Raw genomic sequence first — 72,089 nt, 5'->3', positions numbered from 1 at the left:
AATCCAAAAAAAAAAAAAACCCTCCTCTGAGGTGGTATGACCTTATTCTCTTTGAGAAGATTAGGATTTGTCTGGTAGTAAAAAAAAAAAAAAGTATGATTGATTTATTTACAATAGCAACCAGCAGGGAAAGTTCCTGCTCAGCGTGTCGCTGACTGTCCACCACACAATCCAGATGTCACACGTCTGTGACATCTGCAGAACATGAGGGGCTGAAAGTGTAATTTTGCTTCAGATCAGTCTTTCATGGTTTCAAGTGAAATCAACCCGGTGTGTCACCAGACTTCAAAAAAAGAAATTTTTTTTCCAGCTCATCTTGCTGGAAAAAGATTATCTTACATTGCCAAACACTGAAGGGTACTTCACTAAATTTTGTTTTTTAGAAACTGGAAATGCATGCGTCAACTTACAAAGAGGTTTCACAGATGAAACTCTATGTCCTTTATTCTGCTTCATTCACACAAATGTAGAACTGTTAACAGCCAATTTCATGCATGGTTCTGTACCGCTGGGTTTACTGACGTTTTCAAGTTAAAACAGAAAACTTTAGTTGCGTTTTGGGTGTCTGTCATGGAAGCCACTGGAAACAATTTTTTGAAAATGCTCTGGCTCTATAGATGGTGGAAAACTCAGCTTTTCTGAAATGGTGCTTCTGTACATGAGCCATAGTATAGTACAGCACAGTGCAGTAAAAAGAGTTTCATGAGACTGTCAGGACTCCCAGTCCATGTTTTTCCTGCGATTTGGTAGTTTTTGAATTGAGAGTCACCAGGAAGAGCAATCCACTTCATCCTCTGTCCATACATATATCCATGTACTTGCCACTGTTAATGTTGATGGCATATTTGTCTCTGTTTGTGGTTTCTTCAAAATATAATCGAGAGCACCTCGATAGTGAAGACTATCCTTTTCAGTGTTTTTTGCTTTTCCGTGTAAATCGTTTGCAAAACGTTGCCGTGTAAGTGCAACACTTTTCTGAAATGAAAACCAAAAATTGAGTGTTTTCACTTGAAGTCCTGGTAAAATGCACAAATGCTGTTTTCAAATACCAAATCAGCTGAACAAATGTAGTGAGTGACCAGTTTTTTAAATTTTAATTGACTGAATTAATTAATAGACTGATCAGCAGTTTGTTTGATGGTGAACTGATGCTAAATGATCATTTTGGGTCCATTAGAGTCCAATTGCGTTGCTTTGAAAATAGACTGATTATGCAAATGAGAGCAGCTGTTCTCCCATGTGAGATCCTCATGTCACCTTCGCCTTGGTGTTTTGTAAATATTGTCATTTGTAAGGTCAGGCTGTGAATGAATTTCAAACCGGCTGTCACTACAACCCGACCTTTATGTGACAGTTACATTTAGCCCCATTAACACCACGCTGGAGTCACGTGATCAAGTGCCTGCCTGTGCATGCACCGTCATGGAGAATTTCCCTCTTGGGGTTCAGCTCATCGGTCAAATACGAGTTGTTACTTAACGTTAAAGTGATTTCCACTTTGTACAAAGTATTGCACACTTCTTGCAGCAGATATGTACGTAGCCCTCCTCAGTCATGGCACAGCTGAGGTGTTGATGGAGACTATGGGTGGAGAGACTAATGGCATTTTAACGCCTCCTGGAGCACTTCTTCCTCAGCATCACACATCCATTCACACAGTCACCATCTGTTTTTACCTCCTTCTCCTCGTATAGCTGTTGGAGTGTGTGTCCATACATTGGCATGGCACGGGGTGTGGCCTTGTGCACGAGTGTGTGCTTGCATGGCTGGCTGAATTGTTATTGACAGCACCATCTGTGGCGGGTCACCCTTTTTGCAGTTTTAATAAACTCTGCCGAGCATAAGCAAGGCTTTGAATTCCTTGCTGTGCTTTTCATTGCAGCCACAAAGGCCACCAGGACACTGCTGCACCCCTCGACCTTGCGCCATAGCTTCCAAAAACCAACCCTTTACCAGCTCCCCGTGTCCCCATAACCAAATAAACAAGCAGTCCAGTGTGCTGTCGTGCCCTAGTTAATGCAATTTCCAACCAGAAAGGACCAGCTCCAACCCGCTGCTGCATTACTCCAACTGAGACCGTTCAGACTATGAATGAATCGTGCATAGCTTGAAAAGTTTTCTTTATTTACTAAATTGCTGCCAGTTTCCCCCCTCTCAGTAGGTGGTGTTGGGGGCAGAGAGAATCCCTATGAGCTGCTGCTAATGAGCTGGATGAGATTCAGCGTGCAGACGCACCGCATTAGCTAATAGAAGGTGCATGGTGTAAATGGAATTGGACCGTCTTTGGAGAGAGAGGAAAAACAGGAATTAGAAGTGAAGAGAAAAGGCAGGGCTGAAGGGAGGACTTTAATTCCTTTGAACCACTGCTGGGTCCCAGCAGATGGACAGACAGGAAGGCAGACATACACAGTTTGACCATCAGGCCATGCTGCTGCCTGCCACCCAGTAGGACTGGATTAGAGGGAAGGATGTTGGGGGGAAGGGAAAGGACGATATGAGGTCAATGCAGGAATAAGTGAAGGCGGAGGTCATAAGCTCCGACTTGGTCGACTTGTTTTAATCTTCGTCTGTGTGTGTTCAGGCGATTCATCTGCTGGGTGTCCGTTTATGTGTTTAGCGGTGAAAGCTTTTTAAGATGAGTGCAAACATTCTGTAAGTGAAGTCTCGCGCTGCTTCTTATTTCCCGTCTTCACTCCCAACAAAGTGACATCTGCTCTTTTGGCCTCTTCTCTTTCTCTTTTTGACTAACCATGAAAAGCTGTTAACGGCGCGCTTGCTTATTGGCTCAGGTACTTCTCTACCTTGTGGGAACTCAAACTGGCCTTTAATTCACAAGTACAAGAAAATCACTGGAAAGTCAAGATATCACCTCTTGGAAGGCTGCTGGTTGGTTGAGACTTTTAATTACAACAGGATGCAGATCTGGTCTGTGATAAAGGGTCAAACATGTAGCCTTTAAATTATGCTGTTATATTAGTTATGCAAATGAAGTTTCCCTTTTCAAATCAGGTTTTTGGTTGGAGTAAGCGCATTTGAGTTAGCAGGCAACTTGATGGTAATATGAGAATGAAGGCTTTACTCTCCACTCACAATCGGATTTGTGTTTGAGTTCATGCGGTGTTTGAATAAAGTACAATTATTGACACTTACAGGACTTTAAAGGACTGATTGTGTGAAAATTAAGGCCCCGTTTACAAAATGGTTTCAAGTGAAAATGCAAAACTTTCATTGCGTTTTGGTGTAGGTTTACTCAACAACAGTGCTTGGAATCCCCAAGATAATCTTGAGAACACAACTTTATTTAAACTCTGAACTTTCCTTTTTTAAGTTTGTCTTCTCACTTTACATCAAGAATAACTGTATCCGTATCCAACAATGTCTTTTTTTTCCAGCACTTGACAAAAAAAATCATCTTTTGAGATTAAAGGATCTGTATAACCTCGTTTTGAATTTTCAAACAGTATATAAATATCTAAAATATACTCGGACACAGCTATGAAGCTGTTAATTTGTGTCATCCTGAACTCTCTCTCCCATCCACCCTCAACGCTGATGAGTAGAAGTTTAATTTACTAATCTCGCGACTCCTCCCCCTCCCTCCCCGTTTTCCTCTTTATTCTGCGTGACCTCTCGACCCGATGGAAGCAGGCATTGAGCCTTCTGTCCCCCTCATCAATAGTCTCAGACCACCCCTTGAGGCCTGCCTGTCATGTCGGGTTCTTGCCCCGAGGAGAAGTTTGTGAGGCCAAATAGTCTTATATAAAGAATCGGTCAATAAAATGTCAAGGAAAGGCTTCAGCTCTGTGCGTTTCTAAGCCTGATTGATTATTGCTTTCAGTCGTGAAGCCAGCCCCGTGGAGTACTGGTGTTGCGAACACCCCGACACGTCTGCACCGTCTTAATGCGGTCGCCCTCCTCTCTCGTGTGTTTTTAGTCGCACAGAGACAAACTGGAGTAAGTTTCCCATGCTCTCAACTCTCAGCTTATCAGCCCTCACAATAAGGCTCATTGTGGCTTTGCAGCGGCAGGAGGCCCGGGCCGGGCGCGCTGCAGCCGCGGCTGCTGTGTGTGTGAGCCGCCTCGGGCAGGTCTTGTGAGCTCCGGCCTGAACTCTCCTCCACCCTCCCTCGAGATGGAAACTGGAGCCGTGGCTGCGGTTCCAGCCACAGATATGTGGGGTGCTTGGAAATATATAAAAAAAAAAGGGCCATTTACGGATAAAGGTCTGTCAGCCGTGTTCCTCCCCTGGTCTCGGAGTCTGACTTTCAGCGGTCACACATGCACAGAGTCCATTTCGGTCCTCTTTGGGCTGTGTCATGTCCCCTCTCACTCACTCTGTTTCCAAGCTTCAAAGAAAGTTTCTCCACATCCTGCAGCTAATGTAAACCAGAATTTAATCTAAGGTGATAGATGACGACAAAGATACACACTTTAATATTCTGTGAAGCTTTTCCAGAAAAAGGCTCCTTGCTTCTCTGCAGACGTGGTCAGCTGCTTCTATAAATATTGCGATATTTTATTGTCATGAGGGCTTGTGTCATGTGCTTATTTCACAGTGCATCAAAGAGCAGATATTCCTCTGTGGCAGGGATGCAGTCCATCTGAGTCATTAGTCATTTGTAGGAGACTTGCACAATCACACAGCAGACCAACATGAAGTTGCTAAATAAAATACTCGGCCTGAATTCACACTTCGATGCTTTTCTAGTGAAATCCCCTCCTTCTGAAATTATTTCAGTCAAGAAAAACATTCCTTCACTGGCTTTTCAAACATCATCTTACATATTTCTGTTTTTCGGGCACTCTGTATGTTAGATTTAAACCTTGAGTTATGACATATCCCTTAATTTATAATATTTTTTGTGAAAATGTTTAAAATTTCATGAGAATTTTTGCATTTCTTAGAAAAGTTTCATGTTTACATGGCAACAATTTGAAAATGATGTCTGATTACAATGAAACGGCAGGAATGCTGAAAAGAATGTGGTCACACGTCAGGCCAAGGCTGGCACTGTTGTCTGTTTCAATAATGAAACTACACACATGTACGCAGAGAACAATACACTGTAACCATTAATGAAAGGAGTACAGACATTTGACCACGAGGCTGTGTCGCCATTCCGAGTTACTCTCAACTCCAAAACTACCAGGTCCAGGAGAATCTGGGAGCCATGACACTCTGGAGGAAAACATGGTTGTACATCTACTTGGGCAATTACAGACCGTCTGTTAATCATAGCCGTGTTTCCATCGTCTACACACAGACCGAGTGTTGTGTTTTCACTTGTTTACATGTTGTGTACTTGTCTTAAGTTCTGCCTGAAGAGCCGTTTTCAATGAGTTGCATTTTCAGTGACTCCGAGCGACGTCGTCGTGTAAACTGACACCCAAAATGCAACAAAAGTTTTGACTTGAAAACTTTGTTCTGTAAACGGAAGCCTAAATTGTTTTTTCTTAATTTGTTGTCATTTCTTTTTCTGCTGGCTCTTTTTTTTTTCTAGGTTAGGATGAAGTGGAGCACATTGGTGCCTGTGAGACGTCCCCTCAGATTTGTGACAACCCATTTATTCTAATTTAATAAGAGTGGCATGAGCTACAAAGGAACTTTTTTTTTTTTTTTTTTTTTTTTTTCAGATCACACTGGTCTGGAAGTGGCACAAATGTCACGCTGTCCCATTCTGCCCTATTTCTCATTGAGCTAAACTGGAGCAAACCTCTTATGACACCAACTTTCATGTAGGAAAACAAACTTCCTTTTAATCAAAGATGTTGATATGCTCTTGGGTCAGATGACTCAAATGGCTGAATCTGCAGAACAAGACTGTTTAACACTTCAAAACGTCTGCGTCTTGTGTTTACGTTTGTGCATACTCGCTCACTCAGCTTCTCGGCATGGACGCACGCTCTGTGGGCATGTGGGCTCATATATCTTACTTTTTAATCAGGCAGCGTGGAGGAAGCTCCCATTTTCCCTCGGGGGGTCTTGTGATTTGTCCTGTTTAATGGGTGTCGGAGCGACGTGATGCACGGTAACCTGGCCGGGCGCGCGGCACATGCATGGCTGGAAACGGAGGCCCCGGCCTCCCCGGCTTGGTGGGAGACACAGAGGAGAAAGGCTTCACTCTCGCTCGCCACAGTGTGGAAAAACAAAGAGCCGTGAAAGCTGATCTGCCTGTTCTTTTCTTTCTTTCTTTTTTTTTTTGTTCCTCTTTGTTCCTCTTCGCCTCAGCACTCTGAGCAGCTGTCCTGAGGTTGATCAGGATCTGTGGTCGTTGTCTTCCTCACCTCTCGCGTGTTGATTAGAAAGCGTCGGGTGAATTCTGTTGGGGTTACCCTGCTACAGGCGAAAGTGGAATTGGATATCACCTGTTCAGACTTGTCAGGCCTTTTAATGACATTTTCTGAATGACATTTATGTTGTCACGTCAGTGCCTGAGAGCCTGCTCTCAGAGCGAGCCTCCCGTACTTCAAAAAGTGGGAGAGGTTTGGCACTTAGCGTCTCCCGAGGGGAGGTCGGAGGGGATAACGGCACCTCACTCTCTGTCACTTCCTCCATTTTGGCTTCAGCTATAATTATCTGGAAATGAGGACTTACTGAAGCCTCCTCTTTCCCCCCCATCTTCCCTCTGCATGCGTACGTGTGTGTTGAAGGTGATCCTGCTTGCCTGTCCCGGCCCCCTGTGCCCTGTGGGATGGGGGGAGCCATTGTGGACTTCCTCATTCTTGGCGGCTTGGCTTTCGCCATCTGATGCCTTGTGAGAAATCTATCCCTGCAGGCGGTGACTGGAATTGTGACAAGGCGACTGATTGGGCCTGGGGCTGCAGTGTGGGACTCGGTGAGGGCTCTCTATTTGAAACCCGAGTCAGGGGAAAGATTAGGATGAGATTTGAAGCACCGCTAATGCAGCTTTTTTTTTTTTTTGTGGAAGCAAAGCTGGCAACAGAAAAAAGGAAAAAGAATGACTAAGTAACTGACAAAAGCAGACCTGAAATTAGAGATGTGTCATCCTTGGGTCGTACACATATTTCCTGTTAGATCACAACTGCATTACTCAGTGATGTTACTCATGGAAAGCAAGAGACTTGCAAAGTATCTGAACCAGGGGTGTCAAACATAAGGCCCGTGTCTAATAATCTTCTTTACCCTCTAACTTCAACATATTAGGATGCAAATAAATGAGTGGAAGTGATCCTGAATACATGTCACCTAAATGAACAGCAACGCGTGGTTCACTGAACCTCTCTTCATTTTCCTGCTCTCAAGGTGACTCTCATTTATAGACATTCTTTTAAGGTGAGAACCTGGAAAGTTGATGTATGTTTTGGGAAGAGGATTGTGGGGGGAAAAAAAAAGAAACAATTTATCTGTGCCTCAGTTTTGACATTCAAGCTCCGCTGCACTGCAGTGAGCCGTCTCGATCAAGGCAGCCTCATTATTATGCCCTCGCAGTGCAGCTTTGCCCCTACAGATTTTTGTTGCATCAGGCTGAGAGCAAAGGATCCAAATCCTCCAGTACGGCATTAAATTTGCTGTTACTTTTTAAAGTTTGCTTTGAGCTGTCAGCTCGGTTAGATACAGCTGGAAAAACATGAGGTTCCGCCTCACATTTTCGCTCGAATTTGGAGATATTTGAAACTTTTATGACAGTAAAATCTTAATGATAGTACTCTCACTTTGGATTTCTTCCTTTTTTGGGTGTGGATGATTCATTCAACCCCCTCCCTCTAAACACCCATTACATTAAAAATGCATGTGTTAACATTGGGACGACACTGGAAAAAGTGTATCGTATCAGCATATTTCTATCTGTTTAATTTTGGATTATGAATTCACTTTGAAGTTTGGCTTCTGGCAAAAAAAAAAAAAAAAAAAAAAATGTGGCATTTTCCTTTGGCTACAGGAAAAGACTCTCTAACTTCTTGATGGAAATTGACTAAATTAAGCATTTTAGATCGTTTCCTGCTTGGCCTTCATTGTAAAGATCAACTAAGCTAATCATAGTACCTTGAAGGTAAACAAGTTTGGAGACCCTCGTCCATAATATCATTTTCGGATCACTCGGATCTTTTGCGGCTTTGTGTTGCAGGAAAAACCCTTGTCCGCTCAAGTGAAATGATTCTTTTCACGGCTTATATCCAAGATCTCTGGCGAAGCCCCTCCACCACTATCCCCCACCTGCCCTTAATTCTCTACCCTCAATCTTCAATCCCGGCTTTAGCGCACCCATCCATGCACCTCATTACTTTAACCCTCAACCTGCTTCGTTTATCCCCAACCCCTGTGCCCTCAATCCCCCCCCGTGACCAGCCGAACTGGGGACCAAAGTCAAATTCATAAATCATTTAAATGGAATTATATTGTGAGGCATGGACAGTGGACCCAAATGCAGATGGGAGGAAGACATGGCGGGAAGATAGAAACAGAGGCAGAACTAAAACACAGAGCCAGGACGACTTGGCAAGGACGCAAGGACAGGGTCCGGCTTATGTGGAGGATAAACCAGGGAGTGTAATCAGAGGGAAAATGGTTTGTGCAACAGGTAACCAGAAAGAATACGAAGGAATCTGCATGTGAGCACAGACATGAAACTCAGGACAAGCCCTGGAAACACACACACAACCAACCAGAAGTAAAACTAGTCCGAGGATTAGGCTTCGTTAACAATCTTTCAAGCAAAAACACATTTTCATTTCATAAAGGCTTCACTTTTACCTGACAGTGTTTTAGAAAACTAGCTGAAATATTGTTTCTGTAAAACATTTTATAAATACACATATCCTAGATTATATGATTTAGTTGTTGAAAACGTTCTCAAATATTGACCTATGAAAACAGCAGTTGCATATTTAAGAAGACGTATCACTTGCAACAGTTTTAGCTTTCAGTATGTCCATCTGGATATTATGTGATCATTTCTTTGATTTTCATTTTAAATGAAATACATCGATTCTGTTAAAGTAAGAAGTTTTGAGCACTTCACCAGTTGTAAAAATCCTGCTCAAGATTCATGTTGAGCACAACCATTCATGTATCTTGTGACACCCACAAATGGAAGTTCCAAACTTGCATTATTCCAGAAGAAATAATAAAGTTACAAAAGAAAAAAAAATCAGGCTGGGAAAATATTGCCTCTTCTTCCTCAATATTTCATGTGTTTTGGCACATTTACAGGCATGTTGAGATGCATGGCGAGGATTGTAACAGTGAAACAGAGCATAGTGATCATTTTAGTTCTGGATCGTCCTTGAAGTTCGTCCATTTTTCTCTTTTCTTATAAAGCATTCAGCAGCGCAGCAGGCCAGGGGGCGGCTGCAGTAGACTGAGCTGTCTTCCAGTCCTGGGGTCGATGGTTTGATCCTTATCTTGCCCACCCTAATCCACTATCTTTGTACTGAAGTGTCCTCGGGCAAGAAACCAATGATTGACTTGCTCCCAGTGGTACGTAAACGTCTCGCTGTCGGTGTGTGTGACTGAAAATGAGTGAATGTGACATATTGGGACAGTAGAAAAAGTGAACATATGCATCATAAATAATAGTAAACACCAGGTGGGTGTTCTACTTTTGCTTCACTGTTGTCCCAATGACCTTGCACAGAAATGATCAGTCAGATCAGTGTGTTTGTTAGCTGAGCTGTAATTTCGATAATGGCCAGCGTTTAAGTCCTGTTTATTCCACTTGGCTTTAATTACATTGATATCTAGTTCCCAAAAGATACTGATCAGGCTGGTAAGTGAGGCATCAGAGTTAATTTTTCCATGAAATTCATTCTGATTGTCTTTTTGACAGACTTCCTGCTGCAGTTACTTAACTTTCCTTTCATTGACTGAAAATCATGAACATTGTTGAATTCAAAATTGGCTTTACCTTTTACTACCAGATGCCAGACTGCAGAGTTCCCCAGAATGAGTGTGTTTACACGAGGCTGAAGACGTCTCCATGAGTGGATTATTTCAGCTGTCACAACTCTGAGCGCCAGGTGGGAAAAACGGATGTTCGCACAAGTTTCTGGTTTTTGTACAACTTTCCTCTTGCGTCCTCAATCACACTTGTTGTTTACCCTGAGTTAGTAGACGGATTTATCTGAGCCGCAGTGTAGTCGTCCTTTATTGATCTTGGCGCATTTTACCAAACGGTTAATGCCCTGCGACTACTTTTAGTCACAAACACTAAATCACTGAAGGACGTCAGTCACGACCTGCAAATGCCGTTTGGGCAGGTGTGCGATCATTTAATCAGACGGAAAGATGGAAAAGATTACAGAGGAAGGAGCAGACGGACAAATGGCACGCAGACACAAAGCCCATCTCTACACAAACATTAATGCACCCAATTAACACTCATGAGGCTCGCACACAAGGATGCTCTGTGCTGCTCAGGGTCTGATTTAACGGCATTACGCGTAATCAATACTGCCTGTGTGTGGAAACAGTGGGGTTTGTAAAAGTATTTTTAGAGAAAGCTGAATGATCGTTGTGTGTGTGTCTGCATGGTGTGTGTGCAGCAACAGTACAAACTTTTATTTGTGCTTTGTCTCAGTCAGCTGCTCCTTTGTAGATAATGCAAATAAGACACGTTATTCATTTCCTCTGACCTTGAGACTAAACGGGACAGTGGATTTGAAGTTTGACTGCTTCTCAAATGATTCCTCCTCTGTGGCTTATTTTTCCAGAGGCTATTTATATGAAAATGTACAGCTGGGATTCAATTTGGAGATTTTTTTTTTTAAATATTCCATTATTTAAAGTAGAGATAAGCATGGAGGATGGGGAGGATAAAAAGTCTATTAAAGAAACCTGAGGTTTGCAGATGAGATCAGAAAAGAGCAGAGACTTTGGCGCATGGCTCTTTTTATTGGCAACACTTTTCTGAATAATGTTTTATCGTCTTTTAATTACTTTGATTGTTGGCCATGAATGTTTTCTTTCAGTAAACTTGTATAAAAGATTTAATAAGCATATATGGTTGAAGTCTTTCTCATCTTTGTAGAGCATTTTGATCATTAACGAACATATTTTACAGCTATTTTCCCTCGTTGAGGAGTTATGAATCGCCTGTATAACTTACAGCCGGCCTCATTCTCTCTCTCTCTCTCCGTCGGGGCTTCTGCTCTCCGTTAGTCGCTCTCTCCAGTGGTCTTGCAGCACATGTCTTTGCCCCGGGAATTACAGGCCTGGTCTTGAATAGTAGGGCTGTTCCTCCTCGGCTGGCCCAGCCCTATCGAAGACCCACAAACCGCACATCCTGAAAGGTGCTGCTTTTTGTGGTTGGAGCAGCAGCAGAGTGAGTGGTGCTCAGTGACCGGAAGGGAAACGCATGAGCAGAGGACTATTATTGTTATTTATCAAATACAGAACAACTACTGAGGGGCGGATGTTTTCTATGTATGGATTTGATCTAAATTCATATTCATCCTGCTGTTTAACCCTGTACGGTGGAGGATTTATTAGATCTTACCTTTTCTCTGTGGGTTTGCACTGTCTACCTGCCTGTGTCCTGGTGCTCCTCATCAGTCTCTAACACAAACACAGAAAATGAGTGGATGTCAAAACCACAGACCGTGGACACAAAGCTCATCCTCCCGTAGTTCTCTGAAAGATCCCACCGTCTTCGTGAGTGGATGACCATCAGACAGGCTGATCACATTCCAGCCATACTGCGCTATCCCCAGAATGTGTTTCAGTAAACTCAGGAAGAAGATGCAGGGGACCTCAGTGTAAACAGATTCTTCTCTCATCCCCGTCCCAACTAAATTAAACCAACAAAGGCGAAGAAGCGTTTACACAGCAAGTCCCCGAGGCACGGAGAAGTGTCGATCTGCTGTGTAATAATAAACACACAACTGTGTTTTTTGCTCCATGAGTTCAGTAACTGTTCCTTGCTTGATCTTATCACCTCTGTTTTGATTTAAGTGTTTTGTTGTGACTGTATTTTTGCCTGATGCTTTTCCTCTTTTATTTGTACTGCTCCACTTGTTTTTTTTTTTTTTATGTTTCCCCCATGCGGCGCTCTCCTTTTATCCAGAACAAGCATTAAAGTTGGACCCCGAACCTTCAATAAACGATAGACACTCCGAAAAATCTGAACAATTGAAAGAGCCACATCGTTTTTAGCGTTTCTGCCATCACTGTGTAAATGGACATTGTTTTCGAAGCTTTTCTGAAATGATAACACAAAAATGATGCGTTTTCACTTGAAACATTGTGGACTGGAACCTAAAACCAATGAGAATTCCCATTCCAAAGATGTTTTGTTGTCTGTGTTGCTGTCCGTTTCTTTCTCGTTGGTTGAGTTACGGTCACGCCCTTCTTCGAACCCATTCCGACATTATTTAAAGCCTCCTCTCATCATTTCTTGGACTCATAAAAAATACATTAAGCTTAATCATATCTTGTCTTTCCGGTGGTATTTGTTGTTATTAAGTTAAGAGAAGAAAAAAATAATGATATAAAAAAAAAATAGCCCCAGGTTTGTTTATCCCTCCTCTGTTGTTTTACTTAATTTAGCAAACGTGAACATAAAAAGTGCATTAAGGACCTGAACTTATCTGAGGAGTCATGAGGGACACATCGAGGCAGGTGGTTTAGGAAACTGAGTGGGCAAATGTGCATCGACCTGGGACGAGTGAGTCTAATCTCTGGAACCGGTGGGTCGATGTAATGTTAACAGAGACGCTGCAGCTTCACCATTACTCTGTTCCTCAGAAAAGTTTGAGGCTGATCTTCGAGAAATCTGGTCAAAGGACCTGATTTACTTTTGCTCTACATGTTCCAGAGTGAAGAGTTATCTCCGTGCTCTATATTCGCTGAAGTCTTATCACTTTGTTCATTATCTGACACTTTGCGTGCCTGACTGCGTTCCTCGTTTCTCAGCTGGCATGCCGGCTCGGTGGTCTGGCTTTGTCAATGATACCTTAGCTCTGGCAGTCCACTGTCATCTCCTGTCCTCCCATACTTTCTTGCGCCCAGTGGTGCCACAATGTCCCGACTGTGGGAACACGTTGTCAGACCAAGCTGGCTGCAGTTCCGGCTGGCTCTGGGCCATGGATCTGGTGTCCCTGCCCAGCTCTGGTGTCTCCGTGCTGCAAAAGCGGCAGTACAAAAGAACAAGTCTTTAAGATGAAGGTGTATCTACTGAGAATCGGGGGGGAAGCTCAAAGTGATTGTGTAAATAGACAGCTGGACAGAAAGAACACACAACTACACAGACAGATGGTTTTAGGAGGGCAGCCATGTGGACGGTCTGAATAGAGCAAAACAGATGGAAGGCAAACAATGCGAAGACAAACACTCATACAGTCTTGTAAGACCTGCTTGAAGTGTGTGATGATTAATTGAAAAAATGTCAAATAGCCTCTGCTTCTCTGCATCTCAAAAGAAGTGCATATGTTGTGTTTCTTGTTTTTATACTGATTTAAGTCAGGGTTTAAGAATTTGAACAGGGAAATGGTATAAGGGATTCTATAAAACAGGGGTGACAAACGTAAAGTCAGTTAATTTGAATAACCAAAAAAAAAAAAAATGAAAAAAATTTGCATCATATCTGGACAGAAATGGAAACCTGCAGACAGGACTGAGCATCGGTGCTGAAGGGCAGACCGTTGCCGTCTGGAGTGTCATCTCAGGCTGCTGACAGCCTGAACTGAAACCAAGCTATCGAGTGTGCAGTGGATTGAGACGGGAAGGAGACCAGTGTGGGGTGACAACATGATTCATCTGCCGTCGTGTGCCAGCCATACCTGCACTGTAATTGACTGAAGCCCTGCACAGGTGCAAGCCTCACCCTGTCTTTTTCTTTTCCACCGTCTTGGGGCCCATTGGAGGGGTAAAATAAATCTGCCTTCTCCTAGAAACCGGTCCTCCTTTTCACAGACTCATCACCGCAGGCCACATAACTACTCCTCCATTCTTTAGAATAGTCTTACAGACTTTGTCTTTTTCAGCCAGTATCTTACAGTTTCTATTTGCTTCCCACCAGGGCAAGTAAACTGTCCGACAGTTGAAAGCCTGTGTGCATCCGTTCCAGACGTCTCTCATGTGACACTGTCTTCAGCTGCGCCGCCATGCAATTTTCATAGTATTGTTACCCCAAACAAACATCCCAACTGTAAGAGCTGTCGGCGTGTCTGGTCAAGTTTTTGTTGTTTTGCCTGAGGTTAGCTTTGTTGAGAATGAGTGGCTTCCTTGACATATGAGCTTTCGCCCCTTTATCTCCCATCGGTAATAAGCCCAAACCAAACACAAAGGCACCAGATGCAAAGCAAAGTGTCATTTTTCACTTGCGGGATGGAAAAAGTTTGAACTTGTGGTTCCTAGGAACTGCAGTTTTATTAAAACAAGGTAAAGACCAGTTTTCAATGTTGGGATTATGTCTATGGTTCTTCTTTCACTCACACTGCCCACACTGCTCCCTTAGGGCAAGCAGTCAAAGCAGCTGGCTGTGTTCTCCAGATAATGGGAAAAGTGGGTGAGGTCTGGCCAAGACACTGAAAGAGATCAATGTATTCCTCACAGATTCTTCTTTTCTCTGATGTAGGGCCACACAGATGTAGCTGCTTCCCATCCTTAGCATTTATTGTCCACTTTCTTGCTTCCTTTTTTTAACATGAAATGTTATAAAAGCGCATCCCACTGTTCAGGATTTTCTGCTCCAAAAAAATGATTTTCCAATATCAAACGTTGAGTCCCTGTAGGAATGAAAGGTGCTTCTGAAGAGTTTCCAGCCTGCTTCTTTGCATTGGATGACAGCTGTGGGGAGCTTTGATCCATGGCATTTACAAAAGGATTCCAATGGTTCAATGGTGACCCAGAGTTACACCCAAGAAAAGAGGGGATAGACAGTTCAAACGGCATCTGCAGCAGAGAGGCTCAGCCGTATCAACACAAGGCTGTCAAAAACTGCAGCAAAATTCATATTTGCATTTATTATTTGAATCATTTTAAATGTTTGCATTGTTTTCTTTTTTTTTTAACCCTGAACAACAGTTCTTACAGGAGCAGAAATTGGGAAGTTGGCATGTATCATTCATTTTGTAAGGTGAATCATGCTGCAGGAGTGATGTGAGTGGTTTCTGAAGATATTAGCATGATTTCTTTGGTCCAAAGCTGCCTTCCAGACCAGCTCCAGGTGTTGGTTTTGTCTGAAAAGCACGGTGAAACTCAGCTGAGCCACTTTATATAGGCACAGTTGGTATGGAGCATTCCTATAGCAGTGCAAGGCCCGATTGACTCCCACAATAACAAACCCAAGCATGCACATACAAGCACACAAATCAAGCCCCACAAAGCTGTGCTGGGCCGAGCGACGGTGCAGCACAGCAGACCGGTGTCCAGATCAAACAGAATGGCTCCGTGTTACCCAGCAGCTGAGCAAACAGCTAAAATGTGCTCTCTTGTCCCAATGTTCAGCTCCTCACTCTCTATTTTGTTTGGATCAGAATGGTGGTCCTCACAGGCCACCGTAAAGTCAGCAGTGATTGATCTCCCTCCCTGCTAGGCCTCTCGTCTGTGCAGATGTTGCCTTAGCAACTGTGGCTTTTGGCCGATCTGCCATTTAGCAGTGATGAATCTAATTGGCACAGCTTATTGCATTTCAGTTATTGAAATTACACATTTGAAAATCATCTTGTTGAGTGGAACTGACAGAGGTTTTAGTGTTTGTTTCCACCAGTCTTAGTCTTTATTTTTTTTGTAGTTTTGGAATGCATTGTGTTGTATGCAGTTAACTATTGTCTCTGAGCAGTAGCAGTTGGTCAGTATTTCCATGAATAAAAGTTGATAGCTTTTCTCTTTTTCAGTCATGTTTGTTGGTCACTGTGCTTCAGTTGCAGGAAAACTTTTCTTTTGTAGTGACTCGAGTTGTCTACTGGTTTGTGAAACATCCCAGAGGACGTCGATTCAGCTTGCAGCCCTGGAAAGAAGCAGTGGGATTACGAGCCAGGCACTTTTCCATTCTGACTTCGCAGTGATTCTCTGGATCACAGTAGCCTGCAGTACTTCTACTGGAAGCCTCCGTGTGGTTTTGGAAGCTGCTGACATGTCAGTCATGTGTCGTAATGGGGACCACATTCCCAGTTCTGTAATATTTTGAGATAAAACGCCTTGGCTGGCAGTGTGCTGTGTGTAATTTGGCTTTGCTTTAGGTGATCGGAGAAATCTGTCAAGACTTCTTGGCAGGTTTGTATTATTTTAGAGTGACCTGACCATACCTCAGATTATAGTTGTGAACCACACAGCTTTATTTAATTCATTAAATGGAGTTGCCACCTTTTCAGGCCTTCTTATTTTATCACAGAACAGAAACGGCATGAATGAGGCAGAGATGTTCGTAGTCTGGTAGATGTGACCTGTGATAAAAAATAAATAAAAAACTTCCAATAGAAACTGTTCTTTGGACTCAAATGTGACAGACAGTAGGTCTGACTAACTAATGAAGTCACCTTGTGAGACACCAAGTGACAGCTATGGCTTCGAGTCGCTGCGTTTTAAAAAGTGTTTATTGCTCGTGACACTCTGGGTCATGACTTACTGGCTGGATGAGTCAGAATGTCAAATGTGGCATGTGGAAGACTTGTGAAGAGGTTACAGAGAGAATGACGTGGGTCAGCGTGGGTTGGCGAGTCAACGCTGCTGCCATTAGGATATTATTACACTGTTCCTGTACTGGCCAGTTCAGGGTAAGTTCAGGTAAACATGAAATCCTCTGCTGATACAGACAGCTACAGCAAAGACATGTTCACTTTTACACATTTGTTAAGGAAACAAAATGTATTTATTTTATTCTACCAGTTTCACTTGGACCAATTGTAAGGTTGTGTTAATGCGGCTCAAAATTGGTATTGTTATCGAGAGAACCAGCATCTTTCTGCTTGCTCCAAAGACTGCTTGTAAGGTCAGTTGGTGACCTTATGTTGCCTGTAGATGTGCCAGTGTGCAGGTCCTGCCCTGCATCCCATTTTAGCAGGAATAGACTCCAGCTGCCTGACACTAACGATTAAAGTGGGCATGGAAATGCGATGGATGGATAGATAATCGGATGGTCATGGACTTATGGGAGTAAATTCTTATGTAGAGTTTCTTCAGCTTCATTTGAAATATATAGAACATACTGACTCCAGTTGAATTGGAGTTGTAATTTTTTTGAAATGATGTGTTCAGTGATTTGTCTGGCCCTGGCTGTGTCGCTGCTTCTTCACTCTTTATTGTCAATATGACCACCTGAAGACTCTGAAGGTCTCTTCATGATGTTTGTTTTGTGTCATCCTTGAAGTTTCTCCAGTTCCTGGCACGCAAAGGCACTTCTGCAGAGACGTGCTGGTAAAGATTAAGTCATATTGCAAGCCTTCAGTTCATGTCCATCTGCCTCTCATTAACAGTGTGGAGAAAGAAGGCAGAGGAATGTGAAGAAGAGAAGAAGATGAGGTGGATGGCCAAGGGGTTCAGAGTGATTGCAGTGCTGTACGTTGCATCTGGGTTTCAATATACAGCTCACACAGCTGGAGGACGGACTGTACTCCGACTGTGCAGACTGTGCTGATAAGGGCACAGGTGTGTGCCGTGTGTGGTGCCATTCACACGTTAACGTTTGCCTTTTTGATATGAAATGAAAGTCATTCTTATCACATGTTTGCATTTCTCACCTGGGCCTAGTACTTGACTGATTTAACGACTGAACTGATATCTCATCAGCAAGGACTTTTCAGTGAATGTTTTTGTTTTGTTTAGGGGAAAAAGCTGATTATTCAAAGGTAAAGCAGATCAAACGGCACGTCTCTAATGACCACAAGACATAAAAAAATCCAGTTCAAACCCCCTGACTCATGTTCAAAGTGGCAGACACAGCTTTTATCAATCTAATGGTTTGGGTTTGGGTGAAGCTACTTTTGTATAATTTCAGACATATGGCATTAATGTTTCAAGGAGCAACATGAATGATGGCCTCACTTTCAGCATAGCAGTAGGGCTTTGTTGATTATCAAAATGTCATATGATGCCATCCACCCTAATCTCTTTAAGGCCATGTGATCCCTCTCAAGCTGTAATTGAAAGCTCGTGCTCCCTGAAAAAACTGATCAGCCTGTTCGTAATTACCTCTGATGGCATTTATCCTGTCTGTATCCAGCCTCCAGAAGAGGCACAAACAATTCCCCGAGCCCCAAACCCAAGATCTGAAGCAGATGGCGGGGCCGGGCGCCCTCCTGTACCGGCCCTCCCTGGGCCTCAGCTGCTATTTCAGGTGCTGCTGATGAGCCACTCTGCTTGTGGAAGTGCAGCTCTGGGACTGATGTGGTACGCCATGTCCCAGATAGCTGTTGGTGGAAACTGTAATCAACTAGAAGAAGCTGCAGGAACTCTGAGAGTCGAGGTCTCTGTGGCACTCTGGGAGGAACACATTGCTGCAATCAGCAAAAGTAACAGATGCACTTTCAGACTGATTCATAGCAATGTTAATAAACAAGGGCCTGTTTTGGTCCTGTGATGGTGGATGAGTTGTTTATTCTGTAGCCCATTTTCTCTCCTAGGGTCACCATTGTGGGTCAGTACCCATCCTGCTTACGAGGCGCTTTCTTTGACAAGCATGGGCCTATCTGGAAAATCAGTTGCTATGCTGAACTGCTACTTTGGACATATTTGTTGCCATGAATGGGGGAGAGGGAAATATCTGATGTGGCCTCCAAAGAAGCAATTGGATAACATCCAGTTCAGGAACAAAGGGGCTTTGGTCCAAACTGATCACCACAGAGACCAGAGAGCGCTCCGTCATTGTTCATATCAACACTGTCTGCGCCGGCTGGATGTCCATCAGTCAGCTGGATTTGTTGCTGACAGCTTCATGTGTTGTTCTTCAGTTCTGCTCGCAGCTAACCAGTCATGTCATTATGACTAAAAAAAAAATAAAGCCCCTGTAGCCTGTATGAAATGTTTCCTTCCAATCAAGGCACGTATTATTCCTCCGTGTAATCCGATCTCCTTCTGTTTTCCCAGAGCATCGTTTCTCAAGACGGCTCACAGGTGCTCTCATCTCCCCTCAGCTCTGTAGTCTGAGAGGGATCACAGAGGGCTTTGATGCCCCCTCCGACGCCCACATCCCTCGGCACCGAGAGCTCCACACGTGTTTACCATACAGATGACCTCAGAAACGCAGGAATGCACCATGTAATAGTAGAGTGACACTCCGTAGGAGGGGAAGATAGTTCTCGCTTGAGAGAAACTTTGGATTGCAGGTTTGAGAATTGCAAAGGCTCTCGGGGTCCTGTGTGTCAGTTTCTCTTGGCTGGGCGAGCTTAGGAAGAAACCAGTCAGACAGCTGATGCTGCCCTTAGCGGGAATCCACATAAAGCCTCGGTGTGATCAAAGGGAGATGCTCGACTGGCCTCAAACAGCAAAGTTACTAAGCCATTCATGTAAAACATTTGCCTATGCGATGAGATTAACTTGCTCACTGTCTGTCAGATCGTCGTTTCAGGTCACGTTTGCTATGAAGTGGGTAAACATGGAAGTGTTTCAGATTTGTCTTTGGGTTGTTTTAAGTGTAAAGTGCGATGTCAGTACAAAAAAAAAAAAAAAGACAAGTGGTTTCCTTGACAGGCCTTGCTTCAAGCTGATTTACGCCTCTTTGAGCCATGTCGGCATAACTATGTAAGAGGCCTTCCTCTGACACATCTGCTTGGCACTCTGTGTTTTCCTCATGTCATCCTGTGCAGCATTAGTATTTGTTTTTCTTCTCCACATCCAACCTGTTTCCCACAGGTTGAGTCAGGCAACGTGAGTGCTTATGTCCTCCCCCAAGAGATCCTGTCATTAGGGAGGCGCGCTCTTCAGCGCCTCTGCACCCGTTTAATTCACATTAACATCCTTATTTGTGTTGCTTTGTTTATGCTTTAGAGTCATCGAGGAGAAGATTCAAGCTTTATTTATTTTCACTGTTAACTTCTCCTGATAGAATTATTTTTCATTTTGCCATGCATTAACTCATTATATTTCAGTGTCTGTGATTTGTTTGTGGCCCAAACATGCAATTAAATCTAATTGTAAATCCAGGCTGGCTTTATTAAAACTGGTGATAGAATCATTATCACAGTATTGCCGAGTGGATTAAAGGAATATATTGAAAATTAGCATTAATGCTGTACTTCAGGCGTATCTTGGAGAATTGGTTAGATTTGTATGTTTACTTATTTCAACAGGGGCACATCCTGTAATTTGAACGAGTATTCCAAGCTGGTGGTGCTGTGGTTGCAAATGAAATATTTCAAGTGAAGTTATTATGCAGGAACAATGTCAGTGTTGGAGCAGCTTCAGCTGAATCTTTCTTCTGGAGGCAGAACGAGGAAATATCTACAAGTGCAAAACAAATCATCGAACGTTTTGTGCCGTTATACAGAAAACAATTATTTTGCATAGATGAACAGTTATCTAAGAGATACAAGACAGGACTGGGAATGTGCCATTTTAATTTGATAAGCGTTATAACGAACATGGAACTTATAGGTCACTTCTGGATTGTCAACCAAATAAGTTCCATTTTGACATTCATGATTGATGTAACTTTCATTTCCTTGAGAAAGTCCCTTGTAGAAACATGATGAGCTTTCCTGAGTTTGGCTTTGTTCTGAAGCTCACCAGGTCTAGTATTTGATCCAACAGGTGTTTGCCTTTTAGCATTCATTTCCTGATGTGCCAGCTTTGTGCTGCGGGTTCTAATGGCCAATGCCTGACTTGGAAAATGAATGATTTAATGAGTTTTCACATGCAGCCATGGGTATAATTGTGTTAAATGATCCGGTACACTCTTTTGTGTCAGAATCATCACAGCTTTGTTTTTAATCCAACATCCTCTGGAGAAGGAAGCAAGTGCAGCGCCTACCTATTCATCAGAAAGCTGATGGACTTAAGTGCAGTCAAATCTAAAGCCAGGTTCCTTCTTAGTGCTTATTGGCGGCCTGACAATGGCTCGCCATATTAAAGTTTTGTGTTCTTAAACTGTGCCAAGCCTCAACTTCACTTTGGAATGTCATTGTCCATTTAATAATGTTGGTTGAGTGTGGTTGGGAGTTTTACTGCAGCGATAAGCATTTGTTCAGATTTAGTACTGCTGTATTCAATCTGTCAGAATATGATTTATTACCTTATGAGTGCCAGAAGGAAAATGTTGCTGAGTGACAACATGATTCAGTTTCCTATGGCCCAAAGGAAATTTTCCGTTCATCGGCATTGCGATACCGATGTAGGGATCAGCCGAGCCTTTGGTAATTTGATTACTGCATTAAGGACACGAGTCCATACCCATTGCACATATGCATCAAAGCATCATTCACCCTTGTTTGAGTGGAAGCTCTCTAATTGAGTCAGCACTTGATTGGCCTTTTAGTTGCTTGATTGACTGAACTATTGATGGTCTTCTTTAAAGTGCTCTTAGGGATCTTTTGTCTTATTCGCAAATGCATTTGTCTCCATGAAATTCTTCCGTCAAGTGCTCGTGGTTGTTTCCGTCTGTTTTACTTCCATATTAATAATAAGCGTGTTCAATAAGTGCCGTGCTGGCTGGCTTCTAACTCTCGTCAGCACACGCGTCCTTCTGCTGTGGCGCAAGTTTGGTCTCGGCTTTAAGTGATGCCGACGTTCTTTGTGAAAATGCATGTATGTAAAACAAGTGCATGTAAACCACAAGTACTTCTTGAACAATCTGCTTTCGAAGAACACTTCAGAGACTTTCAGTTTTTCATGTAACTGCAGCATCATCCTTTCTGTGGCGAGCTGATTGTGTGCAGATATTTTCCAGCTTTTGTTAGTGTGGGATCAGCCAGTAAGACCCACCAAGCTGTCTTCTTAATAATGACACCTGGTGCAGTGTGTTAAACAAATCCTCCGTGAAGGCACGTTGCTGCCTTAGTAGTGTTTTCTACATTTAGGATGAGGGATCACTCCGTCCCCCTACGGTGGAGCCTGTGCGGCTCTAAATCACCTCATTAATCGGCCTTCTCTGCTCAAGATGTCTGGCCCAGGCTCCCTTCCATTAGGAGAAATCCATTATACATGGCCCTGGTGAGACGCAACACACGGAGGAAACAAGCTGTGTGGGATTGTGTTTGTGTGTGTGTGCGTGCATGCTTTATGTCCCCAGTTGTCCTGTTGGACATGTAAATTTAAATGAGGAACAGTCTGAAGGTCATTTAGCTGTGCATACAACATATTTAAGTAAGACCTGCTGTCGCCTCTGTGCTTTTTTAAGTGGACTGACTTCTCGTTCACACACTGAAGGAGCAATGTTTTGATGCAAGTGCACACAGATGTGTCTACGTGGATGCATGCATATGTGTGTGTGTGTGTATGTCAGTTGCTGTTACTCAGGTTGTGGTGGGAATCGGGTCCATTCATCCTCAAGTTATTTCCAGCCTTAATGAAACACCTGAGACCGGCGTTGCCAGCCTGGTATCTGCGTGTGCATTCAGAAGACTTATAACTGAGGGATAATAAGCTGCGCTGGGCCATTCACTCGTACCCCTGTGAACACCTAATGCAAAATAATTGCTCGCCTCGCCGATCATTTGTCATTTTTTTGTCATCAGTAGATTTCTTATGTGGTTAATGTCTGCTTGGCGTGACTGCGCAGTGTGGACCGTTATAGTTAAAAAGTGCTATATATATTTTTTGTTAATTTTCAAATAATAAAATTGCATGAGCTGTGATCATATACATTACTGTTGCAGTGTGTTTTCTGAAGGCTTTAACCAACCTGAGCCATGAAAGTCTTTGCTTTTTCCCCCCTAACGACTGGTTTTATTTCCTGTGTTCCTTTAGAGATCAGGGCCCAGTTGGTGGAGCAGCAGAAATGTCTGGACCAGCAGACGGAGATGCGGGTCCAGCTGTTGCAGGACCTGCAGGACTTCTTCAGGAAGAAGGCAGAGATTGAAATGGAATACTCTAGAAACCTGGAGAAACTGGCCGAACGCTTCATGGCAAAAACGCGCAGCACCAAGGACCACCAGCAGTACAAGTAAGGAGATGCTGTCTGATGCCTGTTTGATCTGAATCACACACACATGCACACAGACAGCAATGCTCTATAAAGATTGACAATGGGAGAAAACTGCAGACGGAGCTCGGTTGTTTTCAGAAAGTTGCATCTTAACCTTTTTGCATGAAGGCGGAAACGGAGTGTGCAGGAAATTTTCCACTTCAGGAGCCATTTTCAAAATACTGCGTTTTCAGTGGCTTCGAGCTCCGGTGTCATGTAAACAAACACTCAAAACTCCCCGAAACCTTTACCATTCTTTTCAAGTTCTGCCGTCTAAACAGGGCTTCATGCACCAAGTTGCAGAGACAGATACACAAAAGATGAACAGGAGACTACTCATAATCAAGCATATTTCCACCTTTGACTTTAGAGATTAGAGATGTGAAATGGATTCGGATTCTTCATCAGTGGTGTTTCTATTTTCCGGGTCTCGCTCTGTCATCCTACCGTTTGTCTCCACCGTGCATCATAGTTTGACTTTGAGCCTTTTTTTGGATCTACTTCACACTGAAGTGGGTTGCAATTTTTGGCCTTATAACACTGTGGGAGTCTCCTCATGGAAAAAGAAGACATTACCATATTGTTTGAACTTGTGGTTGGAGCAAACATTTTTTTTTTGTATTTTTTCGTATTTTTGTCCTCGCCGTCTGCGAGCAGCTCTGCTTTGTCTGAAGCGTCAATGGCTCTAGCAGCTGTACGTACCCGTGTGTGTGTGTGTGTTTCGGTGAGTAGGCTGGTATGGCGCTCTGTGGTTTTCTTTGTGTGATGTACAGTCTGGTCACTTCATTCACAGAGTAAACATTTGGCGAGCGACCGGAGCATATTTCTTAAATAAATAGGAGACATTTGAATAGCATTAAAAACCTTCCTGTGAGTTTTAAATCACGTGGCCCATATTTTCGCACCGACATAAACACACGTACAGTAAGGCTTCAGTGTTCTCCGGGCTGTTTTCATTGGATGAATTTGTCTGCGGTGTCAAAAAGTGTCCTTTCATTTTGTCAGCTGCCTCAAGCCAGTTTGACTTGACAGGTCTTGTTGGCAAAATGAAAAACAGTCCAAAAGTGGCTTAAAAATTACCATTTAAATACCTAAATTAATCAAAACAAGCTGAAATTAAAAGCAGGCAGCTGCTGTGGGTGACACTGAAGCTGCAATCATGTGTCTGCTTTGCATAACCGATGTTGAGTGGAGTTGACGAGGTGTCATTCTTTCTCTCGAAGCTGCATTAAGCTGCAGCGTGGACGATATTCTGGACTCTCTCCAGTCTCCCCCCAGGAGCAGGAATGGCATGTGCTGTCACATGATCTTTTTTTTTCCAGTTGAAAGTAGCCTGCAAACTTTAATTACCTTTAAAAATGTTGGATAAAGCTGTTTTATCCAACAGGAGTGAAGTAAAGAGTGATGTGCCACCAACAGACTTACTGTGCTCGATGGCCTGCACTGAAATAACAATGTTTCCCCTGAAATGTGGAGCTATTTTTCTAAAAATAGCCGCATTGAAATAAATTCCAGTCTCATAAGAATAACAGTACTTGCTTAAAGATCCATCAGGGTTTGCAAGTACAACAATATTTTTTTGGCCCCTGCACAGGAGCGCACAACTGTTCATTATGAAACAAGACGTAATAAATCGGCGGGATAATTTAATCCCTGACTGTTTTGTCAACTTCTGGCAGACAAAACGCATTAACGTTGAAGTACTGCTGTCTGTTCAGCCGTGGGTTTATTTTACACTTTTAACAACGTGTCTTCCAGGAACCTGAGTGAACTCCTGTGACGACACACACCCCCTTCACAAACACACTCTCTTATTCATTAGCCTACATTCTTTTCTTCTTTGTAATGTATATTTTGATGGCAATACATCCAAGACAGTCCAATGTGCATGGATCAAATGTTCTTCTGCTGCAGACGTTTGTTTTTGTTTTTTTTCCTCCATCCTTCTCATTGTCGCCACAGGTACATTCAGTGCACAGTAATGGAAAAAAACAGCTGTAAAGAGTGCTCGGCAAACTTAATAACAAGGTTATATAAAGTAGAGTAGAGAAGGTCTCCAGAACACATTCTGTCTCAGATAATGCTGCAGCAGCTCAATAAAACCAAAAGCACAGGAGAAGCCAGACAAACAGCAGTATCTCATAATTACAGCAGTCGCATTAGACACCAGATGAACCACCAATGTCCGAGGAAAAGGCCCGGTATCACTCAGGTGTGTCCCCTTTTCTTATCAGAAGAAAGCAAAACCACAATCACAGTGGCGTGAGAGTCGCTCCTCTGCCTTTCAGTCGGCAAATATGAACACTCCTCGGTCCCTATCCCGTTTTCTTGAGCACACACACGCAAACAAACACATACTGTATTATGTAAAGTTTGTTCAGGGAGAGATCCTGCGGACTCGTTGAATTATTCATGTCGCAGAAGCCACAGCTGGGATTGTCTGAAACATGTTGCTTTTATCCAGAATGAAGCTCCTGGTCGGAGGACTGGTTCAGTTCCAGCCTGCGGATAAACCAGCAGGTGAAGAACACACTGTGGCTGCCGTGTGTGCTGCACTGCACTGTCGGCCATGTGTTGTCGTTTGATTAAACTGAAGTGAGCTTTGTTGGCATCAGGAAACATCACTACTCCCTCTCCTATCACATGTCAGTAAGATTCCATGCACTGATATTGATCCCGGTTCATCAAAGTTGTGTGCATGAAGGAACAACCCCAAATAACTGTGGTTATTTTCATTATGCCAGGGCTATCAAACATAAGGGCCGCGGGTCAAAACTGGATCGCAAGAGGCTCCAGCCCTCTAAACCATCTATCAAATTGTAACAGTTTAAAAGAAAACGTTTTTTACTTTTTTATAAAATAAATTTCTTAATTGGAGTAAACACACACAACACTGAGACCCGAGCCGAGATGCTGGTCATGCTGCTCGTTGCTCAAAGCCATGCTGTTAGGGTGAGTTTGTAGAAACACACATAAACAGTTCACTGTTTCACCTGAAGGCTTCATGAAAATTGGAAACATTTAAAGGTTTTTATGGCACTATTTTACTGGTCCAGCCCGCTGAAGACGAAATTGTGCTGTATGGCCCCTGAACTAAAGTATGTTTGACACCCATGATTTTTACCAAGACATGACGTCCACGACAGCGCTGTATGTCGGCCTACATGCAGTACAGCTACATGTACGATACACTTTTGGATTTCCACTCTGGTGAAGTCTGTGCCGGTGAAAGTGCTTGTATTGTTAATTGTGCAAAGTGATAGTCATGACTTATTTACAAGATCCCAAGAAAAGTATGCATTTCCTTGCTGTTGCAACCTGTTGCTTACTTCTGAGATTTAAACTTTCTCTAGTACGTTGAGAAACCTTCGACCTGCAGGTAGTCATTGAGGCCACGGCTGTACTTCATAATGAAAGCTTTTTATCACTGAGACACTGGAGGATGTTTTTTGTGCTCCTGCTTCGGCACCGTGCATTCTGAAGTGGTAATTATCTCACATTGTTTGCATCCTGTTGCTGTGTGTAAGTGCGAGTGTGTTGACGGTGACCCAGTTACCCGTGGATTTAGACAGAATGGATGGACAGTGCGCCCAGATACACAAACACACACACACACGGGGGCAGAAAACAACAGGCTGCTAATGAGTTCTCCATTTCACTCATCTCCTTCCCCGCCTTTCCTGAACGCCGGGTGTCCTTTCATACCTGCGTGTCAGCCTGGCAGGGGGTCGTCTTGTCTGTCGAAGGCCGTCTGACCCAGTTCCTGCCGTGGCTGAAGGGGAAATGATGACATTGAGAGATTTTCCTGCCATTATGTGGGGTAGGCAGCTCCCAGGGGGGCGTTATGTCGTCACTGGCCACTGTGAGTCCCCCCCACTTATTTTCTTAGCGCGTCCTTGTTTTGACTGCACATCTCCTGCGTGGTTTTGTAGGTCAGCTCATCAGCAAACAAACTTCAGCCCTTGAGGATGCATTAATGTGTGTTTGTGCAAATCAGCATTTTGCCAAAGTTGTGTTTGGTTTGCTCACTTCTTTATCTTACTTTCTGACTCTTCAAACAAATCCTGAGCGGCTATCAAGCATCATTTAAAAGAACAGGGCTCTGGCTTCAAGTGAGCGACAGTCAGGTGCTGATGTTGAAGCCACATAATCAATTATCCCGATACTTACGATAAATCCGTTCAATTATTTGTAATAGGCTTTCACTTTCAGCTGTTTGCCATCCAATCAGATCGTTTCTGGACTCCGCTGCCTGTATCCTGATGTTGTCCAGCTGCTTCTAGCCGGCAGCTGCTTGGCAGTTTGCATCCGCACATGCAAAGGTGTGCATAAATAATAAACACACAGTGGTCTCCAATGCTCTATATTTAGTATCATAGAGTGGAAGCATTGCATCCCCCTGATGCATAATGCAGAAAGGTTTTATGGTAATCGCTCTTTGACAGATGCTGTCCAGCAGAGCTGCTGCTTGAGCTGTGGGACCACGTCACTGTTTTTTTTATTGTTGTTGTTTTTTTGTTTTCTGGTTCTTTGAAAGTGTCCTTTCTCCTGCATGTGGCATTCGTACGCCTCTCAGCTTCCAGCCAAATCACTGTTCTCCGTATGTGTTTGGAAACAGACTGCTTTCGGATGTTTTCCATGTCAGCCTGTGTGGCTTCTCGCTTTATCAAATGCAGTTTGCTTCCTGTTTTTGCAGATAGTCGGGGAACATTTCAGCCGGTCGGAATGCTCGCATCAGTTTTCATTTGTCTCGTTTTGTGCTCTCGCAGCAGATGTGTGCCAGAACCGAGGGCCGGTTCAGGGCTGGGTCACTTTCCGAGTGCAGGATTTCACCTGTTGTGTTGACAAGTGCTGCCCGTCTATGCAAACTGACTTTATGAGGGGGGGAATAGAGGGCGAACCTCCATATGGTTCTGCAAGACATGACCCCAGACCCCTAAAAACACACACACACACACACACACACACACACACACACACACACACACCACACACACGTGTACACAGGCAAACCCGCTTATATTCTGTGCAGGCGGGCAGGCAGGCAGTGAGGAATGTTATAGATTAACCCAGAGGAAGTCCGCCTGCAGGCTCGTGCTACACAGGGCCCCACAGCTCACTCTGGCCTGGACAATGTCCTACAGTTAGCTTGGAAACAGCCGACACACAGCACAGGAAACACTTCTCGGGCTCCCTTTTTTTTTTTTTTTTTCCAAACTCTTTTCTATTCTTACCCCCTTTTGCCTGCAATTCCTCTTTCCTTCCTGTGTCTGTCTGCTGCTGTCAGAATTCTTCTCGCCAGCTTCACTTAAAATACTTGCACGGCTTCTCCAACTTCAGGCCTCGGTGTATATTTAAAGTCTGCGGCAGTTTCCTCTCCGGTCGTAGGGAGTCGTCGTGAGAGCTCTGCCCAGAAACGTCACCGATACAAGTATTTCCAACTCGACTGTGTAAGTCCTTGGAATATATGGAGAACCTTTTAAGCCCGAGCCAGCGGTATATGGGGCATTTAACACCAAGGGATGCCCATGACGCATTTCTCCTCCTCTTTAGTAACAAGCCCTGGCGCATAAGCGCTTGTTTGCCTGCATCCTGCTTGTGGAAGAAACTGTCACAGCCTCACAGAAACATGTTTAAATACCTATAATAGGATCGTGACGTGAATCACTTTCAAATGCTTTACAAGACCGTCAGCTTATTTTTGGGGAATGCTGAAGATTTGAGTCTTGCTGGAGCTCAACTCACAAAGAGCATGATGCAGTAGAATTTAGTTCAATTGATCCTTTTTTTTTATTTATTGGAAACTAAAGATGTTTATTGGTTAATCTGTAATACTCATCATCAGTCATGCTGTGGGTTGTATTTTTTGGAATTATCATCTTTATTATTCATTAACTGACATGACCTGATTAGTCGTTCGTTTCATAGAGATCTCACCGCTCGCTCTTTGCCTGGTCCTTTCAGGAAAGACCAGAACCTGCTGTCACCGGTCAACTGTTGGTACCTGCTGCTGAATCAAGTCCGGCGGGAGAAGCAAGGACCACGCCACTCTGAGCGACATCTACCTCACAACGTCATCATGAGGTCATGCAGATCAGCGAGGACTCCACACGGCTGCTCAAAAAGGTGAGGCCTGAAAGGTCTTTACCGGTTCCTCCGCAGCTGAACCCGTAATGGAACTGCTGAGATCAAACATCATTTAAAGATATTGAAACTCTGAGATTCACAATCCCAGGAGAAGATGGACTGGGAGTCACGGCACTCTGGAGGCCAGTCATTTTCTAATCTACATTGAAAACTGATAAATCTCAAATGACTCTTCATTCCTGGTCTGATCTGCACGGACCCCGGTCTCAGAGTTTTGTTAGTTCTTGGACAAACCCGTTTTTGCTGTGTTTAACACAGATTCAGTTCCATTGGTTTTGAGTTTGTAGTTAATGGTGTCGTGGTCTGTTTCCTGGTTTCTTGTTTCTCTACGTCCCGGGAGTCTCTTTTTGACTGCTCAGACCTCCCTCACTGTTATTTTTTTAAGTTCTTATTACTGTACTGATGTTTGACCCTTATGCAGGGGTCAAATGCATTTCTTTTTCTTTGATCAACTAAACTGTTGAAGTCCCCGCTAACAGAATCCAGATTTCTCAGTGCATCCAGATCGAGAAGCAACATTACAGCCCCGGTGTTGAATAAACAGTCTTTCACTTTCCTCTAACCCCCCCATCTGACAACAGGGTATAATTAGCCGTAGAACGTGCAGTATGATTTATACAGTACACGGTCGGCATTGCTTTGATGGTACGATGCTCCATTAGCATCCCGTGGTTGAGTTTTCTGAATTCAGCGTAATGCAGCCGAACCCAAGTCACCACAGTTTCAGATCCGTAGGCCTTCGGTCTTTAGTGGCTTCACGACCAAAACCGATCTTCAGCCCTTTCCGCCACAAAGATGACAACTCCCCAACAGATCATGAGCTCCTATGCTGCAGGAGTCACTGGAACTCGCCGCAGACCTAAATTACAAAGTGTGTTTTCTTCAGAGGAGAGCTTTCCTGTCAGTTTAGCTCTGTGTTTTTGTGCCTCTTTCCAGTCTGAGCCCTTAGCATCTTACCTTCATGCTCAAAAAGTGAAAAAAATAGTTTGATAAGTAGCTGGCATCCTCCGTCGATGTTGCTGTCTGTGGTTTCGTCTGATTGCACGAGGCTTCAGTTATAAAATACTCATGCCACCCTCCATCGCATAAACAGGAAACTGCAGCCGTCACGTCCTTTTGATAGTGTTTAAAGGCTTAGGGTTGTACTAATGAGGCCAGATGTAAAGCAGACAGTCGTTTTTCAGAGGTTAGTCTCACTGCCTCCCCACCAATTCAGAATACTTTGATGATCATAATGACAGGCTGCTCTCAATGCACATTTATATTCTAAGTACAACTTTGGAGGGCCTTTGCCAAATCCTCACAGTCTTCAGATTAGCGAAGTGGCACTTCAGTCCTGTCATTACTCCCTGTCTACCCACCGCTGTGGAATCCGCCGCGTCCCACGGCACGGAGGAATGCCTGTCCCTGTAAACTCCGCGGCCCCTTTGTGAATCCAGGTGACATTGTGCAGACAAACAGCAGCCTGGTGGGAGGTCTGAGCTCGGAGGAGACCCGAGACGCCGCTCGCCCTCTAATTAAAGCCTCGCCGAGCCTTTGATCTCAGCAGAGCTTCAATAACGAGGCACAAACAACAGAGAAGTCCCCCACGTTACGTCGGCTCCCTCGGCCCGGAGCAGACAGCTGTACCGTTGTCATCCATCCAGCACATCAAGAGCGGTTTTTATTTCCCTGTAAGTTCAGGCGCCACGCTGTGAGGTGCAGCGAAAGACCCCAGAGTCTCCGGCAGCATCGTCCGGTCGACCTGCTTGTCGCTGAGCATCTTCTCACAGTTCCTTTGTGGTAACTTTTTAAAAGCAGCTGCAGCCACGGATTCCTTTTGCAAACACCCACATTTTGTGTTTTTAATTCCAGTACAGGAATAATAAAATGGATCTTTCTTACTGTCTTTCCTTCTTTCTCTCTCTCTCTCTGTCTTCATTCCTTCATGCCTCGATGGATCTTATCACATGTATTCAGTTTTCATTATTCATACAGCCGGCTCCTTGTTTTACTCTGCGCTTTACTCTGCCCTGTTTTATTAATGGGAAGTACATTCTTTGGATGCAGCTAAAAAAGAAGGAATCCCTCAGCCTCTGGTCATCTTCATCTTTTCAACAGCAAATCATCACAATAGCAAAAGGCTAAAGTTGTAAATACATCTGAGTCCATATTTTCTTTCACTTTTTTATTTTTTTTAACCAGTGATGGCCATTCCAGTCATAAAAGTCAAGTTAAAAGGCCATTTTCACAAGATTATAGATGGTAAAGGCCTACCATGCCACTTTCCACATGATCGGGGGTTAACTGTGATCATCAATATGCAAAAATCATGATAACCCACCATGACCCAAACTTGCCCACACTCCACCACAAACTCCTCCTCGCGCTGCTAATTTGCCCTTTTCTCCCCATTTAAACGCAAGTTTGTAAATAATGTGTGTCTGGATGACCGTTTAACTGCCGTCTTATAATAAACCCAGCCCGACCTTGTAAATCAATGAAATTCAGCCTGTTCTTTGATGTTTAAATATACAGATCATGTTTCCATGTCATTTGGTCAAAGTCTGTGCAACACACACACACACACACACACACACACACACACACGCCTGCAGGGTATACGACTGCCATCTCTCCACCATGATTACTGTCAGTGGCAATATGAAACCCACCACTCCCTGGGGGCCGCCTCGGTTTTCTCCTCTCTGGGATTTTATTGTGGTTGAATACAGATGGTATGAACTTAAAAGGGAAAGCCCGTTTGTAGGATCTTTTAATGAATTGGAAGCCCCCCCCCCCCCCCCCCCCCCCCCCCCCCCCCACCCCCCCCCCCCCCCCCCCCCCCCCCACCCCCACCCCCAGGCCCCCCAACAGAGGTTTCATCAGTCGTGAAAGACTGTATGCTTTCAAATTATATCAGTGAGCATGGTCACATAACAAGTTGTTTGGTAATTGACTGTGATCTCATATTAGTCGGCATATCCTGTTTTGAGTTTTTAGAACACCCTAGGTGGAGTGTGGTTTCCGGTTATCCCGGTTGTCTTACTTCTCCCACGCACACGGATGCACTCTTGCAGCTCATGTGATCCCTGACAAGGCTTTTCATTGAGCCTGGATCACCTCCCAGCCTCCTCAATGGGGGAAGAGCTGATGGTGTTGGATGTGACAGATAGTCCAAGGTTCTGTCCTCCGAGAGTGGACGGATCTGCTAATGGCTTTTCCCACAGGAGGAGGTCTATGTCTATTTTCATCCTTCTGACATGCAGGAACTCACAGGTAATGGGGAGTTTACCTGATGCCGTGGAGGGTGTGCGCACACACGGCAGGCTTCAGTTTGTGATACACCACCTCCGCTTTGAATGATCTTTAAATGAGGCTGGTTTACAGAGTAAGCGAGCAGTACGGCAGCAGAGAGCCTCACTATACAGACACACTGAAATCTGTGATCATTTATTCCACAACCTGAGCGATTTTTGTCAAATAACCACTCGATCTGCACCAGGACTGTCAAAAACATGTTAGCCCAATTTCAGGATTGTTTAAAATTTGCTTGGTGGCTTGGCAGACCGGGCTCGAGCCTCTTGAGGGCCAGTTTTGGCCCATGGGCCTTATGTTGTTTGACAACCCTGGTTTGCACTCTTGTTACTGAGCTCAATAAATTTTAGGATCATGCTGGTCAGGTAACTTTTATTCCTTGAAAAACACAGCAGCTTCCAATTTGGAGAGAAGAATTAAAGCTCAGCCTCAAGCAGCAAAATAAAAATGGTAAAACATAGTTTTGGGGATCTTCAACTGTAAAATATACCTAAATCCAAGTGTTCCTACTTGAAAGTGTAAAAAGGTGAACATCCAAAAATGCTACATGAATTGTAGTTATTCATTTATTGCAAAGTGTACAGAGGAAAAGGTTCCAAAATCAAACTGTGGACCCAATTCATTCAATAACACTTCAGTTGAAAATGCATTGTTTTTTGTATTTTTGTTTCAGGAAAGTTTAATTTTGAAAACGATGTTTGTTACCTGACAATGGCAGAACCAGTGAAAATGATGTAGTTATCATGCGTGCGTGTGCGCGTGTGTGTGACAGTGTGTGTTGGGGATCTACATTTGACTGGCATTTTCAGTGGTGCAGCTACAACACGTAGAATCCCCAGGCAGGGCAGAATTAGACACCCTCCACTGCAAAATGAGTCATTCGACATTTCAAACCCAGAAAAGGAAAAGCCGACAGTTTGGTGTGAAAAAACTCCAACAATCATTATTTTTAGAACTATTTGGCACAGATCGAGAGATAAATCAGCAAATAGCTCAAAAACACGAGATCGAAAATTGGAGAAATCTAGTTTTCATTCCACGAGTTCCTCAAACTTTAAAGGCAGCCGTACCTCAAGCATTAGCTCATCCTGTAATTTGCCAAAGGGACGGTGTAGTAACTCCATTATCTTCACTCCATTCGGAGCCTCCAGGTTGTGGTTATCCGGGCTTACAGGATGTTTTGCCTCCTGATTAAGCGAGAGCGACAAATGGGCGAAGTGACGGACCAGGTGGCTGCGAGGAAGGTGTTGCTGATGGCCCAGGTCACTCAGCACGCCGCTCTAATTTCAGACCGCAGCCTGGCAGCCAGCGAGAATGTAATCCTCTTTACTGTCTATGCACATGCTCGGACAGTGTGCCGGTTCTCCTGTGAGTGAGTGACATGCGAAGAGCAGGAGAGGGAGACTGGGTTCCTTTAGACAGAGTTTTTTTTAAGATACGTTGTATTTCAGTGTTCACATCTAACCAGAGTCGCTTTTAGAGCTTAGACTTTGTGTGAGGATGAACGGGTTTGAGACCGTATTAAGGTCAGGCAGGTGTGAGGACATAATAAAGACTTACCTGTCATCCATGTGTAGATTAAGTTGGCCTGTGGGCCAGTTTATCTGGTATCTAGTTTGCCTGGTCTTATCTTCTGTTTTGGTAGTTTTACAGTTGAGATTCACTTCTGATAGCGTCCAGTTCCTTATCTGTCCATACGGATGTCGGGTACTGTTGACTGTTAACATTTATGGTGGATTGTTCTCTGCACACCTGTGTGTGTGTGTGGCGAGTACAGTGCCACCTCCTGGCCTGGCATGCTAACTACATCATTTCCAGTGAAACGGGAAAACTCCGACATGACAACTAAAAAAAAAAAAAACACGATCTCACTTAATGTTGCCTAATTTATCGGTGTTATACAAACTGATGACAGTCTGAACCCAGCAGTCCAGTTTTTTTTATAGATTTACAGTGTGTTTATTTTTTTTGTCGAGGTCCTTAAAAAAGTATGTAGCGCCTCCATTTCTCCACCAGAAGTCAGTCCCGACTCCATACCAGTGCATTTTGTAGCATGATGGCCTCTCCGTGCCCTCCTGCAGCCTTTAGCTGGGAGCGGCACCAAGAATGAGATTTGTCTGAGGATAAGTGAGTTAGACGAAGACCTGGCGTTCGGGCCAAGCTTGTAACATCATCCAGGTAACGGCGCCTGGTATCAGCCGGAGTGGAGAGTTCAGACATTCATTGTCGTGACTCATAATCTTATAAACATGTGATACAGTATATGAGCCGGTGCGAAGGAAATATGGATGCTCCCCTGTTAGATTAATAGAAAAAGCCCCTCTAAATCCATCACGCCGCCACCGTTAAACTGTATCCCGCACCGTGAGGTGCATTAATGTGGGCGTGTGTGTGTGTGATAGTGTTACTGAGTCAGCCTTGTGGCACGGCTGATTGAGTTAACATATTGGGAAGAAATCTCTTCCATTCAACAGTGGAAGTCGGTTAATGTGTTGAGCATGTGGAATGCTTGAAACTGAAGCTGTGTTCGACGATTTAAGTGGAAAAGCCGCGGCGACATTGATACCGCTTTCACACGGAAACCTTATATATGACAAGGGGTGGCGAGGGCAGTGTTTTATGTGCGTATCGGAGAACATTCTCAGGCCAACATCAGAACACGGACATGCAGTAAACAGTGTGTTCTAATGTTGATTTACTGTGGCAACTACGGATGGCAACTGAGAACTGGTTCCTTGCTTTTCTGTGCTCTTATCATAGTGATTTTGGTCTCATCGTTTGTGTCTCTGCTTCTTTTTCAGAGCAAGGAAATAGCCTTTCAACTCCAGGAAGACTTAATGAAAGTCCTGAATGAGCTGTACACAGTAAGTAGTCCTGCCTTCTCTCACTAATGCACTCAATATATTCGTTTTGGCCGCGGCTGAGACTTCTTTACGGTGCTGAGCTAAATAATTTGTAGCAGCTTGATGTCTTTAACCCGGCAACTCAGATGTGTCTGAGGGATCTTAAATTTCTCTGTCAAACCAATTCATCACGGACTAAGTGACTGTGGGAAATGTATGATTTCATTAGCCCTCAGGAAAAGCATAAAGTCATCTATTTTACACTCTTGAACTGGTTTTTTATAACCGAAATATCTACCTCATGATTGCTGTACCGTTCTGTTTGTAATGGCTCCGATCACTTACATTTTATTTGCTCTCAAGTACAAACATTTACTTTTTTTGTCGATATTGATTTTATTAGCTGACGGCACCAACAGATAGAAACTCATGCAAATGTAGAGACTTTACATGCAACAGAAATCCCCCACAATGATCACAGACCATAAGCCTCAGATTGCGGGCCTTTAGAAACCACCCTGCATAATAAATACTTTGAAGATACCCAGAATGGGCTCAAACATTCGAACCTTGTGGCTAAATGTTCTGGAAACCTTTGTAACATTGCAATAGACCATCAAACATCTGCATGAAACAGGAATCCACATCTGCAGACTACTTTCTATAACAGAAATTCTTCTGCAGTATGTAATAATTTAAGTAACTGCAGCTTTGACCTTGTTGATAAATGCACTTAAAATCTGAAATCAATACCTAATTCTACTGAACTACAGTAATCAGCCCTGTTAGCCTACCATCTTGAAACGTTGGTATTTTGATCCCACATCCCTCCCATGTGTGCAAGTTTCCTCAAGCAAGATAATAAGCTGTACGTTTGTCAGAATGGCCGATCATAGGAAATGTGTAGATACTGATGGAGTGGTTAAACGTGAAAGTAAGTTTATTCATTTTGTATTTGGTTGGTTTTTCCTTTGCTGTAACAATGTGTCTTCACAATAAAAAGATGGCTTTCATTTCATTGTGAATGTTGCAACATTTGTGACAAATATGCATCAGTGGGATGAGCAGCCATGCTTAGTGTGTTACCACACACAGCTTTCCTCACACAGACTGGTATACGTTTGCTTATCCGAGCCCCAGATACCGAGCATAGAGAACGGCAGCGGTTCTACTTCCAGTCGCTGTTCCTGCTGCTCCAAGCACGACAGCGTGTTACTCCAAACTCAATGTGTGTCACTCTGACCGCCGTCCACGCTCTAGATCTGACCCGGTTTAGCCCGGCGGGCGGACACGCACACACGTATTTACACATACGTGCACACTCGCACATGTGGGGCAGCGCTTGCATCAGACGGCCGCAGTCCCGATGCCGGCCTCCGCCAATGAAATAACAGGTCTGATCTGTCTCTAAATAAGTCCCTCTAAAAAGAGCAGTCGAGTAAACAAACCAGCAGCCGAATCCAGACCAGTAAGTGTGGAGTGCAAGGCCCAAGGTCAGTCACCCATTTCTAAACGGGTTAGACCAAACCCCACCAAAGGCAAGGCACCCAGACAAACGGGAGCTGTGCTCTGTTATTCCTCCTGCACGGAAATAACTCGGTTCGGAGGAGAGATATTTAGATTCCGAGTTGGGCGAGCCTCGATCTGCGCTGAAGCCGAGGTTTCTGCGCAGGCGAGTGTGTTTCATACGCAGGTTCGGGGGCTGTAATTTGCTGAAGTCAGTTCATTCTAGGTTAAACCGCCGGGACTTGATATTGCTGCCTTCTCGCGGGTGTTTGAGTGCGTTTCATGCCCTTGTGCTCAGCTCAACGCACTTGGTCAACTGCCTTGATGCCAAGTCCATTTAGCTTCACAGAAAGGCTGGAAAAAGTTCAATTAGACTCATTTTAGCTGATTATTTATTGCACAGTTTCAAAGGAGTGTTGCCAAGAAAAGTAATTTTTAGCTGGCTTTTGGAAAGACTTCTGTTAAGTAGGTAATAACTTCTTCTTTTTAGCTTACCTATTGTCATCTCAGGTTCTTTTCTTTGCCTTCATTTCCCCTGATTTATTTCACTGCTGTCTCTCCTGATCTCATTTCCTCTCTGCTTCCTCCTCACCCCGTTTTATGGTTTCTTCCTTCTCCTATGTTCTCTCTCCTTCTAAAGTGTTGATAGAAATGAGTTTGCGTGGGAGTTTTCCATTTACTTATCGCGCCGTGTTGGCATTGATTAATTTCCTTTATCTTCTCCACGCCCGGTGACTCATCGACGGCATCCTCAGAGCCTCTGATCTGTTTGTCTTCACCGTTCGCACAACTTCCATCAACCCTCAACTTTCCTGAAAAACTCTTTGTATTTCAAGATTCACCTGCGACTTAAGACTGAGTCACCGTCTAGTGGATCCATTTAGCAGGATGACGAACACACACACACACACACACACACACTTCAAATGACGAGTGAGACTTTAGGAAGTAAAACTTTGTTTATAATAAATTCGTATAAGCCGTAAGTGACTCAGGGTAGATAAGTTGAGTTTTTTTTTTTTTTTATGTTCAAGAAGCATACACAACATGCTGCACATGAAGCAGAGTAATTTGGACGAGTAAGATGTGTTAAAAACATGAACTAAAGCAGGGGTGTCAGGATCGTAAAGCCATGCAGTCGGGGTGAGATTTAATAAAACATGCATAATGCAACAACTATAAGAGAAGTTTTTTGGATATCTCACTTTATTTCCCACCAGAAAGTTGCATTAAAATTGTCTTTATGTTGAAAGTGTTTGGTTTTGAGAAAAATATAGACAGTTTAATCACCTACGCTCTGCTTCAATACAAAGAAAAACTTCAAAGTTTGAATTTAAAGCTTATTATTGCATTTTTTTCACCGGTCCAGAACTGTCAAGATGAAACTGGGCTGTTTGTAGCTGCTGAACTAAAATGTGTTTGACTCTATTAATATAACATATGTGACCATATCAATCCTGTTGCACTCACGGACTGACCCAGATTCTCTCCCAAAAAAAAAAAAAAAAAAAAAAAAAGAGGCGGAGAGGAGCAGTTGACTTCCCGACTAATAATCTGATTCTAAAATTAGAGGGCAAACCCAAATCTACTTCCTGGAGGTTTTTTTTCCCCCCCTTCAAACGGGAGGCAGTGAAGGCGGCCCGTCGGATTTAGCGGCGGTGATTTGTGGCTGTGGGTGTGCGAGTGCCTCACATAAAAACGGCTGCAGGGAATCTGTCTTGGGCTTGTGGTTGAAGGGAGAGACCGGCGGCCTGCTGCGAGAGGAGCCCGATCGATACGTGATGAATGAGGGCGGTCACTCGACGGCCGCTTCAGTTGTGGGTTATAAAAGGTCAGTTGCAGCTGTGAAGATGGATTATTCTGACCTCTGACCCCCGCGGCAGCTGACCGGAAGCTCAACATATTTGAGCGGCGACATGATACGGGCTCGTTCCTCTGTCCAATCAAACAGCTCTTTGTTCGATACGCGTGGTTTATGGCGATCTGTGTGTGCGTCCAGGTGATGAAGACCTACCACATGTACCACTCGGAGAGCATCAGCGCCGAGAGCAAGCTGAAGGAGGCGGAGAAGCAGGAGGAGAAGCAGATCGGCAGGGGCGATCCCGTCTTCAGCATCCGCATGGAGGACAAATATCAGAGGCGCAGCTCGGTCAAGAAGATCGAGAAGATGAAGGAGAAGGTAAAACACAGCCATGAAGTCACGAAACATCCCTTTATACGTCTGCTTTCTTCAGCTTAGGGTCACTGGGAGCCAATCCCAGTCAGTGACCGCCAGTCCATCACAAAGCAAACAGAGACAAACAGAAGTAGAAGAGACATTACTCATGAGCTACCTGCAGTTAGATAAATTAATCAAACCGTTTCACATTCACATGTTTGATTCTGGATTTAGTCCCAGAATAAAAGCTTTTTGTGCCACAGCACAGCTTTTTGTTGTTTTTTTCCCCTCTGAGGTCTGTCCGACTCGGCTCAAGCAAGAAAAAGCCAAATGAAAAAGCTCCTGCAGTCACAGAACGGGCCTGTTGAGCTAAATATCTGAGGCACATGATTAAAGCAGACAGGAATGGATTTGTTTAACACCGCTTTTTTTCCAGGAATGCTTTTGGGAAGTGTTGAAAATATGAATGATTTCGAAGCGTGTTAGTCAGAAGCCTTTGGTCAGTGGATGGTGACTAACCTCCGTCTCATGTCTGTCTGGCAGAGGAAGTGTGGGACGAAGACAGATGGTTGAAGTTAAGGACGTGGGCTGTTTTTAGTTTAAATTGTTCCTTTTCCTTTCTTGTTCCTATTTCTTTTTTTTTTTTTTGTTTTTTTTTTAGCTGTTTGCTGAATTTAAGTTTTTTTTCTCCTCGACTGTTCAGAGAAACTGTTGTTTTGCCAGTAATCCCGCCGCAGCCCCGCGACTCGCGGTGTGTGCTCAGACATTAAAAGCAAAATCACTTGTCAAAAAGCAATTCTCCCCTCATTAAACCCATCCCGTCCCGCTCCCTCTGTCGTCGTCTGCCTCTCATCCTCGTTCTAATTCTCTCCTCAGCGTCAAGCCAAGTACTCCGAGAACAAGCTGAAGTCGATCAAAGCGCGGAACGAGTACCTGCTGACGCTGGAAGCAACAAACTCATCTGTCTTCAAATACTACATCCACGACCTGTCCGACCTCATCGATGTGAGCATAAAACCGGCTGGTTTTTCTCAATCGTGTTCCCACACGGCTTCATCTTTGGCTCGTTCTGGTTTACGCTCTCAATTTGCACATTTTCATTGCACAAATGATGATTTTTGACCTAAAGAATTGCTGAAAGTTCATGTCCTGGCACACAGGAAGTACCAGATCAGTGCCATTTCATGTGAAAGTTGTTGTCAGTTTCTCTGCAGCTCACTGAGGGGAAAAGTTTCTGCCAAAAACTGCACACAAAGTTTGGAGCCACTTCTCCTCCGAGGCCGACTTCAATGGCGAAGGAGGAGTTTTAGCCTAATTTCTTCATGCTGAAGGCCAATTATTGTTCACGGGTGTTTTTACTGACCTTTAGAGACGATTTAAAATCATAATCAGCAGAGAGACTGATGACTTCCACAGCTGGGCCGCGTATCAAAGAGCTTTTCGACCACCAGTCTGTGTGGGATGAAAATTACAGTGCAGGACAGAATTAAAGCAGCTTATTAACTTCTCTGATGGAAGACTTTTTCTTTTCTTTTTTTTCCTCCCTCTGCCCTCCTTTCATTCTCAATGTCATTATTGGAATCCCTCTGCTTTATATACCATATTTGGGGTTGTGCATGACTTTGTGCCGCTTTTTGAAAAGTCGTTGCAACTGTTTGCCTGCAGAAAGCGAACGTCCCTCTGAACCGCCGTGGTTCTTACATAACGTTCAGGTGTGGGTTATCGCTCTGTTTACAGCAGCGCTCATTCCCTTCAACTTGGCAGATGACTTTGCTTGACCTTTTTTTCCTACCACACTGATAAACATCACTTATTTATAATCCGGCTCACCTGGATTGTTGTTATTTTTATTTTTTTATTTTTTTTCTTCTCCAGCGGAGTAAACTCACCTCTGAGGCGTTTCTAAGGAAACAGGCGAAGGTCGGGTTTTTAGCGAGCGTTTAGAGTTATATATTCCAGACAGGCCTGAAGAAGAGAGAGCAAAGCAACCGCTATTCAGCGGCATGCTGTGAGCTGAAATTACCCCTCTCTCCGCTTTGCTCACAAGCCTTCGCATCTCAACAGGGTGTGTGTGTGTGTGTGTTTGTGTGTGTGTCTCTGTGTGTGTGTTGAACTCTGTGTGAGCTGCATGTGCAGACACACACACATTTGTTTATTGATGAAGACCGTTTTCAGAGAAAAGAAACAAAAGCGTACAGGAAGACGGGCCGTGGCGTCGTTTTGAGTGTGTGTGTGTGCGTGTGTGTGTGTGCTGAGGGCTTGTGTGTCTTCGCAAGAGAGACCTTGGCCAAGGTTCTGGTTATTAAAAGTCAGCATTAGATCCTGGAGGTAACGCTCAGAAAGTCCTGGAATACAAAGTTGTGGGTATCGATTTTCTGTCACTCTTTGATTATAATTTTTTTTTTTTTAATTCCTTATATGGCTGTGAATTCTGCTGCTTTATTCATAAACCTTCCACATTATATTGATGTTGTATGTTTGTTTTTTTGCAGTAAAAAAGCACCTTGGCAGGAAATCAAGCTGACATTTATATAAAAAATGCATTTTATGTGGATTCCACCAACGTGACTTTATCAGTTTGATCTATAAACCTTCTCTTTAATGTATTATCATAGGTTTAAACTGCGGAAGGATTTTTAGTTGTTTGAAAAACTCCATACTTCCGTTTGTTTCCTCGCAGTGCTGTGATTTAGGCTACCACGCCAGTCTGAACCGGGCCCTCCGGACCTACCTGTCGGCGGAGTACAACCTGGAGACGTCGCGCCACGAAGGTCTGGACATCATCGAAAACGCGGTGGACAGCCTGGACCCGAGGAGCGACCGGCAGCGCTTCATGGAGATGTTCCCCACGGCTTTCTGTCCACCCACCAAGTTCGAGTTCCAGGCTCACATGGGAGACGAGGTACGGCGTGCGTTTGTGCTCGACACGCCGCGACAAATGACAAAAATGTCATTTTAGAGTCACAAAAGCTGCAAAAATAAGTTTTAATATGAGTTTTTTTAAGCCCTCCACTGTATATAATCCAATGGAGTAAACCTGGAGTGGATTCGGAGTAGATTTTAAAAAGTCTCACACTTAATGAGGTCTAATATTTAGAGCTTTAAGTGCTGTTTTTACTAGTCATGTTTTACGAGGCAATGAATTTGACAAATCCCGTGTTATTTCTTCCTCCGGGTCAACATGTGTTTGCAGCCGCTCACTGTTTGGCTGATATCATCCCTCTTTACGAGCTGCCGTTGTGCGACTGTCTGCATTCATTTGGCAGAAGTCACTGCGGTTAAGCGCTGCAATCCGGGAAGAATTCGGGTGTCTGCAACCTTTTCCCGTTTCAGCCGCGGCTTGCGTGCCGTTGTTTCTGCGGCCAGGTGACATTATCTCGGCTTCTTGGTCAGTGAGGTGTGTGTTTCCTCCCTCTCCCCAGGTGTGTCAGATCTCGGTGCAGCCGCCGGTGAACGGGGAGCTCATCCTCAGATTCCAGCAGCTGCAGTCTCGCCTGGCAACTCTCAAGATTGAAAACGAAGAGGTAAAATAGTCCCGCAAATAATTCATTTCTCAATCTGGGTTCGTGGCGGAGGGCTCTTTGAACGCGTCAGAGATTTTCGTCTTGCATTTTGGTGTCTGCGAGAGACTCGACGGCTGCACGATGCCGGCAGGTACTGAGAAGTGAAGCTACTCAGGAAAGTTAACTTTAGCCAGAAGTCATCTGAGGTGAGACAGAAAAAAAAGCTTCCTGATGATCTCTGAAGTATCACGTTTTTCGTTGCATATACACAGTACACATCCACACACACACACAGATGCGCACACTGTGTGTTTTCCTCTCTCCCATGCCCTGCAGGTAGCCATCAAACCCTCTCTGTGAAGCCTCCATTTTTGCTCCCACTGGTAGAATTCAGTATCTTGCCTTTTATTGGCACGAACCTGTCCTGCACTGCTCTTTTTTTTTTTTTTTTTTGACATTGAAGGTGCATCTGAGCTTCGTAGCCCGCGTTGCTTCCCGGTTCTCTGCAGTATGCTTGAGTAACTCCACATTTTTTATTCAACAAAGGTAAGAAAGATGGTGACTTCTGCTGGTTCACAAAGTGAAATCACATCCATCAGGCTGGCTTTTATATCCAGTCTGACCTGCTTCTTCTGAGTGATCTCTCAGCTCTTTTTCCTCTGGTACATTGCACACAGAAACAAGGTGATGCTAAACTTACCTGCATGGTATTTACCAAGTCTTCATATTCCTCTTGATTAAATTATCAAATGGAATTTACTGAGAATATATTAAGAAGAGACAGTAATTAAGAGATGGAGTAATGCTCTTTTACGAACTGTTTTTTATTGACAGCGATCCATAACTTCGTTTGGTTTCCAATAAATCAACAGACGCAAACTCCCATTCATCCATACATGAGATTTTTCATCACTGATGAACCTCAGATGCATCTTTTGAGACTGTGGGAGGAAACAGGGAAAGTACTGGAAACAAAAAAAACACATGGAAAACAGAAGTACAGAAAGACTCCAGATCCTGATCTGTTGTCATGTAGCTCAAAAATAAGTCTGAAAAGGATCAACACAAACACTGCTTTAGATCTTAATGCTACACTTTACCATGAAATGTCGCTACCTCGTTGCTATCAAACATGCCTCAAAGCCATACTGTCAGAGTGAATTTGTTAGAACTTACATAATGCAACAGCTGAGTTGGGTTTTATTTGTGATTTTACTGTATTTTGCACCAGAAGATTTCATTATAATTGAGTTTGTGTTGACATTGTGGTGATTTTCTATAGTAATTGTTTGGTTTTGTGAAACTATGGACATTTTCATGGCATATACTCTGTGCCTCGGCAACAACAAAAAGAAAAAAAAAAAACTTTACAGTTCAAATTTAAAGGTTATTATGGCACTATTTTACTGGTTCACTCAAGATACGGTCCCTGAACTTAATGTTTTGCTGAAACAATCTAATCACAATCACATCATTTATTAAAAGGGTTTTTTTCTTCATATTTTGTATTCTATGTAAAAATCAACTTTTAAGTTAACCTTCTGCCAGATTGAAAAAGATTTGCTGTTGTGAAAGTAGATGTAAAAGAAAGTCATCAGTGAAATGAATCCTCCGTTACCGTTGGCCGTCCGAATGTGTTGTTTGATTGTTAGAGGGAATGAATCCAGGCTGGTCTGCGTCCTGCTGCTATCGCCACAGCGCACACCGTATGCGCAGTGTTCCTGCCACTGGGCCTATACACATGCCCGTGAGTGTGTGTCTTTGGGTGTGTGTGTGTGTGCGCGAGCCCCGGTGGCTGGGTGTCCTTGTCCACTGCCTTGCTGAAGCGGATGTCCTGGCGGGTCACGATTGGAGGGTGCAGCCGCCTCATGTTCGGATCACCAGATGGCCTCCCTTCCCCGGCATGGTGTGCCAGACACATCCTCTAAAAAAAAAATCAACTTTCAAAGCAGGAGTAGCGACCTACAAGCCCGACAGTGAAGTGTGACAAGAGGGCCTGTCTTTATCTGGACAGGAAAAGCGTTTCACAGAAGTGCAGCTGCTTCCTCAAAACCTCTTTGACTCCTGTTAAATGGCGAAAGAAAACATGGTTGAATAATTTACTCTGCATCAGTGATGGCGGGCTGCAGCATGAGGGGGACGACGACTCTGGATTTTACTTTCAGTCTGATGTTGGAGTTAATATTACTCAGCTTGGTGCCTCATTTCACACCATGTTGTAAATTTGGAAGATCGTTCGATTTAACTTTTGACGTACTCAGCCTGATGTGTTTCTTCATTCATCTGGCCATTAAGGTCACATTTACCACACACTCAGAAAAGTGTACCTAATGATGTTTCTCATGCTAATCTAATTCCATCTCTCTTTTGTGTTTGTTTTTTTTCTCTGATACAAATCAGGGAGGAACATCAAAGCCTGTGTGTGTTCGCATAATCGGATGATCACAGTGACTGTAAGATCCTCTGAAAGCAGTGGCCTGACTCTAGAAATGTGGGAAAAGATGTTGGGATCATTGTGTGTTGAGCGGAGTTGTTTTGGCGTTTCACAGTCCTGGTGTTATTTTTGGGCCGAGCAGATGATGACGGTATGCGAACGAGACTGATGTTCTGCCAGCGGTGATGCTGCACTGGAGGAAATGCCTCAATCATGACTCTCTGCTGGTAAAAAAAATAAATAAATAAGAATAAAAGCAAACTTGATCCCTTCTTGGGGACTTTCTCCAGGTGTGTTGTGCAGCTGCAGGGAGTGACGGGCATGTACACTGAGCAGCTCTAAGAGCTCTGGAATAATTCAGCCCCAGCAGTGAACACTGGTAACTGTTCGTGTGCTGAATAATGAATAAACTCGCCAGCTAGAAGCAATTCTTTCACATGCATGGCTCCCGTCTGCACAATGACAGCCGGGCCTCTCGCCTCCGATGGGGCCACCCGGGATGAGGCTGTCAGTGAGCCTCAAAACGCACAAACTCAACTAACAACTGCGTGTCGCGATTGCTTACTTCTGTCATGGACCAGCCGAAGATGAGCTGAAATGCAAATAAAGATTTTCTAAGAAATACTTTTTTGTCCATCTGTGCCGTCGCGGAGGTTCACGAAGCTGCCTCTCCTTTCACATGTTGTCGTCATATGTCGTGATACAAAGGACACACGTGTTGTTTAAAGCGGCGGAACTGGCAGAACATCTCGTGCACTCGGTGCACCGTCGCACCGTCGCACTTGCACAGATCCCGATGTTTATAAGCTCTGGGAGAAGCACTGTTGACAGGAAGGCGGCGGTTATGGAGATGAATCTTAAAAGCCTGAGCCTTCAGCTGAATTTACCTTCTCCAGCCAACTTTCCTCACCTCTGGCCTCTCTAAGTGCATGTAAATTGATTGCTTTGGTTGGCAGTCACGTTCAGTGGATCTGTGGGAACGTGTCTCCTGTCCGAAAGCACCTGAATTTTTCAGAGTGTCTCGGCAGGGAGAGAGTGGTTTTTAGGGAGTGTGATGAAGTGAGCTGCCTCACATGCAGAGGAGAGATGACATTTAGCTTTTCGGACGGCAGGTTTCTGCTCCAGATCGACACTTGAAGTGAAAATGCTTCGCTTTTGCGATTTTATTTATTGTCCTTCTGCTTGTGCATGTGCAAAAATAACTATTTAGTGCAGCCAGAGAGTTGACCAAAACAGATGTGAGGGCTCAGCTCATACAAGAGGACTGTTTCAGCTGTGAAGTGAAAGTTAAAGGACTTTTTTTTTCCTTTTCTTTGCAGATAAAGAAGACGTCAGAGGCCACGCTGACCACCATCCAGGACATGGTGACCATCGAAGACTACGACGTGTCCGAGTGTTTCCACCACAGCCGCTCCACCGAATCGGTCAAGTCCACCGTGTCGGAGACGTACCTCAGCAAACCCAGCATCGCCAAGAGGAGGGCCAATCAGCAGGAAACAGAGCAGTTCTACTTCATGGTGAGCGGAGGGAGAGAAAAGAAGTCCTGTTACTATTTTAAAATCTGTAGAAAAACAGACATTAATCCCTCTGTTTAAGCTTGGAAGTGAAGACACCAAAAAGATGGGAGTCACAGCTTTCATCTGGACCAGCGTTTGCTTCATTTGTGCCTGTAAACTCTGTTTCTCATGCACCAAGCCCCTCTGAAATCTTTGATGAGCTGGCAGAGGGGGGGGGTCGTTCCCAAAATACTTCCATTTTGTTAAGTTAGCCGCTATCTTGTTGAAGTCGGAAGATGGACATGCTCTGATAACGGCTTTAAAAGGGCTCTCGGCGTGTCCTTTGCCACTGGCCGCCTTATCACAGATTGCCGTCTTAAGAGCGGGCGCTCTGCTTTGGCACTTGGGGCCGGCGTGTAATTACGCTCAATTCTCTGCAGAAATTCCGTGAGTTTCTGGAGGGCAGCAATCTCATCTCCAAACTGCAGGCCAAACACGACTTGCTGAAGAGGACGCTTGGCGAAGGTACCGTCATGATCTCCTTCAAGTTAAACTAAATAAGATTTCTCAGAAAGTCTGCATGATACTTTATTTATGTTCATGACCTTGTGTTTTGAGTTTTCTCCCAGTCGTTTCTGCTGTTTTGGAGTTCAGCTCAGTTGAACTGCTCAGCTCCCATGACGCTGGTTGAAATAGTATAGGAAGTACATTAATGAATCAAAGTCTTCTAACATTCACATTTAGCACAAGTGACTCCTAATCTCTATCTAAACAAACACGATACGAAATAATTCCCTTTTATGCAGTCATACTTGAGCAGTTTTGTGTTGCAATTCTTTCTGCTTTCCCCCCACAAGTCACTGCTCCCTGATGGTAATCTGGGCTTTAGCCAGAGCGGTGGGGGATTGCGAACTTACATTATCCGTCTTAGTGATTGATTCGCTCCCAACTTAATGGACCGCTGTGTATTAGAGGGGTGGCGGTCATTACAACAGGCTCTCCTTGTTCTGCACCGGCGGGATCTCCAGGAGGCCTCGGCCAGTGTCTGTCAGTCATTGTACCGACCGGCAGTGCTGGTGGTCCCCGTCAAACATGTCCGCCTAATGAGTCAAGGAGCCGTGAAGTGACGAGGAAGAAAAGCCCTCATGCTCCTTCATCACATTGTTGTCAATAGGCTGCAGTGCAGTGAGTCACTCAGACGCGAGGACAGGTCAGATCCTGTCCACGGGAACAGATGGCCACACATTCACAACTTCTCCTGTACTTCCAAACCGTTTGGAAACCATTTTCAGCTTAAAGTGACTTTACTTGTCCAAACATGCGTCCGTGTGATCTTACAGTCGTGTGTGTGTGTGTCTGCATGTCTGTTTGTACTGTTTAGTTCATATGAAGTGTTAGCTCGAGCTGTTTGGTGCCGGTTGTGTGTGCGTGCACGTCTGGCGGTGCGTGTGGGTTCGTTGGTGGACAGATGGCAGGTTTCAGATGCTCCTCCAGCCGTGCGCGCCGTTCTCTGCAGGAACCTCGGAGACAGGTCCTGACAGGTCCACTCCACCAACTTCACCCTTGCATCCCTTTTTTTCTTCACAGGCCACAGAGCTGACTACATGACCACAAGGTAAAACACACACGCACTCACACACACACGCAAGTCTGCACCTGTGTACTTTCAAGATGGCTGCACAGTTTGTTTTGACGAAAACTCTCAGTGACATATCGCAGCTCCTCGGGGTGACGACTGTTTGGCCCTGAAAATATGATACGAACTGCTTTGTAAGAAGATACTATGCACGCATTTTTCTCATGTTCCTAGTATAAGTTTAGTATTTTCAGCCAGCATTGTCAATAGATACTTCAGAATTTGAAATTAGTTTTGACTAAATAGACAAACATTGCTGAAGCTGCATACTTTCGATGCTAAAAAGATCATAATTAAATTATCCTACAAGTAATTAAAATGTACAAAAACAATTCATCTGATAGAGATTTGATGAGAGAATAACTCTGATCTCGACAGACTGCAACAGTGATCAGGCGTCCAGAACCTGTTGACACTGTTGTTGCAGAAATGAATGCTGGGGACACTGTAATAAGTCTCCATTGAAACCGGTCACTCTCCCGTGTATTTATAAATGAGCTGTTGAAGGGGGAAAGTGTCAAATTCTGTTTGTGTTTTTCTGCTTTTTAGTGAGTACATCAAAAACTGTCTTGGGCAACATGCCTGAAATTATTGGGTTCTTATTATTAACAAATGCTCACAACAGTTTACAGCCAGCCACCAGGTTCTCAGATATTTTATTGTTTTGGCCGTTTTTTGTACTAAGTTTTAGCTCATTTGAACAGAATTTTGTTTTTTCTTACATAATGAGAGAGTTTTGTTCATATTGCAAACACATGATCTTTTTTTTTTTTTTTTTTCGTTGAGATTCACATTTTTGGGCCTTTCCAGTGAATACGTCTGGTCGCTATTAATAAGTCCAGACTCTTTTCATCTGAGTCCAGCAGGTCACAAGGAGCCAGGCTAACAGCAAGTGACACAAAGTCACGCACACCAGCACACACACTGACACAAACTAATGGCGGCTGTCCCCGGCGGGGTCCGTCATGAGGCAGGCGCCGACAGCGGCTCTGACATTTCACTGGCCTGTGGTCTCTGCACAGCGCTGCAAGGAAGAGATTACAAAAATTCAGGAGTTTCTTCGCACGTAGCGCTTCTGGATTCGAAACGATTTCTTTGAGACACACACAAACCTGCATGCTCTTACATAAAGTGAAGCACGGTGGTCTGACTTGTGGCGGGGACAGATGAGACGTTTTATCATGAACGCTGCTTTGTTTCACCGCTCTAATGCATTCTTTGTATTCTAGACATCCCAACGGGCAGCTCAGAACCCACACTGCCACCCGGCGGGCTAGACCCCGCTCTGTCTTTAATGTTAGGTTATTTAATGGCAATTTGGAGTCATTCATCAAGGTACTTATTACCAGTCTGCTGCTTGACTTTGCTCCTCCTCCTGCCTATTTTCTGCCTTGCTCTGGCTTTTCTGGTCGTTTCGGTGGGTTCCCCCGAGGCATCTTAGCCCAGTTCGCCAGCTGAAAATCAACACATTTGAGCTACGATGGATTCTGGAAACCTTCCTCCGGAGTCGGTGAGCTCCTGCAGCCGGCGGCTGAGACGTTACTGGAGGCACTGATGGATTCAGAGGGGCTGCAGGAGGAGCGGGGCGGCGGTCGGAGGGATAAATGTTTGTCTCCGTCAGCTCCCCTGACTCACTGCTGACCTGGCATCGCTGAACCGCTCTGGCAGAGAGTTTCTGTCCTCCTCCTCCTCCTCCTCCTCCCCCTGAGTGTGAGCAGAGGCCAGTGCAAACAGCAGGATAAATGGCAGTCGGGGAGCAGATGCCAGACTGATAACACGTGCTGCATCCCTCCTCCGGCCTTTTCACCGCCTCTCGCTGGTGGCCGCGTCCTGTCCAGCTCCCGCTGCTCTCTCTGGGGTTTGATGCCAGCGCCGAGTGGATTTAAAGGAGCACTCTTAATAAAAAGCTTTGGTGGGCAGGTGCTGTGGTCCTAATCTGGTACTTGCTTTTTTTTTTTTCTCTCTCTTGTTCTTTCCCTCTCTCCCTCTCTCTCCAATCTTCAAACCCTGTTTGCAACATTTCTCTTTAGCCGCGGACGACGGAACTCACACACTCGACATCAGGTAGACGCTGAGGCATCTTGGGGGGGCCCATGCTGCTTGACTCTGCTCATTTCCTGTGATCTGTCCTGCATCCGCTAGATTTTCAATGATTGTTTATTAATTTTCCAATTATATTCTGTGAATTCTGTGACAGACTGAAGATAGGGAACACCTGTGGCTTCATTTGCATATGCAAATTCACGACAGCCACAAATCTAGTTGTCCTTCCGGTGTCCCGTACTAACCGAACTTGTGTTACATAATCTGTCTGCACACAGACCCTCCGCACCAATGATAGCTTGTCGATTTTGGCACGGCTGCTGTGTTTGGACCCGTCGTACACCCCTCCAACCCCCCCGAGGACTGTAAACAGATCCACTGTATCATTAAAAACCGTGTTCTGAGTCACCGTCCGGCGATGAGGCGCATGAGCAGCTGGCACCGAGGCAGGGCCGGGGCGAGCGGAGAGACCACACCTCCCCGTCTCATCTCACCGTGTTGAGCGTGCGCCTCTTTAGATAAGCTCCAGTTAATTTAAACACAGCGTGAATTTGATTGGTTGCCTCAAGAAAAAAAAACAAAACAAAAAAAAAAAAAACACAGAAAGTATATTTAGAAACACTGGAGCCCAATTCAAACATATCCAACAGCATATTTTTCTGCTTGTTGTGGCTAATTAGTGATATTTTTTGTGTTAATCAACAATCATGAATCCTTACGGGAGACGGGGCACAAACCAACAAACAGCTGGTGAATCCAGTTCAGTCTGTCTCAGGAGGATCTCTGCGGAGTAACACTTGCTTTGTTTTCAGTATTAGCAGCTCTCCTCACTGCATGTTTCCACGCTCTTTGTTTTTTCACATTGATCAGCGTTTTATTCGAGCCAAATCAATACATAAGCAAATTGATGAATTTGCAGTTATAAAGTACTGGGCAAAGGTTGATGTGCCTGATGTGCAGGTAGAAATCCTGCAGGACATGTCGACAGTTGGCAGCAAAGCGACTGAGCAGGAGGGGAATCAGTGTTTGCTTTCAGAGCAGCTTGTTTTGTCAGAGCAGATCTTCTGTGGAGGTAGTCTGGTTCAGATCCTCCGGCGGCGTCACGTTAACCCACCCAGGCGTGATTATGTTAAGACGAGGGCCCGGTGGGGGGCCCGCCGTCGCTCCCAGGGCCCGTTTTCTTCCTCTCCGTGCTGTAGGGAGTTTTTAATAAACGCTGGCTGTGTGGTTCCAGGTTGTTTTCCTCTGCTGCGGAATAAATTTGGAGCCAATCAGACTCTCTCCTGCTGGTATTACATGTTTGATATGTAGCATCAGCCTACAACTTTTGCACAGTACCAAGAACTGCATGATGCAAATGTTAAATGTCTTAAATAAGAATCACTTAATTCAGTATTGGTTTGGCTTTAGTTCCTATACATGTAGCAAGTAGTCATTAAACACACTATTTTGAAGATTGTTTTTCTCATTCATTTTCTCTGGAAGGACTCCGGACAGGCGATCCCTCGCGTGGTTGAAAGCTGTATTCGTTACATTAATTTGTACGGTGAGTTGCATCCCGTCTCTTTCTTGTTTTCTCAGGATGAATCTGTGTCGTAATTTCGGGCCGCTCAGGCGTTAATTGCTTGGGCGTGCTCGCTGTTTTACGTGTGGCGATTTCTCTTTGCTCCACTTCATTTTGCCGTTATGGGAAAGTGCCGATCCCGTCCTGTTTACAGCAGCGCTGACTTTTCCACCCTTCTCCTTAGCCACACAACTTTTTTGGATGTTGTTAGATTCTGTCTAGATTCTATGTGACAGTAGTAAAGTTGCTGCATCTCGTCTAACGCCCAGTCGGTGACGTTCAGAGGGAAATCTAAAAGAAGACCAACAAGAGAACTAATTATGCTTCATTCTGACTTTTGACCTCTTGCGTTATTAGGTTTTAATCCCAACTGGTCGACACTTTGGTGAGGCGTGATTGCCGTCTCCCTGACTCATTATTATCTTTAATTAGCAAAGTGAAGGGGATTAGCGGACAGGATGCACCTTTTAGCTCTGAACTGAAGAAGCTTCATTTGCTGAGTGAAGGTTTTTTTTTTATGTGGTCATCAGAAGCATGTTGTGCGTCTTTCGCTCTTGTTTTTCTGCTTTCCTTTCTTATTTTATCTTTTATTTTGTTTGTTGGACCGCAGGCCTTCAACATCAAGGAATATTTCGTGTGTCTGGATCCCAGCTGGAAGTCAATGACATCAAGAACTCGTTTGAAAGAGGTGTGTGAGTCTGTTCGCGTGACCAGAAAAGTTCCATATTAGATTTCTGAATTATAATGAAACTTGCCTTGTTTTTACCAAACCCAAATTGCTGGTAAATGGAAAGTAACCATATTAAACCAGTGTCATCCGGGCGTGTTTCACAGAGCGATGCTTTTATTCAGTAAAGCTGTATTACTGACCGAGCTTCTCGTCTGTGTTTCAGGAAATGACCCCCTGACAGACGACGAGAATAATCATGACATCAACTCAGTGGCTGGCGTTCTCAAACTCTACTTCCGGGGTCTGGAAAATCCACTTTTCCCCAAAGAGAGGTTTAATGATCTGCTCTCATGCATCAGTAAGAACGCCCAACTCTTCCTCCTGTTGAATGCTTGTGACATATTGACTGTTATTGTTTTTATTTGTTCAGTCATGATTTCTTTAAATTTATTAATATTCACTGAGAGTTCTTCTGCACTCCTTTGTACTTTTTCAGTCCTGACAACTCAGGCTTTCGGCATGTGTTTCACATCACACACTTTTTTGATGGACTGACTGCGCCTCGCTGGGTGCAACCTGCAGAATCACCGGAAAATAGAAACAAAGCTTGAGCTCGCTCCCACAGCCTCTGTCTGCTCCCCGTCGAGCCGCCGCTTTAATGTCTGTGGCGTTCGCTCAGAAATACACCGAAACGGTGCAGATTTTGCAGTTGCACCTGATAAACATTCTCATAAAAGGTTTTATTTGCGGCGTGAACAGAGCGCTGAGTCTTATTTTCACCGTTTTCACTGGCAGTAAGTTTGAAATTAGTCATTGCCACTTGTAAATTCTGCTTTCCCGTCAAAACAGCTGGACCGCTGGTGTTTTCGGCCCTCTCGCCTGTTGCGTGCGCGCCGCTCTGTGGCATTTGACCGCTGAGACGGGAGGCTATTTGCCATGTGTGGCACAAAGCCGTCCGTGCTTACAGCGTTGCGGAGGAATGTTAAACGTGTCCGCAGCGCTCGGCCGAATCGCCGTCTAGAATAGTCACATTGTGGTTTTAACTGTGAGTCACATCACGGATCAGTTCGCTCTTTGTGTGGCTTTTCATGATCTTTAAAGGCAATGCATGGGGGCGGGGGGTTCAGTTCTGTTGAACAATTGGATGCTGTTGTGCCTTTTGCTGGTCTCTGTATGTGTCGTATATGCATGTGTGTTGTTGTTTTTTTCTACTTGCAAGAAGTGTGTGTATGTGTGTGTGTGTGTGTGTGTGTGTGTGTTGTGTGTACCTTTGCACATTTGTGCTGGATGAGTGACGGGGATTCCCTGTTTACATTCCCCGGCTCAACATGCCAGTGATTGCAGTGTGGGCCGAGCGCCCAGCAGGCTCCGCATTAAAAATCCTCCTTCCATATGGAGCAGCTCAGAGCGGCGAAGGGATCACATTTCCGTTCCTTTGGTCCGCGGCGTCTTTCGCTTTGGAGTTTTGAGCCGCGGCGCTGTGTGGATGTTTGCAGGTGATGCGTTGCAGTCGATCTTTAAATAGTAGCCTGTGAAGAGCCTCACAGAGGCCTAGTTAGGCATTCATGAAAAATGAAATATATCACAAGTATCCCAGAAGCCCAAATCCCAGATGGCGCAGAGTGGCTGGAGGGTGACGCGGCTATTTTTAGCAGCCAGCGCCGTCCCCGCTCCAGCATGGAGAGCCGGCTGCTTCAGGTGGAACTAATGATATCGTGATAAAATACATAAAGGTTCAAACCCATGAGCAAGATAAAGAAAAAAAAATACAATACTTTAAACATTTTGCTTACATTTGTTAAGTACAGGGAATTTTATCACTTGAATGTTTACATGTGTTCTTACTACTGATCAGATGTATGCAAATCATTTATAAGAGATTAAACTTTGGTTCAAAATCTACACAATGGAATAAGTTACATGTTATAAAGACGTGAAAGTAAATGAGGTCCAGATGGATTGACAGCGTCACTTCAGGGAGACCAGATCTGTCATAAAGAGAAATATCATCCAGAATGGACTCAAATCAGAGACGACCAGGAACAGACTGTGAAAAACCAATGTGTGGCATTTCTTCCTTCAAATATTCACAGTTACTAAAATTATATTTTAATGGATTAAACCGAAAGAAACAAAAGAAATTCGACTTTTCCACAGATGCCTGTGTCAGAAGCTTTGTCATTAATTCTTTCACGTCAGTAAATCACTCCATTCAGATGATTGATTGATAGACTCCTGCAGGCATTCAACACAATCGTGTCATTTTGGGCTGCATTTCTGTTATTTTTCAAAGGGCTGTAAAACCCTTGATGTTCTTTTTGCACGATGATAAAATGAAAAATGCTTTGCATGTTCAGTGAAACAATTAAATTACTGGTGTGCATCTGACAAATCATGGCAGGGTTCGTGTTTTGTCAGTTATCTCTAGTCTCATAGCACATAAATTTAGATGTTTTGATTGTAAAAATGTGGTGTCTACTTTGAAAAATTAGGGGAGAAAAAAATCTGGTATTATGAAATATTCAAACATGTTGGGGTACGGTAGTTTGGATTTTGATGGCACATGAGCAGAAAAAATATAAAGAATTAAAAAAAAAGAAATCTAACTGATTTGTGCATGTCGATCATGCAGCTTGACTTCATGAGATCCATGTAGCGTGAAATGAGGCTGAGTCACGGTGCAGGTGAAACTTGTTCTTCTCACTCGTCAGTGGCGGAGCGTTGCTCACTCCCACAGTGTCAGTCCGTTTCCTGTGGCCCCGTCAAACATCACCACACACCCCTCATATCACATGAGTTAATCTCTCCTTGTTCTGCTGAGGTTTACATTAATTCTGATGAGTAATTTGCTCGGCTCGGCTGTTTATGCCTGGGGTCATGACCCATGTCAGTCAGTGGGTGTTGTGAATGACTGTTTTAAACATGCGAGTGTCTCCTCTCATGTGGTTATTTAAAAAAACTTTTTACTTCTTTAAAGTTGTGTCTTCTGTGTCCATTTTCCCTGCTGCAGGAATAGACAATCTGTATGAGAGAGCGCTCTACATCCGTAAAATCCTCCTCACCATTCCCAGATCCGTTCTCATCGTGATGCGCTACCTCTTCGCCTTCCTCAACCAGTGAGTTTCCAGACACTGACCAGTAAATGCATCCATTATCTCATCGTATAGGCATTCCCTCGGCTTAATAAGACGTAGCCGCTCGCGCCGTCAGCTGTGATCCGTCCAGATGCTTTCCCAGAGGCTCGTTTGTAATTCCTTGTATTCCTGTGTTTTTCTCCATTCTTCATGGCTCCCTCCCCCTGTCCAGCCTGTCCCAGTACAGTGATGAGAACATGATGGATCCCTACAATCTGGCCATATGCTTCGGTCCCACGCTGATGCCCACGCCAGACAGCCAGGACCAGGTCTCCTGCCAGGCGCACGTCAATGAGATCATCAAGACCATCATCATCCATCATGAGACCATCTTCCCCGACGCCAAAGAACTGGACGGACCCATTTATGAGAAGTGCATGGCGGGTGGAGACTACTGGTGAGAAATGCGACAAAATTAACATATCGTGTTGGTCTCATTGTGAAAGTGGCCTTCTTTTTTTTCCTGAAAATGGGGTCGGTCATCGTCACAGTCTCATGTCCAGCTCCAGGCGTTATGCCGAATTCTGCATGGCAGCAATCTGGAACACACTGGATTCAGTGTGACTGACTCCGTCAGGTGCCTGCAAATGTTGGGTGCAGCACATGATGATCGTACCTGGAAGACGACAAGCCAGCTGCGTTTTAAAGGCCTGAAACTGATGCAGCTCAGATGCTTTGGATGGCAGTGAGAAAATGTCTGTTTTCACAAAACCAGCAGTTTCTTTGGAACATTACTACAGTCTTGACGTAAAGCCCATTTTAATGAAAACTTCTGCTACAGTCGTCGAAAAAAACAGCTCAGCTGTTGCATTATGTATGTTTTCACAAACTCACCCTTACAGCACGGCTTTGAGGCTAATGCTAGTCTGCTAGCTGCTTTTTGTTGTGTTGTGTTTTAAAAAATAAAACATTCTCTTTGACATTTTTAGAATTTCCTTTTATGGTTTGGTGGACCGGATTGGAGTCTCTTATGGGCTGGTTTTGGCCCACAGGGCTTATGTTGGACACCCCTGCTGCAGACTGCATAAAAAACTCTCTGAAAGGAGGAAACATCTGCGAAGTTGCTCTGTTAACCTTTTAACATCCAATAAGGGAAAAAAAGTATTGAAAAATACTTTTTTAAACCCAAGTTGAGCTTTTTTAGACAGACACAAATAAAAGACAGACTCTCAAAGCTGAATCTGAGTTCTCATGACTTGTTAAACCTGTCCAGTGTTTTTTTGACCCCAAAACACAATTCTTGAAAATATTTCATTCAAATGGTTTTAAATATATGCCTTCATCAAACCAGATTTTTTTTTTTTCCACAGATGTGACTCTTCTGAAGGTTGGGGCCACGTCTTCCTGTAATCAGTGTTACATGTGGACCAATTCATTCTTTGAATTGACCCAATTTTTTTTTTGCCTCTCGGTTGATTGTGGGCAGTAATTTAAACTCAAACGGCCTTCCAGTCACTGCTGTCTGCAGGTCAGCTCAGACCTGATGCAGAATTAAAAGTGAGTGGGAAACTCCCCACAATGCAGCTGTGCAGATGTTGGTGTAAAACTTAAACAGATGTCGCTGGTTTTCTCGTTCCATTTTATTTTACTGTGAATGGAACAGGCATGCAGCCAAACCTCTTTCATTGCGTTCTCGCTGAAGGTGTGTGTCTGTGTGTGTGTGTGTGTGTGTCTGTGTGTGTGTGTGTGTGTGTGTGTGTGTGTGTGTGTGTGTGTGTGTGTGTGCAGCTGTGACAGTAGTACGTGAGTAAAGTCGATATGAGTGATTACATCCACCAATTAGACGCCTGTGTTTGAGGAGCGAGGCGTGGCGGTTGCGTGTTTCACGTGACGGATCGCCGTTTGGAGGTGAGACAGGCTGGAACGATCGCTTTAACGACCCCAATCAGAGCCGGGGGGAGCAGGAGGAGGTCACCTGGCTGGGCGATTAGCTGAAATGCAGAGGCATGTACTGCAGTCCAGCAGGTCAGATGTGAGGTTCCTCGCCAGCCACACATCTGCAGGCAGAGCTTATCGCTTGTTTCTTCCTGTCTTTATCTGTCTCCGCCTCGCCTTGCTTTGCCCCCGCATCGCCGCCTCGCCTCCTGACAGGGTTTATCCCAGGCTGGAGCTAATCACCGGTCTCAGCACGGCCGTGTCCCTCCAGCCAATCGCGCGAAGCCCCGCGGATCCTGCGTCTCGGGGAGGCGTCCGCAGACGCATTAGCATGGGAGGACACGCTTCGGTCCCGGCAGGGGGCAGGGGTCATCTGGAGATGACATGGTGCCTGGAAAAGAGGCCCACTACAAAAAGAGGATCTCACAGAGTCCTTGCCATGACCGCTGATTGAACTTCCTCTGTGCACCATGAAGTGTGAGGATTTTCTCTGGGGTTATCTGGAGAGGAGGGAGCTCTGGTTGTTCATGATCCTACTTTTGTCATCAGAGATGTTCTAAAACTCGTATTTAGACCTGCGGTGTGAAACATGAAGCCCAATGGACAAAAAACAGACTTTTTTTTTTTTTTTTTTTTTTTTACTAATTTCTAAAGAGTAGTAGACACAACACAACACTGACACCTGAGCTGAGATATCATAGATGCTGCCAAAACAGAAAGCAAACTAGAATTAGCCTCAAAGCCATTTTTTCCAAGGTGAATTCATAAAAACATGCCGGTGGATGGTGTCTTGACCTGCGACCCCTGACTCTTGTAGTGGCTGTGACCCTGACGGTTTACGTCCTGTTGTCCACAGTGAGAGTCCCTACAGCGAGCATGGGGCCCTGGAGGAGGTGGACAACGAGGGAGGGACGGAAACACACACCAGCGAGGATGGTGAGTCACTCTAAATTGCGGTTAGAAATGGTATTTTTGTTTGTTTTTTTCTAAAAAAGTTGTTTTTTTGAACACTATTTTAAATTTTGTAGCACATGTAGGATTTTCCTTCCTTCTTAGGGCTTCATGTTGTGTGGCAGCATCATTTTTAAGATAATTATTAATTGTGTGTGTGTGTGTGTGTGTGTGTGCTTGTGAAGTTAGAAAGCTTTCCTGTCATGTGGCGACCCTGATGATTGTCAACATCTGGCCGATCAAAACAAACATCTGTGCAGGTGAAGAAATAGCAACGTTAAGAATCTAAATTCAAAAAAAGCTCCAGTCTGACTCGGGGTGAAGTTATTGTTTCAGATAAATGTTGAGTTCAGGTTTTATTCAGTATTCTCTCCCTCTTGTGTTTCGGTGCGGCCCCTTAGATATTGGAAACACCTGTAGAGTGAAATATTGCACTCCTCTGTTTGTGCTTCGTTCGTCTGAAGGGTTAAAGTCGGCTCTCCACAGCTCAGGGTGGCTAATCCGCTCTTTCAGCCTGTTAAATGCGCTAACCTTGAAGGGCCAGGGACCGGCGCTCGCTCTGATTGACAGCCATTCATATTCTAATGCGTCTGCTTCACTCCGCGCTCCCATCTCACAAATTCCACGGTGGTCGTCCGGCTGGACTCCTCCAGAGAGAAATCATGTTTCATGACATTCCCAGCAGACCTGGATTCAATTTTCAATTCGACTGAGGTTTTTTTTTTTTTTATCCCCCAATATATTGTGACTATATGGCAGCAACACAAACAGATAATAGTGAGCAGCACTTACCAACAATGCATAAAGGCTAAAGTTATTGCAGAAGACTTCTATGTGTATTACATGTGTCAAAAGATTAAGAAAATTACCCAGGCTGTGTTTTCTCTGTGGTTCATGATATTTCAGTACGCTTGAGAGAAATACGTGGAAACGCATAGAAAGACTCCTGTCTACACATTTAACCGAGTGATCATCCATGTGGGGTTTTGTTTGTGTGAAATAGATCTACTCAAGAGGGGTCAAAATCAAACAGTTCGTCAACTGAGACCAGGAAGAGAAGCAAGGAAATAAAAGAAAAACACAATAAAGTTTGTTCTCTGCTCACTGGTGGGAAATGACCAGACTTAGAAAGAGGGGGAGAAAAAAAACACAACAATGCTCGACCTGCGGTTGAACCAAGTCTTCCTGTCTTACCTTGGTAACAGACTTTTCTGAGCCTGTTTCCATGGTGACAGCGATACCCCCCAATCCCGTCTCCTCCTCACACCCACTGAAAAGTTTTCATGGCCCCACGTCATCGTTCATCATCAGTCTCCGCAGAGTCCGGCTCTCCTCCCGACGTCACTTGTTCTTCACTCCGCCGTCACATTCAACACGTCGTCCTCATGTTTTCCCGCTGTGTGAAACACACACTGCAGCGGCAGTGTGCGCGCGTGTGTGTGTGTGTGTGTGTGTGTGTGTGTAAAGAAGATTGTTTTCCAGAAATCCCTCTCAGACGGGGAGGATGTCCTCTCTGACCGAGTTCCTCCCTGCAGAGTCTTGAACAGCGATCAAGTTATTGTCCGTTATTTTTAAATTTCCATGACTTCATGTGGATCCCAGACAGAAAAAGCAAACCTCTTTTCCTGTTGAGTCACTTTGTAAAATTTCATGCAAACCTCAAAATAGGATACATTTTTAATGACTCTCTCTTGAAAGTTTAGAACTCCGAGTGAAATTTTGCAAGATTTCACCTTTTTGACACTGCATTGACTGGATTTCTGTAAATTTAACATAGATTTACATTGAAAAAAAAAAAGATCTGTAGTAACTGAATGTGTCTCCCTCTTTTACCAACATAACTTCAGCTTTTCATATCTGGCAGGTTTTGATGGGTTTTTCATTTTAGGGTTAGGGTTGACATCCCAATGCAGAGGTGTCAAACATAAGGCTCGTGGGCCAAAACTGGCCCGCAAGAGGCTTCAATCTGGCCCATGAAACCAATGATTTTTCTTCTTTTCTTTTTTTTTTTTTTTTAACAAAGCTCTTTGGTGGTAGTGAATACAACACAACACTGAAACCTGAGCTGAGGTATTGGTGATGCTGCCAGGAAACATAGCTAACTAGTGTTAGCCTCGAAGTCATGCAGTCAGGGTGAGTTTGTCAAGACCTGCATCATACAACAGCTGTAGAAATTTAGGACATTCCAATAATTTTGCACTCAAAGGTATCTTTAAAATTTGCCTCATGTTGAGATTGTAGTCATTTTTATTCATAATTGTTTAGTTTTAGACATTTTTATCACATGTGCTCGAGCACATTTTAGTTCAGGGGCCACATGTAGCCGAATTTAATCCAGAGTGAGCCCGACCGCTGAAACAGTGGCAATCCATAAGACCGGATTGCAGCTTTCAGCGGACCAGGTTTGGCCCACAGGCCTTATATTTGACACCCCTGGTTTACTTTATGTACGAGCCTCAGCTGATTCTGTCCTTCAGTGGCTGTGTGCTGCTGCTACATGATGCTACTCATTATCATGGGACGACTGCAGGAGGGGCTGACACACACACACACACACACACACACACACACACACACACACGGCGGTGTCAGAGACCGCTTGTCACGCCGGAAGATTAACTGTCTGTTTTTAGAGTGGCACTTCTCGCGCACCGTCGATACATTGACGTCCTATCTGCTGGTAAACTCACCCTCAAGGTCAGAGGTGAACCAACAGCGCATTGATTATATCTCGCTTTACAAACGTACATCAGGATGTCCTTGTTGTCAAGTGCCCCGGCACGCACGCTGCTCATATTGGATTGCACGTGTTCAGAGGAAGTGTATTGGACTGAGCGGAGAGCGGCGTTCTCTCGAGCACTGCAGATTCACACTTGTGTTTTACTGAGCTCAAAGGAGAACAGAGGAGAAAATTGTGTGTTTAACTTCTTTTGTGGTATTGATCCCCACCGTAGCTTACACTCGGCTTCTGCTCTCCGATTTCTGTGTGTGAACATCGATGCAGAGCTACATCCGCAGCAACTGCGCTCCACTGGTTTGTGTAAGGCATCTGACAGTTGGTATCTTTTACACCACAGGCCCGCGGCTCTCACGGTTCAGCGTTTCTTTAACTCCGGCCTCAGCGTGGGGCGGTGAGCGGGTGTTTATGCATGTGTGTGTGCGCGACCTCGGGTGGTTGCCTCTGAAGCAATTTTCAGTTCTAATTGTACATCGGGACAGAGAGGATCCTTTTACCACACTGAGATTTGCGTTTACGGCCTGCTGCTCGCCGCCGCGGGGGCGTCGCTGCGGCGCTAAGCGGGCGTGCGCCCTGGATAAACATTTGGAGATCAGGGGAAGATGAATGGCCGGGTGGACGGTCGTGCAGAGGTGAATGAAAGTGAGGATGAAAGAGGAGAAATCCTGATCGGGCTGCCGTCAACTTTATTAACGGCCCCGTCCGCCGCAGCGCAGCCCAATTAATTCAAACGGTAAATTCCAGCTTGTCACATTTCATTTGAATCGCATCACATCCGACCCGTCAGTCCTGACAACCAAGTGATGCAAGAACAGTTGGAAATTTAAACCCATGTAAAGGAAAAAAAGAAATAAAATGCATAAACTTGAAGAAGAAACCTGCACTCTACCTTCATTTCTTATCTGCAAACTACTGTTGGTCTCCTGTTTAAGATGTATCATGATGGATACTCATAGCCAAGATAGGTGTGTGTGTATGTGTGTGTTCATATATAGAGACAGAGCCTTTGTTAAGGTGAGGCAGTGTCTGCCCAGGGACCCCCTGTCTGACTTGAAGTGAGAAAGTGTGTTGGAAGGAGGGCAAAGGTAGGAGCGAGGGAGGAATAAAGAAGCTATTTATAGCCCTGTGCTGCTGTAGCGCATGCATATTAGCTTGGATACGTGCACCTTTTGAGAAGTAGTGGCTGTTGTTGAATCCACAGATGTTGCTTTTCTTTTAGATTGTTGCTCCACAACAAAAACAGAAAACAATATAACAGAAAATACATATTACTTGTATTAAATATGAAATTAAGATGTGTGTTTATGGACCCTGTTGGTGAGTTACTGACGATTTATCAGCGGAGTATAATGATCCATGCAGTGATCGACATGCCCCTGAGCCATATGGATCTCCTCTGAAAAGCTTCCATAAATACCCTGCTAAAGCTCCCGGGGGCCTGCTGCGGCCCTGCTCTGCTCCTGTGGAGCCGCACCGCGATTGACCACAACTGAAATAACCAGTTGGCTCGGCGCACGTGCAGTCACGTGCGCAGACATCCCACCGCTGGACCGTCCCGAATCGTGGCCGACAGGCGGGGAAGAATTTGATTCCAGGGGACGTTCGGAGCAGCCATTAAAAATTTGTGGTGTCTGTGATAATCGGCGTCTCGGCTTGACGTCGCGGCCGCGCGTTACATACCTGACCTGACCCCGTCTGACCCCGGCTAATCCTCTTTCTGTTGACAGAGGGCGAGCCCATTGAAGCGATTGCCAAGTTCGACTACGTGGGGCGCTCCTCTCGAGAGCTGTCCTTCAAGAAGGGCGCCTCCCTGCTGCTGTACCAGCGAGCGTCCGAGGACTGGTGGGAGGGGCGGCACAACGGCATCGACGGCCTGGTGCCACACCAGTACATCGTCGTCCAGGACATGTGAGTACTTCCTGTGTGTACGGTTGGTTTGGATTACTCTTTTCATAAAAGTTCACAGTGAATAATAATGAACGTATATCTCAATCAGTTCATCACATATGTATAATAAAGCGCACAATAAGGGTGTCATTACAGCCTAATCCTGTTTTATGCATGTTGAATTTGTTGATATGTTTGTGTTTTGTTTGTTTTATAAGCAAAAAGAGGCTGCATACAGCATGGAGTGTTCTCACACATAGAAGCAGTAACAGTAGCATTTTCTTTGTTTAAAATACACTCTTGATAGTTTTACCAACTGGTTAATCAAGCCTAGCACACGGGCCAGAGCAGGGGTGTCAAACATGAGGCCCGTGGGCCAAAACTGGTCTGCATTAGGCTCCAGTCCGGCCCAGGAAGCCACCAAGCAGATTCTGAAAATTTCAAAGAAAGCATTGGATTTTGAGCACAGCTTTTGTAATGATGGTGGACAGAACACAAACATGAGAACTGAGCTGAGATATCACTTATGCTGCTATGAAAGCTAGCAGACTAGCGTTAGCCTCAAAGCCCTGCTGTCAGCTGCAGTTTTTAAAAAATGTCATCTTGCATTGCATTGTATTTTGCATCATTAAAATTGACTTTATGTTGATATTGCAGTATTTTGTGTACTAATTGTTTAGATTTGGAAAAATATAGACTTTTTTTGAAACACAGTTTGTGCCACAACAAAGAAACACTTCAAAGTTTAAATATATAGGTTGTTATGGCATGATTGCACCTTTCTGGCTCGAGATGAAATGACCCTGTATATGTTGCCCCTGAACTAGGATGAGTTTAACACGCCTCGACTAGAAACCAGTTATTATTTTCATTCCCAGCCACAGTGGTGTTGAGTATTTTGAAGGTCGCGATCCTCCTGCAACATCCTACGGATGATCTTGCTGTCGAACGTTCTCTGGAGCTCAGTAGCGCAGGATAATATCTCTTCCAGTTCATTCATTGTCACCAGCGCCTCAGAAAGTCACTCTGTTTGAATGCATGAAAAACAGCTGATTTATCTGTAACAGTATAAACATGCTTGTAGCAATTCAGGTCACTCCACAGTCTCTTTATAGTGATTTAGGTAACTAACATGGCACTTTTACTTAAATGGCATAATTACAAAAAATCATCAACACTTTGAGTACTTTCTACTTCCTCAGTTAATAGTTTTACTCAGGCTGTTAACCTGCTGCTCGCCCTGTTCAGAGCCTGGGAGACGGTATCCGTGGGACGATGCTCCTGTGGGTTGAACAACATGCTTGTCCTTGTTGACTTTGCTCGAAGAGAGCGAGCCATCACTCCACAGAGAAAACGCCCAGCCCCATCTGTCTCTGCCCGCCGCTGTCGTCGCCGCTCAGCCGTGGAGCGCTCTCCATCTCCGGGGTCTTTAAGCAGCCCTCATGTCGCCGTCCCGCGCCCTCCTGCACTAACAAGCACGCGCCCCGTCACGGCGACTGCAGGTGCCTAATGGACTGCAGCCGCCGTCTCGTTGCCACTGGAAAAGAGGAGCCGGCTGACAAAATGCCTATTTAGGAGGGCTTCCTGTTCCCGGCTCCTCTCGTCTTTCTCCCCGCCGCCGTCCCTTCAGCGGGCCTTTATCAATAATTCACCAGGAGGGCCGCTGCTGATGGGACGTCTCCTTAGTTAATGAAAGAGCGGGGGAATTTACAGCTGTACAGGTTGTTCCCTGAGTGTGGCAACATGCAGCTCGTCACTTCAACAGAGCAGGCTGCGGAGCGCGGGAGCACAGAGGCTCGTGATCTTCACTCGTCCTATAAAACATCCCAAAATAAAGCCTTTCTGAGAGACCACTTCAGCGCAGGACGTTTCCTCTCTAGACTCCGCAGTCGGAGCGTTCGTGCCGCCTTCCGTCAGGAATTTATGTTTACTGCCGCGCCTGCTTTCCGTCCCTGCTCTCTCTCTCTCTGTCCGTGTGCGCTCATGTGGATACGTTCAGTAAGTGGCCGTGCTTCAGCAGGACGGTTCCGAAGCTCCGGTTACCGCCACCTGACAGGCACCAACTGTACCCTGTATCCAGTCACATGCCGCCATGATACCCGTACAGCTGGCTGCGCTGTGAGCGTGTGTGCGCGTCGCCGGCGCGGTACATCAGCAGCATACTGAGCGGCTCTGGACTGTGAGTCATCCGACTGCCGGGACCCCGGGGGAGCGAGGCGGCCATGCTGACTCGCAGGGAAACTGATATCAAACACTGATACTGGAGAATAGTGTAAAATATGAAAGACTGACTGATTTGCTGATTTCTCCTTTTTTTTCTTTTCTTTTTTTTTTTGGATTTCCTTTTTTGGGTTCGTGTGGCGCTTCCTCGCTTATTCTGTCCACATCTCAATGTCACTCTGTCTCTGTGTCCCAGAGATGACAACTTCTCAGACACTCTGAGTCAGAAGGCCGACAGCGAGGCCAGCAGCGGCCATGCTGGGGAGGAGAAATGCTCCGGAAAAGACATCAGCTCGCCCACTGACGCCAGGATCTCTGAGGCCTACATCTCCAGGTAGGCGTTTCCACCATTGTTGAATCCCAATCAGAGACACACTGAAGCAGCGATACAGTCATTGCTGTGCACGACTTCCTGTCCAGATTCTCCTGGACATAGAAGTTTTAGAGCTGACAGTCACTGTAATAGCAATCCAGCTTCGTCCGTCCACATGAACGTCCATATACTTGTTTTGTCTGTTCAGTAAATGGAGGACAGTGCAGCACAGTAGCTTCAGGATGTTGAATTCGCACCTCTTTCAGCTCCATGGTCAGTAGAGAGCTGAACTCCAGCCGATCGGTGTCGTCCTCTGAGCTCAGCCTGTTCAAGACACAAAGCATGAGGATTAAATAACTGTTGTAGTCATTCACATGGAGGGTTGGCACACAACCGAGAGGACACACACACACACACACACACACACATATAAACACACCCAATCGCACCCCAGTGTGTTTGGCAGTGTCTGCTGGTTGCTTGCCAGTGTTTTGTCTCCTGCTCCCGACTTCAGCCGCTCATCTCTGGCGCTGGAATCGGCGACCTTGAAACGTCTGCGGCCGCTTTCTTGCCAAGCACATGAGTGAGCGCTGTTTTATTTAGAGCCGCGCTGTTACTCCCTCCACCTCGGTGTTGAAATGTTGATGAATCATGCTCGAGGAAACGTTTGGTGTGCAGATGAACCCATCTGAAAGAATCATCCTCATAAACCTTCTTGCGGCTTCCACGGTGATGTTTCTGTCTTTTCCCAGGTGATCCCCACCTCCTATCTCTAACCCCCCCCCCCCCCCCCCCCCCCCCCTCACTTTCTGCTCTTCCATTCAGACAGTCTTCACAAGTGCTGAATCATTTATATCCTGGGCTTTATTTAGATATTTTGTTTCTCTGCTGGTGTCCTCAATCAAGACCACACTCAGCTGAAGGACCTTGAGGAGAGTTTGGCGATGCGATCATACCGACGCTGTCGTGTTTCTCTGTGAGGAAACGCGCTGACCCTGCTGCCACAGCTGTCTTTGTTTTCTAGCCTGACGAGGCGGTGACTTGCCGGATGCCCTGTGATTTATGTTGCATTATTAGCTGAATCCGTGACAAGCGGAGGGTGAGCTGTCACTTGCAGTAGTGTTGTAGTACACTCTGTCCCAGTGGGACTTCTGCCTTGTGAATGCAGACTGCTCCACCTGCAGGTCAGCAGTGGTTCCTGCACTTGTTTACTTTTCAGGATTTCTCACTGCAGTGAAAATATATATTTATATTCTCACAGAATTCTGCACCACTCCACCTCTGTCTCCTTATTTCTAAATGTCTGAGGTTTCATCAGTAAACACAACAGCAGTAGGGAAGGTTTTTCTGCGCACGGTAATCCATGTTTCCTGTTATGTTTTTTGCAGGAAATGCTGGTTTGGTTTGGTTTGGGAGCCTTATGTAATCAGAGTTGTGTTTGGATTGACCTGAGACTCTCTGATGAAGCAGATCAGTCATTTTTGTTTGATGGAATGATTTGACAGGGGAGATACGTCAGTGTGTGTGTGTGTGTGTGTGTGTGTGTGTGTGTGTTGACTCGGTCAGGAGATCTGGAATAATACTTTCCGGTACCCTCGCAGCCCTTCATATCCGTGCTCATTATTGCTTTTTGTTTAGCCGCGTGATGAAGCTGCTTGCAAACCTTAATGATAATGGCTCGGAGAACATTCATTAGGCCGACGTGAACCCTCCAATTGAAGCCATTTGTCTTTGAAAAGTGATTAAAGGATGAGCAATATACTTCCTCTGCAGAGAAACAGCAATACACACACAAAAAAAACTTAATTATAGTGCTTGATGTGGCGTATATCAGCTCCCGCACGTTATTGATTTAATATTTCATGTTGTCATCACTTCAGAGTAAACCAAATGAGAAAAGTGACAGCCTCATGATAATGTTAGTTGTTTTATTTATGAATGTTTTTAACTCTCTGGTGTTTTGTAGATATTCGGCAGTATTATTGACAAAGAAACAGGCAGAGAAGCAAAGAGCAGGACACGGGAGGAAATCAAAATTCACTAGATTGAATTTTGAGGAGGATGTGCAGCTCAGCCGGCCTTTCCAGGAGGAGTAGAGTACGGCACAGTGTAGAACGGGGGGTGAGAAACTTTGATCGCTGAGATGGGCAAATATTTTTTTTCTACCTTTTCAACCAGAGGGCCGAATTTCTTCAGTGTGCATCAGATCAGCTGCATGAGGCATGCCGTGTGTTTGTGTGTGTGTGTGGTGTATCCCGGTGCAGGTTCAGGCCGAGGACAGCCCTGCTGAACCAGCTGCAGCTTCTCAGGAAGCCTGCGATGGAAGCCGTTCCTCCCTCCTCTGGCGGGGGGCCAGACTCCTCCGCCTCTGCCTTCGGAAAGAGTCACTTCGGTTCGGGGGAATTCACTGCGGGCTCGGTCTAATCCACTCTGCTATCAGATGTTTTGAATTAGAGCATTACACAAATTCAGCTATCAAAAGGGGATGAATCATTAAATTAATTGCATTAGATTCAAATCCGGGCTGTTTCTGAGTTTTTGAAGAGCTTCATCAGAAAGAAGTTTGGTTTTGGCTCTGATTTGGGTTCCGAGATGCATTTGATGTTCTTTCACATCATTTTGTTGTGTCCTGCGCATTGACAATAAATCTTTCCCTTCTTCTTCTTCTTCTGCTGCAGTGCTGCCAGTTAATGTGTAACTTCATTGTCTTCCCAGCAGGCATCGGAAGCGGTCGGACCCTCCGTCCCGGCGGCCCCCCGCCCGCCCCAGCGACGTCCACTGCATGGTGCACACCTCCCAGCAGAGCCACGGCGGGACCCCGGAGATGGGCTCGCCCGTCCTGGGCCACTTCAGCCCGCGGGACATGCTGCGGAGCCGCAACCACATGCCCATGGACAGCCCCGAGCGGCGGCGGCGCGCCGGCCACGGCAGCCTCACCAACATCAGCCGGCACGAGTCGCTGAAGAAGATGGAGAGCCCCCCGATCCGGCGCTCCACCTCCTCGGGCCAGTACACGGGCTTCACCGACGCCCACCACCACCACCACCACGGCGGCAAGGCGCTGGACCCGGAGACCATCGCACAGGTCAGCGCGGGACGAGCGGCGACGCGACCGCAGCTCCCTCCGCCATCAAAGCCCTGCCCCGCCCTGTAAAAACATAGTCAGTCCCTGTCTTCTGCTTCCTCTGGCTGCAACTGTGTCCGTGTGCTAAATACACGCTAGAGACGAGCTTCACGGGCAGACAGCAGGGAGCACAGGTCCAAACCGGGACTCTTTACTCTTCCTCGACTGCAACCGCAGCTAGAAACCGGCACAAAACGTATATTACTGCTTTCAAGCCGACTCCAATTTTTGAAAAATGCGCCTGTCAGAAAGCAGAGGTCACAGAGAGCACGCTCCACTGTGCCGAGATGTCTGTCTGCCTCCTGGAGACGTGCTCAGATGAACACTCCTGCTCATCTCTGCATCTCCGCTGCTGTCCTGAAGCATGCAGAGGGACGAGGGCCGGCGAAGAGCAGCACCCTCCACCGTCCTTCTGCATGTGCAATGCATGCTGGGTGTCTTCTTGGGAAAAGCCCGTCTCGGTGAAGTTTTTGTTAACTTTTCACTTCTCGTCTTGTCGGTGTTAAATCGTGATCTTGTCGTTTGCGCTCTTCTCTCTTTTATGGATCACTCGGCACTTTTCTCAACAGATTTAAGACCCGGTGGTTTTATGTTGCCGTGCATTTCTGTCCTGATGCAGCCACAGCAGCATTTTTCAGACTCTTATATAATAATGTAGGATTTAGTCTTTTTTGGAACCAAGGTAGTGGACATAAAGCTTTTTTTGTTGCCTTCTGTGCTGATTTCGATTTTTCGGTCAGATGCTGAATGTTTCTGGGAGCTGGTGCTTTCTTTCTTTAGCTTATACAGTCATACTTCCGTTTTCTCATTTTGGGATTCTTCCTTAAATTCCTGGAACCTACAGATTATTTCAGGATATTTCAAGATATTAAAGGAATTCAGAATAATGTTTTTTTCTGTTTTGAGAAAGTTTTCTTGCATGAAATTTGTTAAAAAAAATCTTTACATCATACATTAATCACTGCATGCTACATTATGTATTTGCAGCAAATGACCCAAAATTTTCTCACCTAACTGTAAAATTGAGACTAAGTTTTTACCAGTCAGTTATTGTTGAATTAATGATAAAAGTTGCGGGTTGTTGTTGTTATTCCTGTTGTCTGGGGTCAAAGTGCATGGCGGCTGCCTGTGTTTTGTGCTTTCGTTGCAGCATGTGTGGAAACGCTGCATGTGCCCCCCCCCCCCCCCCCCTCCAGCGGCCCCTCCCCTCTGATACAGGCTGTTGTTTGTCTCCTGCAGGACATAGAGGAAACGATGAACACTGCTCTGAACGAGCTGCGTGAGCTGGAGCGGCAGAGCTCGGCCAAGCACGCCCCCGACGTGGTGCTGGACACCCTGGAGCAGCGGCAGCCGTCCAGCGGCCCCACGCCGGCCAGCTCCAGCGAGTCCCTCAGCCCCATCCACGGCGTCATGCTGAGGCCCACCGCCAACGCCGAGCCGCCCATCCGCCGCAGCACCAGCGCCTCCAGCGACACCATGAGCACCTTCAAGCCCGTGGTGGCGCCGCGCATGGGGGTGCAGCTCAAGCCCCCGGCGCTGAGGCCCAAGCCCATGGTCCTCCCCAAGTCCAGCCAGGCCCCACAGCCCCCTCCCACGTCTCCTCAGGACCCTCTGGACAAGTCCTGCACCATGTAACCTCCTTTTTCTTCATAGATGAACTAATAATTTTATTTTTTCTGGTCTGCTGATGAAGTAGCGGCTTTTACTGTGAAAGGGAGATCTTTTTTGTTTTTTTTAATCCCCTCATGAGATAAAAGTTATTCAGGAAGAAGGGGGGGGGGAACATGGAGCTCCTCGGGGTAAAAGGACGTCAGCATGCCGCTCCGCCACGTCTCCCCGTGTCAGATACTTCCAGGACCTCGTCCACCCTGTGACCCCTCGCCTTCTGAGATGTGCTGAGATGGAGAAGATCTTAAAGGATTCAACAGGACACAGCAGCCAGCACGGCGGGGACGGGGGTCACGGTGGGGTCACGGAGGGGCGTCTATAAAGAAAACTTAGGAATTCCAGTGTAGTCCGATTTGTCGGCCAGACAAATCCATAGTTGTAATATGGTTAGGTTTCTATCTAACGTAGCTTTTCAGATGGATTCAAACAACAAATCACAAAGGCTTCCTTCGAGGTTTTAGGAAATGTAAACGTTAGTTTAGTTTACAGACTTTAATGAACTGTGTAACTCTGAACAAAATCCGGTGCATGCAGCTCTCTGTTTACCACTGAATCAGAGCTCCATGAGTCCAACTGCCGTGATTACAGTGGGAACGCCGACAACAGGTTGTTTTTTTATTATTATTATTATTATTACTAGCGTTTTTCTAGAACGGCCCGTGGAAGTGTCGTGAAGCAGTTTCAATAGCCTTACCGAGTGTGTGGTGTGACTGATTTGAACGATTCAGTTCTTTAAAAGGTGCTGTGACTAGCTGGGCAAAAAAAAACAAAAAAAAAAAGAAGTTTGGACTGAAAGAAGGGCCCGTAACAACTTATTTATTAGCGGCACTCTGTTAATCAGTTAACAGTACTGGCAGCAGTTAGCTTAGCTTTTCTTTTTTTTTCTTTTTTTCCACTGGCATGTAAACTGCAGCTTGTTTTGGGAAGACGTTCCACCCGCTGTGTGATCGCCGCTCTGCTGGATTCAATCAATCCGTTTTTTGTTTTTTTTCTCCCCCCGATATTGCCTGAACAAGTGATGATTGGATAGAACCACTACTACTTCAATAACTTTGAATGCATCCATCAATATGTTGTGATGTGGGAGGGGGAATATTGCCTTTGTTTTTCTTTTTTTTTCTTTTTTTTTTTTGCATTTGTATAACTTTCTAATGAGAAGCTGAAATGACAAACACGTGTTGATATACAGTGTGGACCACATGCCATAGTTTTCTTTCCTGCCTTGTTTGGCTTTATCTGCCCAAAGACGTGAGTTTGTTAAGTTATAGCATGGATGTTGATACTTCCTGATAATCGATCTGTACAGACTCAAGGCGGCGCCCTGTAGGAGTGCCGCCGGTAGCCATGGACCTAATGACTGTTAGTGTAAAGGCCTCCGAACCCGCTCACCCTTTGCTTCGTGTGCTTCTCGTTGTGAAGATCTCCTAAAATAGAAGCTTTCCTTCCAGTTATGCAGTTTTTATCACCAGGCGAGGATGACAGAAACCGGATGGTGTTTGAGGCTCGACTGGCGACGTGAGCCAGTAAGAGGCAGTTAGTGACTTTCTCAGTAATAATTTCAAAATGCAATAGCCTCATTGCTGTGTTTCCCTCTGATTGTCTCTCTCTCTCTTTTTTTTTTTTTTTTTTTACCTTCGTGCTCTAGCTCCGGTTTGCATGTCCGTGGGATGATTGGTTCACATCATTACATGTAGAAAAGATGTTTCGCGACGAATAAGCAATGCTCTCTAACAACAGGTTTACACTATCTTTGACTTGACAAATACTGTGTGTATAATAATCAAAGGTGAATTAATTTCTAAATTACTAACTTTCATTATTTTTATAATCATTTTTTTTTCTTGTTACGTTTGCCGTGTTTCTGGGTA

General features: G+C 44.9%; 1 protein-coding gene across 1 annotated transcript; it reads left to right on the top strand.

Moving 5' to 3' along the window:
* The first annotated feature begins 22,803 nt into the window (after positions 1–22,803).
* On the top strand, positions 22,804–70,495 carry LOC115384442 (SLIT-ROBO Rho GTPase-activating protein 1-like). The gene is given in 23 exon segments (XM_030086717.1): positions 22,804–22,994; positions 28,980–29,046; positions 29,048–29,091; positions 29,093–29,141; positions 35,261–35,323; positions 38,808–38,987; positions 39,843–39,971; positions 41,647–41,868; positions 42,389–42,490; positions 46,223–46,420; positions 46,840–46,924; positions 47,987–48,014; positions 50,066–50,099; positions 51,564–51,624; positions 52,253–52,330; positions 52,536–52,670; positions 55,323–55,428; positions 55,619–55,843; positions 58,178–58,257; positions 62,737–62,917; positions 65,313–65,450; positions 68,148–68,514; positions 69,793–70,495. Coding segments are annotated over 23 exon segments (3,111 nt in total). The 5' UTR covers positions 22,804–22,851; the 3' UTR covers positions 70,189–70,495.
* The last annotated feature ends 1,594 nt before the right edge of the window (positions 70,496–72,089 follow it).

Source organism: Salarias fasciatus, unplaced genomic scaffold (assembly GCF_902148845.1).
Source record: "Salarias fasciatus unplaced genomic scaffold, fSalaFa1.1, whole genome shotgun sequence".
NCBI lineage: Eukaryota > Metazoa > Chordata > Actinopteri > Blenniiformes > Blenniidae > Salarias > Salarias fasciatus.
The sequence above is the reverse complement of the archived record's forward strand: the minus strand, read 5'-3'. Positions and strand labels throughout refer to the sequence as shown.